This window comes from Salmo salar, chromosome 03, assembly GCF_965601325.2.
Source record: "Salmo salar chromosome 03, fSalSal1, whole genome shotgun sequence".
NCBI classification, from domain to species: domain Eukaryota; kingdom Metazoa; phylum Chordata; class Actinopteri; order Salmoniformes; family Salmonidae; genus Salmo; species Salmo salar.
In genome coordinates this window covers 91,554,466-91,626,554 of record NC_138293.1, presented here as the reverse complement: position 1 = coordinate 91,626,554, position 72,089 = coordinate 91,554,466, and the positions used below count along the sequence as shown (strand labels likewise).

Below are 72,089 nucleotides of genomic sequence, written 5' to 3'. Positions count from 1 at the left end.
GTTTCAGGTATGTAGAATACCTCTTTGAGGAGTGTATCAGTTCTGTAAAATGCCTCTTTGAGGAGTGTTTCAGGTCTACAGAATGCCCCTCTGAGGAGTGTTTCAGGTCTACAGAATTCCCCTCTGAGGAGTGTTTCAGGTCTACAGAATGCCTCTTTGAGGAGTGTTTCAGGTCTACAGAATCCCCCTCTGAGGAGTGTTTCAGGTCTGCATAATGCCCCTCTGAGGAGTGTTTCAGGTCTACAGTATGCCCCTCTGAGGAGTGTTTCAGGTCTACAGAATGCCTCTTTGAGGAGTGTTTCAGGTCTACAGAATGCCCCTTTGAGGAGTGTTTCAGGTCTGTAGAATGCCCCTTCGAGGATTGTTTCAGGTCTTTAGAATGCCCCTTTGAGGAGTGTTTTAGGTCTGTAGAAACCCCCTTCGAGGAGTGTTTCCGGTCTGTGGAATGCGTCTTTGAGGAATGTTTCAGGTCTCTTGAATGCCCCTCTGAGGAGTGTTTCAGGTCTGTAGAATGCCTCTTTGAGGAGTGTTTCAGGTCTGTAGAATGCCTCTTTGAGGAGTGTATCAGTGCTGTAGAATGCCTCTTTGAGGAGTGTTTCAGGTCTACAGAATGCCCCTCTGAGGAGTGTTTCAGGTCTACAGAATGCCTCTTTGAGGAGTGTTTCTGGTCTGCATAATGCCCATCTGAGGAGTGTTTCAGGTCTACAGAATGCCCCTCTGAGGAGTGTTTCAGGTCTACAGAATGCCCCTCTGAGGAGTGTTTCAGGTCTACAGAATTCCCCTCTGAGGAGTGTTTCAGGTCTACAGAATGCCTCTTTGAGGAGTGTTTCAGGTCTACAGAATCCCCCTCTGAGGAGTGTTTCAGGTCTGCATAATGCCCCTCTGAGGAGTGTTTCAGGTCTACAGTATGCCCCTCTGAGGAGTGTTTCAGGTCTACAGAATGCCTCTTTGAGGAGTGTTTCAGGTCTACAGAATGCCCCTTTGAGGAGTGTTTCAGGTCTGTAGAATGCCCCTTCGAGGATTGTTTCAGGTCTTTAGAATGCCCCTTTGAGGAGTGTTTTAGGTCTGTAGAAACCCCCTTCGAGGAGTGTTTCCGGTCTGTGGAATGCGTCTTTGAGGAATGTTTCAGGTCTCTTGAATGCCCCTCTGAGGAGTGTTTCAGGTCTGTAGAATGCCTCTTTGAGGAGTGTTTCAGGTCTGTAGAATGCCTCTTTGAGGAGTGTATCAGTGCTGTAGAATGCCTCTTTGAGGAGTGTTTCAGGTCTACAGAATGCCTCTTTGAGGAGTGTTTCTGGTCTGCATAATGCCCTTCTGAGGAGTGTTTCAGGTCTACAGAATGCCCCTCTGAGGAGTACTTCAGGTCTACAGAATGACCCTCTGAGGAGTCTTTCAGATCTACAGAATACCCCTCTGAGGAGTGTTTCAGGTCTGTAGAATGCCTCTTTGGGGAGTGTTTCAGGGCTACAGAGTGCCCCTTTGAGGAGTGTTTCAGGCCTGCATAATGCCCCTCTGAGGAGTGTTTCAGGTCTACAGAATGCCCCTCTGAGGAGTGTTTCAGGTCTACAGAATGTCCCTCAGGAGTGTTTCAGATCTACAGAATCCCCCTCTGAGGAGTGTTTCAGGTCTGCATAATGCCCCTCTGAGGAGTGTTTCAGGTCTACAGAATGCCTCTTTGAGGAGTGTTTCAGGTCTACAGAATGCCCCTCTGAGGGGTGTTTCAGGTCTACAGAATGCCCCTCTGAGGAGTGTTTCAGGTCTACAGAATGCCCCTCTGAGGAGTGTTTCAGGTCTACAGAATTCCCCTCTGAGGAGTGTTTCAGGTCTACAGAATGCCTCTTTGAGGAGTGTTTCAGGTCTACAGAATCCCCCTCTGAGGAGTGTTTCAGGTCTGCATAATGCCCCTCTGAGGAGTGTTTCAGGTCTACAGTATGCCCCTCTGAGGAGTGTTTCAGGTCTACAGAATGCCTCTTTGAGGAGTGTTTCAGGTCTACAGAATGCCCCTTTGAGGAGTGTTTCAGGTCTGTAGAATGCCCCTTCGAGGATTGTTTCAGGTCTTTAGAATGCCCCTTTGAGGAGTGTTTTAGGTCTGTAGAAACCCCCTTCGAGGAGTGTTTCCGGTCTGTGGAATGCGTCTTTGAGGAATGTTTCAGGTCTCTTGAATGCCCCTCTGAGGAGTGTTTCAGGTCTGTAGAATGCCTCTTTGAGGAGTGTTTCAGGTCTGTAGAATGCCTCTTTGAGGAGTGTATCAGTGCTGTAGAATGCCTCTTTGAGGAGTGTTTCAGGTCTACAGAATGCCCCTCTGAGGAGTGTTTCAGGTCTACAGAATGCCTCTTTGAGGAGTGTTTCTGGTCTGCATAATGCCCTTCTGAGGAGTGTTTCAGGTCTACAGAATGCCCCTCTGAGGAGTACTTCAGGTCTACAGAATGACCCTCTGAGGAGTCTTTCAGATCTACAGAATACCCCTCTGAGGAGTGTTTCAGGTCTGTAGAATGCCTCTTTGGGGAGTGTTTCAGGGCTACAGAGTGCCCCTTTGAGGAGTGTTTCAGGCCTGCATAATGCCCCTCTGAGGAGTGTTTCAGGTCTACAGAATGCCCCTCTGAGGAGTGTTTCAGGTCTACAGAATGTCCCTCAGGAGTGTTTCAGGTCTACAGTATGGCCCTCTGAGGAGTGTTTCAGGTCTACAGAATGCCTCTTTGAGGAGTGTTTCAGGTCTACAGAATGCCCCTTTGAGGAGTGTTTCAGGTCTGTAGAATGCCCCTTCGAGGAGTGTTTCAGGTCTGTAGAATGCCCCTTTGAGGAGTGTTTCAGGTCTGTAGAAACCCCCTTCGAGGAGTGTTTCCGGTCTGTGGAATGCGTCTTTGAGGAATGTTTCAGGTCTCTTGAATGCCCCTCTGAGGAGTGTTTCAGGTCTGTAGAATGCCTCTTTGAGGAGTGTTTCAGGTATGTAGAATACCTCTTTGAGGAGTGTATCAGTTCTGTAAAATGCCTCTTTGAGGAGTGTTTCAGGTCTACAGAATGCCCCTCTGAGGAGTGTTTCAGGTCTACAGAATTCCCCTCTGAGGAGTGTTTCAGGTCTACAGAATGCCTCTTTGAGGAGTGTTTCAGGTCTACAGAATCCCCCTCTGAGGAGTGTTTCAGGTCTGCATAATGCCCCTCTGAGGAGTGTTTCAGGTCTACAGTATGCCCCTCTGAGGAGTGTTTCAGGTCTACAGAATGCCTCTTTGAGGAGTGTTTCAGGTCTACAGAATGCCCCTTTGAGGAGTGTTTCAGGTCTGTAGAATGCCCCTTCGAGGATTGTTTCAGGTCTTTAGAATGCCCCTTTGAGGAGTGTTTTAGGTCTGTAGAAACCCCCTTCGAGGAGTGTTTCCGGTCTGTGGAATGCGTCTTTGAGGAATGTTTCAGGTCTCTTGAATGCCCCTCTGAGGAGTGTTTCAGGTCTGTAGAATGCCTCTTTGAGGAGTGTTTCAGGTCTGTAGAATGCCTCTTTGAGGAGTGTATCAGTGCTGTAGAATGCCTCTTTGAGGAGTGTTTCAGGTCTACAGAATGCCCCTCTGAGGAGTGTTTCAGGTCTACAGAATGCCTCTTTGAGGAGTGTTTCTGGTCTGCATAATGCCCATCTGAGGAGTGTTTCAGGTCTACAGAATGCCCCTCTGAGGAGTGTTTCAGGTCTACAGAATGCCCCTCTGAGGAGTGTTTCAGGTCTACAGAATTCCCCTCTGAGGAGTGTTTCAGGTCTACAGAATGCCTCTTTGAGGAGTGTTTCAGGTCTACAGAATCCCCCTCTGAGGAGTGTTTCAGGTCTGCATAATGCCCCTCTGAGGAGTGTTTCAGGTCTACAGTATGCCCCTCTGAGGAGTGTTTCAGGTCTACAGAATGCCTCTTTGAGGAGTGTTTCAGGTCTACAGAATGCCCCTTTGAGGAGTGTTTCAGGTCTGTAGAATGCCCCTTCGAGGATTGTTTCAGGTCTTTAGAATGCCCCTTTGAGGAGTGTTTTAGGTCTGTAGAAACCCCCTTCGAGGAGTGTTTCCGGTCTGTGGAATGCGTCTTTGAGGAATGTTTCAGGTCTCTTGAATGCCCCTCTGAGGAGTGTTTCAGGTCTGTAGAATGCCTCTTTGAGGAGTGTTTCAGGTCTGTAGAATGCCTCTTTGAGGAGTGTATCAGTGCTGTAGAATGCCTCTTTGAGGAGTGTTTCAGGTCTACAGAATGCCCCTCTGAGGAGTGTTTCAGGTCTACAGAATGCCTCTTTGAGGAGTGTTTCTGGTCTGCATAATGCCCTTCTGAGGAGTGTTTCAGGTCTACAGAATGCCCCTCTGAGGAGTACTTCAGGTCTACAGAATGACCCTCTGAGGAGTCTTTCAGATCTACAGAATACCCCTCTGAGGAGTGTTTCAGGTCTGTAGAATGCCTCTTTGGGGAGTGTTTCAGGGCTACAGAGTGCCCCTTTGAGGAGTGTTTCAGGCCTGCATAATGCCCCTCTGAGGAGTGTTTCAGGTCTACAGAATGCCCCTCTGAGGAGTGTTTCAGGTCTACAGAATGTCCCTCAGGAGTGTTTCAGGTCTACAGAATCCCCCTCTGAGGAGTGTTTCAGGTCTGCATAATGCCCCTCTGAGGAGTGTTTCAGGTCTACAGAATGCCTCTTTGAGGAGTGTTTCAGGTCTACAGAATGCCCCTCTGAGGGGTGTTTCAGGTCTACAGAATGCCTCTTTGAGGAGTGTTTCTGGTCTGCATAATGCCCCTCTGAGGAGTGTTTCAGGTCTACAGAATGCCCCTCTGAGGAGTATTTCAGGTCTACAGAATGCCTCTTTGAGGAGTGTTTCTGGTCTGCATAATGCCCATCTGAGGAGTGTTTCAGGTCTACAGAATGCCCCTCTGAGGAGTGCTTCAGGTCTACAGAATGCCCCTCTGATGAGTCTTTCAGATCTACAGAATACCCCTCTGAGGAGTGTTTCAGGTCTGTAGAATGCCTCTTTGAGGAGTGTTTCAGGTTTACAGAATGCCCCTCTGAGGAGTGTTTAAGGTCTACAGAATGCCCCTCTGAGGAGTGTTTCAGGTCTACAGAATGCCCTTCTGAGGAGTGTTTCAGGTCTGTAGAATGCCTCTTTGGGGAGTGTTTCAGGGCTACAGAGTGCCCCTTTGAGGAGTGTTTCAGGCCTGCATAATGCCCCTCTGAGGAGTGTTTCAGGTCTACAGAATGCCCCTCTGAGGAGTGTTTCAGGTCTACAGAATGTCCCTCAGGAGTGTTTCAGATCTACAGAATCCCCCTCTGAGGAGTGTTTCAGGTCTGCATAATGCCCCTCTGAGGAGTGTTTCAGGTCTACAGAATGCCTCTTTGAGGAGTGTTTCAGGTCTACAGAATGCCCCTCTGAGGGGTGTTTCAGGTCTACAGAATACCCCTCTGAGGAGTGTTTCAGGTCTGTAGAATGCCTCTTTGGGGAGTGTTTCAGGGCTACAGAGTGCCCCTTTGAGGAGTGTTTCAGGCCTGCATAATGCCCCTCTGAGGAGTGTTTCAGGTCTACAGAATGCCCCTCTGAGGAGTGTTTCAGGTCTACAGAATGTCCCTCAGGAGTGTTTCAGGTCTACAGTATGGCCCTCTGAGGAGTGTTTCAGGTCTACAGAATGCCTCTTTGAGGAGTGTTTCAGGTCTACAGAATGCCCCTTTGAGGAGTGTTTCAGGTCTGTAGAATGCCCCTTCGAGGAGTGTTTCAGGTCTGTAGAAACCCCCTTCGAGGAGTGTTTCCGGTCTGTGGAATGCGTCTTTGAGGAATGTTTCAGGTCTCTTGAATGCCCCTCTGAGGAGTGTTTCAGGTCTGTAGAATGCCTCTTTGAGGAGTGTTTCAGGTATGTAGAATGCCTCTTTGAGGAGTGTATCAGTTCTGTAGAATGCCTCTTTGAGGAGTGTTTCAGGTCTACAGAATGCCCCTCTGAGGAGTGTTTCAGGTCTACAGAATTCCCCTCTGAGGAGTGTTTCAGGTCTACAGAATGCCTCTTTGAGGAGTGTTTCAGGTCTACAGAATGCCTCTTTGAGGAGTGTTTCTGGTCTGCATAATGCCCATCTGAGGAGTGTTTCAGGTCTACAGAATGCCCCTCTGAGGAGTACTTCAGGTCTACAGAATGACCCTCTGAGGAGTCTTTCAGATCTACAGAATACCCCTCTGAGGAGTGTTTCAGGTCTGTAGAATGCCTCTTTGGGGAGTGTTTCAGGGCTACAGAGTGCCCCTTTGAGGAGTGTTTCAGGCCTGCATAATGCCCCTCTGAGGAGTGTTTCAGGTCTACAGAATGCCCCTCTGAGGAGTGTTTCAGGTCTACAGAATGTCCCTCAGGAGTGTTTCAGGTCTACAGTATGGCCCTCTGAGGAGTGTTTCAGGTCTACAGAATGCCTCTTTGAGGAGTGTTTCAGGTCTACAGAATGCCCCTTTGAGGAGTGTTTCAGGTCTGTAGAATGCCCCTTCGAGGAGTGTTTCAGGTCTGTAGAATGCCCCTTTGAGGAGTGTTTCAGGTCTGTAGAAACCCCCTTCGAGGAGTGTTTCCGGTCTGTGGAATGCGTCTTTGAGGAATGTTTCAGGTCTCTTGAATGCCCCTCTGAGGAGTGTTTCAGGTCTGTAGAATGCCTCTTTGAGGAGTGTTTCAGGTATGTAGAATACCTCTTTGAGGAGTGTATCAGTTCTGTAGAATGCCTCTTTGAGGAGTGTTTCAGGTCTACAGAATGCCCCTCTGAGGAGTGTTTCAGGTCTACAGAATTCCCCTCTGAGGAGTGTTTCAGGTCTACAGAATGCCTCTTTGAGGAGTGTTTCAGGTCTACAGAATCCCCCTCTGAGGAGTGTTTCAGGTCTGCATAATGCCCCTCTGAGGAGTGTTTCAGGTCTACAGTATGCCCCTCTGAGTGTTTCAGGTCTACAGAATGCCTCTTTGAGGAGTGTTTCAGGTCTACAGAATGCCCCTTTGAGGAGTGTTTCAGGTCTGTAGAATGCCCCTTCGAGGATTGTTTCAGGTCTTTAGAATGCCCCTTTGAGGAGTGTTTTAGGTCTGTAGAAACCCCCTTCGAGGAGTGTTTCCGGTCTGTGGAATGCGTCTTTGAGGAATGTTTCAGGTCTCTTGAATGCCCCTCTGAGGAGTGTTTCAGGTCTGTAGAATGCCTCTTTGAGGAGTGTTTCAGGTCTGTAGAATGCCTCTTTGAGGAGTGTATCAGTGCTGTAGAATGCCTCTTTGAGGAGTGTTTCAGGTCTACAGAATGCCCCTCTGAGGAGTGTTTCAGGTCTACAGAATGCCTCTTTGAGGAGTGTTTCTGGTCTGCATAATGCCCATCTGAGGAGTGTTTCAGGTCTACAGAATGCCCCTCTGAGGAGTGTTTCAGGTCTACAGAATGCCCCTCTGAGGAGTGTTTCAGGTCTACAGAATTCCCCTCTGAGGAGTGTTTCAGGTCTACAGAATGCCTCTTTGAGGAGTGTTTCAGGTCTACAGAATCCCCCTCTGAGGAGTGTTTCGGGTCTGCATAATGCCCCTCTGAGGAGTGTTTCAGGTCTACAGTATGCCCCTCTGAGGAGTGTTTCAGGTCTACAGAATGCCTCTTTGAGGAGTGTTTCAGGTCTACAGAATGCCCCTTTGAGGAGTGTTTCAGGTCTGTAGAATGCCCCTTCGAGGATTGTTTCAGGTCTTTAGAATGCCCCTTTGAGGAGTGTTTTAGGTCTGTAGAAACCCCCTTCGAGGAGTGTTTCCGGTCTGTGGAATGCGTCTTTGAGGAATGTTTCAGGTCTCTTGAATGCCCCTCTGAGGAGTGTTTCAGGTCTGTAGAATGCCTCTTTGAGGAGTGTTTCAGGTCTGTAGAATGCCTCTTTGAGGAGTGTATCAGTGCTGTAGAATGCCTCTTTGAGGAGTGTTTCAGGTCTACAGAATGCCCCTCTGAGGAGTGTTTCAGGTCTACAGAATGCCTCTTTGAGGAGTGTTTCTGGTCTGCATAATGCCCTTCTGAGGAGTGTTTCAGGTCTACAGAATGCCCCTCTGAGGAGTACTTCAGGTCTACAGAATGACCCTCTGAGGAGTCTTTCAGATCTACAGAATACCCCTCTGAGGAGTGTTTCAGGTCTGTAGAATGCCTCTTTGGGGAGTGTTTCAGGGCTACAGAGTGCCCCTTTGAGGAGTGTTTCAGGCCTGCATAATGCCCCTCTGAGGAGTGTTTCAGGTCTACAGAATGCCCCTCTGAGGAGTGTTTCAGGTCTACAGAATGTCCCTCAGGAGTGTTTCAGGTCTACAGAATCCCCCTCTGAGGAGTGTTTCAGGTCTGCATAATGCCCCTCTGAGGAGTGTTTCAGGTCTACAGAATGCCTCTTTGAGGAGTGTTTCAGGTCTACAGAATGCCCCTCTGAGGGGTGTTTCAGGTCTACAGAATGCCTCTTTGAGGAGTGTTTCTGGTCTGCATAATGCCCCTCTGAGGAGTGTTTAAGGTCTACAGAATGCCCCTCTGAGGAGTGTTTCAGGTCTACAGAATGCCCTTCTGAGGAGTGTTTCAGGTCTGTAGAATGCCTCTTTGGGGAGTGTTTCAGGGCTACAGAGTGCCCCTTTGAGGAGTGTTTCAGGCCTGCATAATGCCCCTCTGAGGAGTGTTTCAGGTCTACAGAATGTCCCTCAGGAGTGTTTCAGGTCTACAGTATGCCCCTCTGAGGAGTTTTTCTGGTCTGTAGAATGCCCCTCTGAGGAGTGTTTCAGGTCTACAGAATGCCCCTCTGAGGGGTGTTTCAGGTCTACAGAATGCCTCTTTGAGGAGTGTTTCTGGTCTGCATAATGCCCCTCTGAGGAGTGTTTCAGGTCTACAGAATGCCCCTCTGAGGAGTATTTCAGGTCTACAGAATGCCTTTTTGAGGAGTGTTTCTGGTCTGCATAATTCCCCTCTGAGGAGTGTTTCAGGTCTACAGAATGCCCCTCTGAGGAGTGTTTCAGGTCTACAGAATGTCCCTCAGGAGTGTTTCAGGTCTACAGTATGCCCCTCTGAGGAGTGTTTCTGGTCTGTAGAATGCCCCTCTGAGGAGTGTTTCAGGTCTACAGAATGCCCCTCTGAGGGGTGTTTCAGGTCTACAGAATGCCTCTTTGAGGAGTGTTTCTGGTCTGCATAATGCCCCTCTGAGGAGTGTTTCAGGTCTACAGAATGCCCCTCTGAGGAGTATTTCAGGTCTACAGAATGCCTCTTTGAGGAGTGTTTCTGGTCTGCATAATGCCCCTCTGAGGAGTGTTTCAGGTCTACAGAATGCCCCTCTGAGGAGTGCTTCAGGTCTACAGAATGCCCCTCTGAGGAGTCTTTCAGGTCTACAGAATGCCCCTCTGAGGAGTGTTTCGGGTCTGTAGAATGCCTCTTTGAGGAGTGTTTCAGGTTTACAGAATGCCCCTCTGAGGAGTGTTTCAGGTCTACAGAATGCCCCTCTGAGGAGTGTTTCAGGTCTACAGTATGCCCCTCTGAGGAGTGTTTCAGGTCTGTAGAATGCCTCTTTGGGGAGTGTTTCAGGTCTACAGAATGCCCCTTGAGGAGTGTTTCAGGCCTGCATAATTCCCCTCTGAGGAGTGTTTCAGGTCTACAGAATGCCCCTCTGAGGAGTGTTTCAGGTCTACAGAATGTCCCTCAGGAGTGTTTCAGGTCTACAGTATGCCCCTCTGAGGAGTGTTTCAGGTCTACAGAATGCCTCTTTGAGGAGTGTTTCAGGTCTACAGAATGCCCCTTTGAGGAGTGTTTCAGGTCTGTAGAATGCCCGTTTGAGGAGTGTTTCAGGTCTGTAGAATGCCCCTTTGAGGAGTGTTTCCGGTCTGTGGAATGCGTCTTTGAGGAATGTTTCAGGTCTCTTGAATGCCCCTCTGAGGAGTGTTTCAGGTCTGTAGAATGCCTCTTTGAGGAGTGTTTCAGGTCTGTAGAATGCCTCTTTGAGGAGTGTATCAGTTCTGTAGAATGCCTCTTTGAGGAGTGTTTCAGGTCTACAGAATGCCCCTCTGAGGGGTGTTTCAGGTCTACAGAATGCCCCTCTGAGGAGTGTTTCAGGTCTGTAGAATGCCTCTTTGAGGAGTTTTTCAGGTCTACAGAATGCCCCTCTGAGGAGTGTTTCAGGTCTACAGAATGCCCCTCTGAGGAGTGTTTCAGGTCTACAGAATGCCCCTCTGAGGAGTGTTTCAGGTCTACAGAATGCCCCTCTGAGGAGTGTTTCAGGTCTACAGAATGCCTCTTTGAGGAGTGTTTCAGGTCTACAGAATCCCCCTCTGAGGAGTGTTTCAGGTCTGCATAATGCCCCTCTGAGGAGTGTTTCAGGTCTACAGAATGCCTCTTTGAGGAGTGCTTCAGGTCTACAGAATGCCCCTCTGAGGAGTGTTTCAGGTCTACAGAATGCCCCTCTGAGGAGTGTTTCAGGTCTACAGAATGCCCCTCTGAGGAGTGTTTCAGGTCTACAGTATGCCCCTCTGAGTAGTGTTTCAGGTCTACAGTATGCCCCTCTGAGGAGTGTTTCAGGTCTGTAGAATGCCTCTTTGGGGAGTGTTTCAGGTCTACAGAGTGCCCCTTTGAGGAGTGTTTCAGGCCTGCATAATTCCCCTCTGAGGAGTGTTTCAGGTCTACAGAATGCCCCTCTGAGGAGTGTTTCAGGTCTACAGAATGTCCCTTAGGAGTGTTTCAGGTCTACAGTATGCCCCTCTGAGGAGTGTTTCAGGTCTACAGAATGCCTCTTTGAGGAGTGTTTCAGGTCTACAGAATGCCCCTTTGAGGAGTGTTTCAGGTCTGTAGAATGCCCCTTCGAGGAGTGTTTCAGGTCTGTAGAATGCCCGTTTGAGGAGTGTTTCAGGTCTGTAGAATGCCCCTTTGAGGAGTGTTTCCGGTCTGTGGAATGCGTCTTTGAGGAATGTTTCAGGTCTCTTGAATGCCCCTCTGAGGAGTGTTTCAGGTCTGTAGAATGCCTCTTTGAGGAGTGTTTCAGGTCTGTAGAATGCCTCTTTGAGGAGTGTATCAGTTCTGTAGAATGCCACTTTGAGGAGTGTTTCAGGTCTACAGAATGCCCCTCTGAGGGGTGTTTCAGGTCTACAGAATGCCCCTCTGAGGAGGTTTTCAGGTCTGTAGAATGCCTCTGAGGAGTGTTTCAGGTCTACAGAATGCCCCTCTGAGGAGTGTTTCAGGTCTACAGAATGCCCCTCTGAGGAGTGTTTCAGGTCTACAGAATGCCCCTCTGAGGAGTGTTTCAGGTCTACATAATGCCCCTCTGAGGAGTGTTTCAGGTCTACAGAATGCCTCTTTGAGGAGTGTTTCAGGTCTACAGAATCCCCCTCTGAGGAGTGTTTCAGGTCTGCATAATGCCCCTCTGAGGAGTGTTTCAGGTCTACAGAATGCCTCTTTGAGGAGTGTTTCAGGTCTACAGAATGCCCCTCTGAGGAGTGTTTCAGGTCTACAGAATGCCCCTCTGAGGAGTGTTTCAGGTCTGTAGAATGCCCCTCTGAGGAGTGTTTCAGGTCTACAGAATGCCCCTCTGAGGGGTGTTTCAGGTCTACAGAATGCCTCTTTGAGGAGTGTTTCTGGTCTGCATAATGCCCCTCTGAGGAGTGTTTCAGGTCTACAGAATGCCCCTCTGAGGAGTATTTCAGGTCTACAGAATGCCTCTTTGAGGAGTGTTTCTGGTCTGCACAATGCCCCTCTGAGGAGTGTTTCAGGTCTACAGAATGCCCCTCTGAGGAGTGCTTCAGGTCTACAGAATGCCCCTCTGAGTGTTTCAGGTCTGTAGAATGCCTCTTTGAGGAGTGTTTCAGGTTTACAGAATGCCCCTCTGAGGAGTGTTTCAGGTCTACAGAATGCCCCTCTGAGGAGTGTTTCAGGTCTACAGTATGCCCCTCTGAGGAGTGTTTCAGGTCTGTAGAATGCCTCTTTGGGGAGTGTTTCAGGTCTACAGAGTGCCCCTTTGAGGAGTGTTTCAGGCCTGCATAATGCCCCTCTGAGGAGTGTTTCAGGTCTACAGAATGCCCCTCTGAGGAGTGTTTCAGGTCTACAGAATGTCCCTCAGGAGTGTTTCAGGTCTACAGTATGCCCCTCTGAGGAGTGTTTCAGGTCTACAGAATGCCCCTCTGAGTGTTTCAGGTCTGTAGAATGCCTCTTTGAGGAGTGTTTCAGGTTTACAGAATGCCCCTCTGAGGAGTGTTTCAGGTCTACATAATGCCCCTCTGAGGAGTGTTTCAGGTCTACAGTATGCCCCTCTGAGGAGTGTTTCAGGTCTGTAGAATGCCTCTTTGGGGAGTGTTTCAGGTCTACAGAGTGCCCCTTTGAGGAGTGTTTCAGGCCTGCATAATGCCCCTCTGAGGAGTGTTTCAGGTCTACAGAATGCCCCTCTGAGGAGTGTTTCAGGTCTACAGAATGTCCCTCAGGAGTGTTTCAGGTCTACAGTATGCCCCTCTGAGGAGTGTTTCAGGTCTACAGAATGCCTCTTTGAGGAGTGTTTCAGGTCTACAGAATGCCCCTTTGAGGAGTGTTTCAGGTCTGTAGAATGCCCCTTCGAGGAGTGTTTCAGGTCTGTAGAATGCCCCTTTGAGGAGTGTTTCCGGTCTGTGGAATGCATCTTTGAGGAATGTTTCAGGTCTGTTGAATGCCCCTCTGAGGAGTGTTTCAGGTCTGTAGAATGCCTCTTTGAGGAGTGTATCAGTTCTGTAGAATGCCTCTTTGAGGAGTGTTTCAGGTCTGTAGAATGCCTCTTTGAGGAGTGTTTCAGGTCTGTAGAATGCCTCTTTGAGGAGTGTTTCAGGTCTGTAGAATGTCTCTTTGAGGAGTGTTTCAGGTGTGTAGAATGCCTCTTTGAGGATTGTTTCATGTTAAAACGACTACATGTCCTCACTACGGACTGAATGCTCTTTGCTGCTGGTGCTGCTGTAACCGGTATGTCAGCAGGCCCAGTGAATGGAAACAGCCTGATGTGTCCAACACACTGTAGCTGTCATTGGTTTCTCTTTTTACTCCCCAGAGTCATGATACCCTCAGCTGGCAAAGACTGGTGGGCCAATGTAAGTGTTGACAGACCTGCGTGTGTGTGTGTGTGTATGTGTGTGTGTGTGTGTGGGGGGGTTGTATTTCAGACTTGTCAGACCTCTTTCCTATATCCAATATCAAAATGTTCCAGTGTAAGTGAAAGCTTCTGTAAATAGCTTTATCTCCCCTTCTCTGTATCTCTGTCACAAACAAACAAACACACACACACACACACACACACACACACACACACACACACTCAGCTCCTATGCTGTGTGCTCCTATGCTCCTATGACGTAATTAGAACCAGATTCCAACCAGTTCTGGTTGGCAACTTGTTGTTATTGACTGGTTGTGTAATCTGATTATAATGAAGTCATCACAGCCAGCTCCGACCTCTGTGTTCTACTGTATAGCGACCAGAAAACAGTTGGTGAATCTGAGTTAGCTTGACTCTCTTTGCAACGCTACTTACTGCAGTGCGAATGCAACTCAAAGGTGAGCGGCAACTTGATCACACTCGAAGATGACAGCTGAGGACACCATCAGCACACGGCGACGTTGAGCGGTTCCTAATCAGTCAAAATGTCAGTCCACAAATCAGCAGCATGAAAGGCGCGCACACACACACACACACACACACACACACAAACACACACACACACACACACACACACACACACACACACACACACACACACACCACACACACACACACACTGGAGGTCACAATGAAGAAGACATATAGACATATAAGACATACTCTTCATATAATTAATTAAAATGCCTTAATTTGTATGACATGTTCAATGTTAACTATGTTTAAACACTCTGACGTGTTTCGGCAGCATGGCTTCGTCAGGGAGTACTCTTTAGAACAGCTTTTTCCAATCAACCCTGATTTGAAGAGGGAGTGGTTACAGAATGAATTGGAGAACACCTAGTAAGCTATACTATAGACATTAAAAAGTGAAATATTGTAGGTAAGTTATAAAAAATGCATATCAAGGCTAGAAACATCACAACCCCTAGAAAGGTAGTTCTAACCTTGAATAGGATTGGGCAAAGTGGTCAGAATAGGAAAGCTGTCTATTTTATAGTACACTAGAACATAGCAAACATGGACCACAACAGTCTAAACATAGCTGAGGGAAATAGAGCAATATGTCCATTACACAGTGTGTGTGTATGAGTTGTAACCTGGTCATTAGCTGGGCCATCAAGTGGCTCCCTTACAGAAGTGTTGTCTTTCATCTGTCGAGAGAGGAAATAGCTGCTGCCTGCAGGTCTGGTGATGCGGAGGTAGGTTGGCCTTCTGTAAAAATATATCTGTTGGGATCACCATTTGCTCATCATTCCAAGACTAAGATTCCCTGTATCATTCTGAAAGGTTGAAGGTTCAATTCCCACAAGGATCACATACAAAACATGAATGAACTCCCTGTACGGTGTGTCACGTCCGATAAGAGCGTCTGCTAAGTGGCATATATTCCATTCTGGGAATTTGCTGAGAAAGTACAGCGCCTTCAGGAAGTATTCATACCCTTGACTTATTCCAAAATGTTTTGTGTTACAGCCTGAATTCAAAATGGATTAAATGTATTTTTTTCTCTCACTTATCTACACACAATATCCCATAATGACAAAGTGAAAACATGTTCTTAGGAATTGTTGCTAATTTATTGAAAACATAAATATTTAATTTACAGAAGTATTCACACCCCTGAGTCAATACTTTGTAGAAGCACCTTTGGCAGCGATTACAGCTGTGAGTCTTTCTGGGTAAGTCTCTAAGAGATTTCCATACCTGGATTGTGCAACATTTGCCCATGATTCTTTTCAAAATTCTTCAAGCTCTGTCAACTTGGTTTTTGATCATTGCTAGACAACCATTTTCAGGTCTTATATTTTCAAGTACATTTAAGTCAAAACTGTAACTTGGCCACTCAGGAACATTCACTGTCTTCTTAGTAAGCAACTCTAGTGTAGATTTGGCCTTATTTTTAGGTTATTGTCCTGCTGAAAGGTGAATTCATCTACCAGTGTCTGGTGGAAAACAAACTGAACCAGGTTTTCCTCTAGGATTTTGCTTGTGCTTATCTCCATTCCATTTCTTTGTATCCTGAAAAACTCCACAGTCCTTAAAGTTTACAAGCATACCCATAACATGATGCAGCCACCACTATGCTTGAAAATATGGAGAGTGGTACTCAGTAATGTGCTGTATTGGATTTGCCCCAAATGTAACACTTTGTATTCAGGACAAAAAGTAAAAAAAAAAAGCTTTGCCGCAAGTGCCGTGATGCAAACAGATGCATGCAATATTTTTTATTCTGTACAGGCTTCCTTCTTTTCACTCTGTCAATTAGGTTAGTATTGCAAAGTAATTACAATGTTGTTGATCTATCCTCAGTCTTCTCCTATCACAGCCATGTAACTGTTTGGAAGTCAACATTGGCCATATTGTTGAAATCCCTGAGCGGTTTCCTTCCTTTCCAGCAACTGAGTTAGGAAGGTTGCCTGTATCTTTGTATTGACGGGGTGTATTGATACACCATCCAAAGTGTAATTAATAATTTCAACATGCTCAAAGGGATATTCAATGTCTGCTTTTTACATTTCTAAAAACATAATTCCACTTTGATATTATGGGGTATTGTATGTAGGCCAGAGACAAAAAAAAATGTACATTTAATCCATTTTAAATGTAGGCTGTAACACAACAAAATGTCAAAAAAGTCAAGGGGTGTGAATACTTTCTAAAGGCACTGTCAGTAAGTGAAATTTTAGCCCAGATGTCATATCTGTCACATGTTGTTATTTATATCCTCTGACCAAGTGTATTTGGTCTGATTTAAAATCTTAACTGGAACGCAAGATCAGACATTCTAATTTGGTTGTTGGGTGACATGGGTAAGATCTCTGAAGAGGGATCCTTATCACTGATGCTGTTGAATCACTTTCCTTTTGCATTTCTCCCTGATCAAATCAAATTAAATCAAAGTTCATTTGTCACGTGTGCCAAATACAACAGGAAGATACAGTAGACCTTATAGTGAAATGCTTACTTACAGTCTCTAACCAATAGTGCAAAAAAGGTGTTAGAAATGATGCCTCATCTGGGTCAGTATCAGTCAATATGAGAAGACAGGGCTTAAACAGAGTCAAGGTGCAGACAAAATACAACATTCACATGGGAGGGAAACAGGCACAGCTCTCCTTTATTTGGAGTAGCTAAAAATCATTGACATCTGTCGTCATTGTCTGTCTTCACAGAGATCAAAAGCTCTGCAGCTATCAGAATAGAAAAAGCTAAAGTGTGAAAGTTTAAGGGATGGATCCAATTCGGACCACGGAAGATCCACATTACAGCATGATTGAAGATTAAAGGCAATTTCTGATTGAGACGACATATGCAGTGTTACCATAAATGCAGTCTCTGCGAATGGGGGACATTGCCTTTAAATTTGAATCATGCTATAGCGCGGATCGTCGGCTGTCCGGATTGAATCTAGGCCTAAATCAACAGCAGCACGAGGCCACACATGAAGACAGAAACAACGTACAACAGCACTGTTGGATTGATTCCTGCTTTGACCAGTTCCGTGTCAGTCAGTTCCTTGGGCCATCTTCAATACACCTGCTGTAGAAAGGATGATCCGTCTGTAATCCATGGAGTGTTGCCCATGTGGCACAGCTTTACTCCGGCCCAGCAAATCTGAATCAGATAGCCCCAGAGGTCATGACACCAATAAGCCTTGTTCATAAGCAATGGTTTATATTATGTAAAAGCCGAATACTTCGCACTTTGCAGAGGGCAGAACTGAAAAACAGGTTGAAATGACCTCACAACCCAGCATCTGCCTGCTGGGTTAGTACTGAAGATGTTCAACCATCAACGTTTCATGTCCTTCAGTGTATCAGACACCTTTATTAGTGTTTGTATCAGAAGTATTAGTGTATCAGACACCTTTATTAGTATCTGTATCAGGAGTATTAGTGTATCAGACACCTGAATTAGTATCTGTATCAATATATTATATTGGGATATGTACAGTGCATTTGGAAAGTATACAGACCCCTTCCCTTTTTCCACATTTTGTTACATTACAGTCTTATTCTAACCTTGATGTAATCCTTTGGGTATGGTCCAATGCAGTCCTGTGCTCAGAAACTATGACACAAATAATTACTAGTACATTTCATGGAGCAAACTCTGTATGTTTTGAAAGGGGCAACCCGAGCTTGGCGACCCGATATCTTAACTCCACACTCATGATCACACATTGATTGATCTTACTTAGAGCTGGTGTCTGGTGAGCATGGTCTAGAACAGTGAATTCTCTGACCTTTAAATTCCTGGTTAAAAGTTCAGGATTCCCCCTTGAATGACACATTTAATTCAATCTAAATATGTCGAGACAAGAAATTGTCCAGATATCTATCTCTTCCTGCGTAATAAATGTGTCTGTGATTTCAACACTGTGTATAAATATGTCAAAACAAAATGAGCCAGATGTATTCACAACTTCTACATATAAGTAAAAGTGGAGCAGGAAAGAAACATGATTTACTGAGTTAGCTTCTATGGCATTTTGGGTCACAGCATTTTTTTTTCAAGACGACCCTGGCGGGCCCCATCATATTGGTTCCAGAGGGGCCAAATCTGGCCCATAGGCCGCCAGTTAAAGAACCTTGTTCTATGGCAAATCAGGTGTCGTCTTTTCCTGATTGAAATTGAGTTTGTCTTTATTCCATTTTAGCCTACAAATTGCAAGTCAGATCAATGTAGTTACATTTCACTTCACAAAGATCATGACGCAACTGATTGATCAAGACATGAAAGATGAACAGTGTCTATATAAACTCAGCAAAAAAAGAAACATCCCTTTTTCAGGACCCTGTCTTTCAAAGATAATTCGTGAAAATCCAAATAACTTCACAGATCTTCATTGTAAAGGGTTTAAACACTGTTTCCCATGCTTGTTCAATGAACCATGAACAATTAATGAACATGCACCTGTGGAACGGTCTTTACGACACTAACAGCTTACAGACGGTAGGCAATTAAGGTCACAGTTATGAAAACTTAGGACACTAAAGAGGCCTTTCTACTGACTCTGAAAAACACCAAAAGAAAGATGCCCAGGGTCCCTGCTCATCTGTGTGAACATGCCTTAGGCATGCTGCAAGGAGGCATGAGGACTGCAGATGTGCCCAAGGCAATAAATTGCACCTAAGACAGCGCTACAGGGAGACAGGACGGACAGCTGATCGTCCTCGCAGTGGCAGACCACGTCTGCACATTATCAGTACATCCGAACATCACACCTGCAGGACAGGCACAGGATGGCAACAACAACTGCCAGAGTTACAGCAGGAACGCACAATACCTCCATCAGTGCTCAGACTGTCCGCAATAGGCTGAGCGAGGCTGGACTGAGGGCTCGTAGGCCTTGTAAGGCAGGTCCTCACCAGACATCACCGGCAACAACGTCGCCTATGGGCACAAACCCACCATCGCTGAACCAGACAGAACTGGCAAAAAGTGCTCTTCACTGACGAGTCGCTGTTTTGTCTCACCAGGGGGTGATGGTCGGATTCGTGGTTATCGTTGAAGGAATGAGCGTTACACCGAGGCCTGTACTCTGGAGCGGGATCGATTTGGAGTGGGGGTCTGTCATGGTCTGGGGCGGTGTGTCACAGCATCATCGGACTGAGCTTGTTGTCATTTCAGGCAATCTCAACGCTGTGCGTTACAGGGAAGACATCCTCCTCCCTCATGTGGTACCCTTCCTGCAGGCTCATCCTGACATGACCCTCCAGCATGACAATGCCACCAGCCATACTGCTTGTTCTGTGCGTGATTCCTGCAAGACAGGAATGTCAGTGTTCTGCCATGACCAGCGAAGAGCCCGGATCTCAATCCCATTGAGCACTTCTGGGACCTGTTGGATCGGAGGGTGAGGGCTAGGGCCATTCCCCCCAGAAATGTCCGGGAACTTGCAGATGGCTTGGTGGAAGAGTGGGGTAACATTTCACAGCAAGAACTGGCAAATCTGGTGCAGTCCATGAGGAGGAGATGCACTGCAGTACTTAATGCAGCTGGTGGCCACACCAGATACTGACTGTTAGTTTTGATTTTGACCCCCCTTTGTTCAGGGACACATTATTCCATTTCTGTTAGTCACATGTCTGTGGAACTTGTTCAGTTTATGTCTCAGTTGTTGAATCTTGTTATGTTCATACAAATATTTACACATGTTAAGTTTGCTGGAAATAAACGCAGTTGACAGTGAGAGGACGTTCCTTTTTTTGATCAGTTTAAATACATACTCTGTAGTATGTGTCCCCGGAGGTTCGAATCTTAACCTTAGATTTTCACACATGTAAACTCAAGTTTTCTAGTGACATTGATGCATGAATTCGGTCAGGGTTTCTCTAACTCAGTCCTGGGGCCGCCCCCTGGGTGCACGTTTTTGTTTTTTGCAGTTTTGAATTAGGCGATGAGATCAGCAACTTAAATGTGTGCATGTCAAGTTGGGATTCTTACCGTTTTTCTGCCACATTTACTATGTGTATGATCTATGGGCAGGGATAATTAACATTTACTCTAGTGTCAAAATAGAGTACAAAGTGTAAATAGGATCATTTTGGTCATAAAGTCAGTATTGTCCAAAAATGGAGATTAGTGAGATGTAAGGAATCTAGAGTACGTAACTGTAGAGATGTAAGGAATCTAGAGTATGTAACAGTTGAGATGTAAGGAATCTAGAGAACGTAACAGTTGAGATGTAAGGAATCTAGAGAACGTAACAGTTGAGATGTAAGGAATCTAGAGTACGTAACAGTTGAGATGTAAGGAATCTAGAGTACGTAACAGTTAAGATGTAAGGAATCTAGAGAACGTAACAGTTGAGATGTAAGGAATCTAGAGAACGTAACAGTTGAGATGTAAGGAATCTAGAGTACGTAACAGTTGAGATGTAAGGAATCTAGAGTACGTAACAGCTGAGATGTAAGGAATCTAGAGAACGTAACAGTTGAGATGTAAGGAATCTAGAGAACGTAACAGTTGAGATGTAAGGAATCTAGAGAACGTAACAGTTGAGATGTAAGGAATCTAGAGTACGTAACAGTTGAGATGTAAGGAATCTAGAGAACGTAACAGTTGAGATGTAAGGAATCTAGAGAACATAACAGTTGAGATGTAAGGAATCTAGAGTACGTAACAGTTGAGATGTAAGGAATCTAGAGAACGTAACAGTTGAGATGTAAGGAATCTGGAGTACGTCACAGTTGTCCTTGAGTTGGGTTTATTTTCATTTCCATCATGCCCACAGCTGGCAGCACTGAAGTCATCATCAATTCAGACCGCAGCCCCACGTGACCCGATCATAATGTCTTTGGGTGCGGAACTCTTCCCACGTGTCGAACACACACACACAAGAGACCCCCACATCAAAGCATGCATGCAAGACCCAGATCTCGTTCTCAGGAACATTTCCTAATGTGGAGGTTTGAAACTGAGGCTAAATCAAGTCAGTTCAGCCTCTCTATAAAGTCTGTTGGCAATTGGCAGCCGTATTGATCCCACCCCCATCCTGCTGTGTTGAGAGGTGAAGAGGTTAGTCATTGACACAGGAAGTCTGCCAGTCACACACACACAGCACATACCCTCAAATAATTATGTCTGTCAATGATGGAAAGTAGTAAGCTAAACTTGGCAATGATGTTACAAATTAATTTACAACATGTTTGTGTGGCTAGAGGCAGGGTAGCTTACACTGCTAAATACAGTGATTTCTAGATCTAGAACCTATATTTACAGAACAGTTTCTTCTAATATATTTTCATGTTATAGTAATATTTTCTGCCACAGACAGGCCATCTTTCCTTTTCGGACCAGTGACCGGGCTGAAAAGGTCCTTAAACACTCCCTGTTCTGTAGGGATCAAGTCAGAGGGAGGTACAGTAGTGGTATGACCCAGGACACTCCCTGTTCTGTAGGGATCAAGTCAGATGGAGGTACACTAGTGGTTTGACCCAGGACACCACATGTTCTGTAGGGATCAAGTCAGAGGGAGGTACAGTAGTGGTTTGACCCAGGACACTCCATGTTCGGTAGGGATCAAGTCAGAGGGAGGTACAGTAGTGGTACGACCCAGGACACTCCATGTTCTGTAGGGATCAAGTCAGAGGGAGGTACAGTAGTGGTATGACCCAGGACACTCCATGTTCAGTAGGGATCAAGTCAGAGGGAGGTACAGCAGTGGTATGACCCAGGACCAGGGGCGGAAATCCCGGGGGGGACGGGGGGGGGCACGACCCCCCCATCCTGGGGAAAATATGATTTGTCCCCCCCAATATATCACTGAAACATAACTATGTAATTTAAATAATATTAATAATACGCAATGAAAGCAATTGTGCTGATTATAGACACTTAATAGCGCGTTTTTAAGTTTCAAAAGATTGCGACCCCCCCACCCTTTGCCTCACAATGGTTTGATCCACTGCCAGTTCCTTAGTTGGCAAGGTAACAGAGGGGTCGTATCTACTGTCTGAAAGGCACTCAATGAACGTAACTGACGTGAGGTTAATCCAGTCAATTGCGCACACACACTAGCTGAATATGCAGAGCTAGCGCGCAAATATTAACTATTAAGCTAGCTAGTACCTATTCCATTTATGTGGCCTCGTCAAAGATGGAATCTTTGCTATCGTCAATTTATTCCAAGATCAGCATGCAGATGATGTAAATTAGTGCTTCAAAGTTCCTGTGATAAGGTTAGCGATAAACTGAAGTCCAAACTGAACAGAACTACACTCTCTTTTACCATTGTCTTAAATATATTTAATGGTCTCGTTACAAAAGCTAAATTGTCGCAAGGGAACTTTTATTTATTTATTTTATTTCACCTTTATTTAACCCGGGTAGCAAAGATTATAGCAAACACCACTGAAACGGAATTGGTGCTCGCTAGCTTTGCAAATTCAGCTATTGTTGGAAGCCAGCCAATTTGAAACAAACTATTAAAATTACAAAAGGTTGCAGCATATGTTGTGTAAATGGTGAACTCATACAGCTGTCAACTCTTGTCATTTTAATCCGTTTCACATTTGCTAGCTACCTTTTAGATCGAAGCCCAAATAGAATGATAAAAGATAAGATGATAGAAGCCCATCTCCTACTGTAAATAACCTACACACTGTGTGTGTGTGTAGCCAGCCAGCCAGCCAGGTAGAAAAATGGCAGAAAAATAAAAGACGGACATCAGAGTATTTTTCAGTACACCAAAACGCAAAGTAAGAACCCTAGTAGCCTAATATCTCAAAGACTAGTTGATAAAATGTTCATAAGAAAGAAATGAAATTCTAATGGAAATGTTTCACAATGATGTCATTAGGCAGAGCAGGCAACAGATGGCACACAGACAGCAGAGTTGGGGACAGATATGCAGGGACAGACTGGCAGAGACAGGGAGTCTCGGGTAAGTTTGTTGAGTCTTTGGCAACATTATGAAAGGTTCTCAATTTTTTTGACTTGTAAAATAGGAACATAATTGGAAAATGCCATGGATACCCCCACTCTCAACTTAAACTCGTGACTGAACTAAGATTTGTTAAAGGCAATGGTATTGCTGTTGTGATTAGTTGTGTAGTTTTGGGTACCGGTAGTTAGGAGTACGGCAAACACCTTATTTCTTTGGTTCCTCAATATACATTTACCATATTACAATGTAGGCTATGTGTTACAGCACTACTTTTGGTGTCCCCCTCAGGAATAGCTCTTGAGAAAATTTCATGTAATTGTCCCCTCCAAAGTTGATATCAGATTTTCGCCCCTGCCCAGGACACTCCATGTTCAGTAGGGATCAAGTCAGAGGGAGGTACAGCATTGGTATGACCCAGGAGTAAGCAGCAAACTATTTCTTAGGAGAGTTCTCTACGTCAGCTTTGCTCTTTCACTGTGAAAGAGGAGCAGAGCAGAAGGCTGTGTGTCAGAGTTGTCCTTTTCAGTTTACTGAGAAGTAATTTTTTCAATCATTGAATTTTAATTTCAGTTTACTTCCTGAATTGCCTGCCTTCCATTCGAATTGACCCCAACCCTGCTGTGTGTGCAATCCAGCCTCATTCTCTTACTTGGACTTCCATCTGATTCATACGGAGGGCTACAGCCTCTGTCAGCATGCACAGCACAGAGCCAGGGGCCTTGTTCCAAACTATGCCTGAGGGACAAACTGAAATACCACATAGTCAATGTTTTATGGTGACATCAAAGGTCATGAAGAGGCTGTGGGTTGTTTGTCTTCTAGGCAAACAGAGTGTTAGTGTTCCTACTCCTGAACGCAGAGGGTGGAAACTGAATCCCTCTAACATGACGGTTAACACTCACAACTAACAAAGTGCTCAGAGAGATATAAGCACTGGAATTGACCCAGGGCCTTACACACACTGCTGTGGCACGATCACATGTAAATATCAATGAGTTGATGGGGTGACCCAGCAAACAGCATATGAGCTGTGTGTGTGTGCTGCTTGCTCAGTTTGGAATTCACTTCAGGCACTTTCTGGGGCAGAAGGGTGTTGACTAGGACCTGGGACCTCCCCTCATGGTTGTGACAATCCTGATGCTGGATACTTTACATGGCAGGAAGTCTAGCAATGTGAGGTTCTTGATCCATGTGAGGGTGGTCAAACGGAGGATTTTTCTTAGAGGATCTGTAAAAGTAAAAAAATAAAACAAAGGTAATGTAACACGATTACCCTCATCATTCAGAGCGTGATCTCTGGTGATGTTTTATTAGATAATGTGGAAAAAGCCCCAGGGCTGTACCAACTCCATAAGTAGAACCAAATCAAATGGACTCACTGCCTCCCTGGCTGTCTGATCGATCTTCTGACTTCCCCTCATGCTGTCAGACTCCTGCCCACAGTTGGAAAGTCATTTGAATTTTGTTGACTAAATGTGTTTCCGTGGAAGATAGGAACACTCTCATTTCTAGGTGTACTGATGATGAATTAATGTATTTGGAATGTCTTCCTGTGTCGATGTAGGGGTTGTCTCTTTCTACTGTAACTCTAACAACCACTCAATAGCCTTTCTATCCCCTCTGGAGTTGTGGACTATGGGGAGGTGGTTATGTAATATGTGCTTGCCTGTAGTGCAGAGGATAAAATGGCATCAGAGCACACAGCTGCTATTATCAACACAATCTATGAATTAAGCAAATGACCTGTGAATTTAATATGAACCTTGAATGAAAAGTCACCATAAAAAAGGTTTGGGACTGTTCTCTTTCGGAGTCTCTCTGTCCCCTTTCTCTTTTAGACGATGACTATATGTTAAGATTCACATCAACATGCTTGTGTACCAATCAATACAATTTACAAATGAGCACACTATAACTCTAAAGAAAGCTTTTAGTACAATGGAATTCATTGTAAAAGCATAACATTGTCCCCTGTCAGTAGTCTGCAGTTCAGGACCACATTATAACTGCCCTCTATTTCCATAGTTTACCAAAGTGAAGCGTTCCTTCCATGCCTGTCGTTAAAAATGACTTCCAACAGAGGAGGGGGATTAAAATAGCTTGGTGTCTCTGCGGGCTTCGCAAAACTTTTCAGTCAGTCAAGTTTGGTGAATAAATGGATGGTGTGAGCTCTGACAGCGAATGGCTTGGAATCTGGGCCATTGGTCTAAATTTGAGGGAGCCTCCTACACAACCAGCCCCTGTCCAGTTCATTCTATCAGGGCTCCTCTCTGTCTGTCTGTCTGTCTGTCTGTCTGTCTGTCTGTCTGTCTGTCTGTCTGTCTGTCTGTCTGTCTGTCTGTCTGTCTGTCTCTCTATCTCTCTCTCTGTCTCTCGCCCTCTCTCTCTGTCTCTCTCTCTCTGTCTCTCTCTCTCTGTCTCTCTCTCTCTCTCTCTGTCTCTCTCTCTCTCTGTCTCTCTCTCTCTCTCTCTGTCTCTCTCTCTCTCTGTCTCTCTCTCTCTCTCTCTCTCCGTCTCTCTCTCTCTCTCTCTCTCTCTCTTTGGAAAACTCAACCCCCTTAGAAAGTAGATATTTTCCACACCTTATGCAAACATAGATACCATAACAAACATAGATACCGTAACAAACATAGATACCCTAACAAACATAGATACCGTAACAAACATAGATACCGTAACAAACATAGATACCGTAACAAACATAGATACCGTAACAAACATAGATACCGTAACAAACATAGATACCATAACAAACATAGATACCATAACAAACATAGATACCATAACAAACATAGATACCGTAACAAACATAGATACCGTAACAAACATAGATACCATAACAAACATAGATACCATAACAAACATAGATACCGTAACAAACATAGATACCATAACAAACATAGATACCATAACAAACATAGATACCATAACAAATAACAAACATAGATACCATAACAAACATAGATACCATAACAAACATAGATACCGTAACAAACATAGATACCATAACAAACATAGATACCATAACAAACATAGATACCATAACAAACATAGATACCGTAACAAACATAGATACCGTAACAAACATAGATACCGTAACAAACATAGATACCGTAGCAAACATAGATACCGTAGCAAACATAGATACCGTAACAAACATAGATACCGTAACAAACATAGATACCGTAACAAACATAGATACCGTAACAAACATAGATACCGTAGCAAACATAGATACCGTAACAAACATAGATACCATAACAAACATAGATACCATAACAAACATAGATACCATAACAAACATAGATACCGTAACAAACATAGATACTGTAACAAACATAGATACCGTAACAAACATAGATACCATAACAAACATAGATACCATAACAAACATAGATACCATAACAAATAACAAACATAGATACCATAACAAACATAGATACCATAACAAACATAGATACCGTAACAAACATAGATACCATAACAAACATAGATACCATAACAAACATAGATACCATAACAAACATAGATACCATAACAAACATAGATACCGTAACAAACATAGATACCGTAACAAACATAGATACCGTAACAAACATAGATACCGTAACAAACATAGATACCGTAGCAAACATAGATACCGTAACAAACACAGCTACCGTAACAAACATAGATACCGTAGCAAACATAGATACCGTAACAAACATAGATACCGTAACAAACATAGATACCGTAACAAACATAGATACCGTAGCAAACATAGATACCGTAACAAACATAGATACCGTAACAAACATAGATACCCTAACAAACATAGATACCGTAACAAACATAGATACCGTAACAAACATAGATACCGTAACAAACATAGATACCGTAACAAACATAGATACCGTAACAAACATAGATACCGTAACAAACATAGATACCGTAACAAACATAGATACCGTAACAAACATAGATACCGTAACAAACATAGATACCGTAACAAACATAGATACCATAACAAACATAGATACCATAACAAACATAGATACCATAACAAACATAGATACCATAACAAACATAGATACCGTAACAAACATAGATACCGTAACAAACATAGCTAGATGCTTTGGCTTTCTAACTGGATTGCATAGGCCGGGGCCTGCTGTTGTGAGACAAAGGCTCAAATGTGTATATACCTGTACTGTAACTTAACCACTTGTAATTGATGTGGTAAGGGTTCACATTCAACAAACACCAATCATTCAGAACTGATGTTTTTGAGGATTTATGTTACTTTTTATTGAAAAAGACTAAACAAAATTGTCACAGACATAATAATAATATTATTATCAACAACTGCAATATTAATATGTATCTACAATATAATTCACAAAATAAAAAAAATCTGTACAACTTCTGGTTTGTGCAGGACATTATAGGAAGACTCTGATAGAAAAATAGACTCAAAAGAAGAAGATGAAAGGTACATAGAAGGGAAGAATGAAACGGGGCCGTACCAGTGGCTGACCTGGCATCACCGTATGACAACCCAATACACACAAACTCTGTCATGGGGATACAGTGTATCACACCTCCATGGACATTCTCTTATATATAATCTGATACACATTTTCTTATGAAGAATTTGCTAACAATAAAAAACTAAACATTTGTATTTGTCTATGTTAATGACATAGGCAATAGAAAGTGACACTTTAGAGCAAGTTGCAAACAATTTCAACACTAAATGTACATTCAGAATAGAATTTGTTGCTGTCTACGGTAACAAATTGTGAAGATTCGTTAGGCCTACTGTATATAGCCAGAATAAAAAGCTCCATATTTTTTACGACTATAACTCGTCTAGTGCGTGTGCATTAGTGTGTACGTGTGTGTGCCTGTATGTGTGCACACATTTCTGTCTGTCTGTTCAGCTTTTGTGTGCCGCACTGTCTGTGTCTGAAAGATAAGAGAACTTGTCCGCCTCATACTCTATGCACCATGCCTTAAAGCAATGTGACAACACAAAGTGCTGGTCCTTTCAGAAGTGACAAAACAACAGCTCTGCTCCCTCTTCACAAGCCCCAGCACACACTAGTCTTCCCAGACCCTTGGGCAACAGCACTGAACATTGTGGGAGGTAACCCGTCTTTCTAAGGAGACTAATCACACACAGCAAAGTAACAAGGTTTGTAATGTCCCCTGTCAGACAAGGCCAAAACACTGATCTAAATACACAGTAGTAGTCGACATTATATGATAACAGATGGTTTCAAATCAACAACAAAAAAAAGAACAGATGAAGGTTTTATGTGCATTTGGCTTTACGCAAAAACTGAATAAAATGAAAGGTTTCTACTGTCAGTGTCATGGAATTGGAGGAGGGGGGGTGTTCTCTTGAAGAGGAAAGTGCACTGTAGCTTTGTATAACTGTTAGCACTGATAGAATCAGGTCTTTCTACATGGTTTGGAATGAAATAAGTACCTCCACATTTTTACTGTTATTCAAAATGGATACTTTTAACAGACAAATAATACACTTTGACTCCTACGTTTCATTCTAACCATTCAATATGTAACTTAGCAGCACTTTATTACCTACATTCATCTGCCCACTCCCTTCCAGCTTTCTAGCTCAGGGTGTCTGGATCCTGAGCGGTCTGGCCGGACACACCAGCCCAGACTGACATACAGAAGGAGACAGAGATGATGTCATAAAAGATGGGAACCAAGTGTTCTAATCCAATTCATTCAGGTCCATAGATGCAGTAAAGGAGTCAATGGAACGCAAATGTGTTCGTGAGAGTCTCCCCTTTCCACAGTGGGGTCATATTAGTTTGTAGCCCAAACAGTTCAGAAACTACAGATAGAAGTTGGCACATCAGCATTACTGACTTCAGACAAGTCCCGTGGGGATTATGGGGGTCGTAGAGCAAAACGGAGATCAACATCGTGTTTCCATAGAATGGTCATATTAGTTTGTAGGCCAAACCATTCGGATGCTACAGCCGTTTTCGTGAAAAGACCGATTTTCGGTCTTACAAAAAATGTATCTCTTGTTTAAAGTGACAGATTTTGATGGGGATTTGTTATTATGTTACTTAGATTGACGCACAGGTGAATTACTTAGATTGACGCAAGGATTAAGTCCGATTTGGATATATTTGGCTGTTTTCGTAGAAGTCGTAGAAGTTTAGAAGAAGTGACTACTAAATGCTAACTCCCGTTCGTATAAGCTGATAAGCATAGCTTAGCATACAGAAATCTGTGGTGGTAGTCAAATTAGTTTTTTAACTGTAATGCAGTTGATTGGTGACGATGACGTCAACATGTGTTGAGGTTGACATCCATACAAACAATATACTCTGATTTTTACCTCAACATAGTGTGAAATACAGTGCCTTCAAAAAGTATTCACACTTTTTACACATTTTGCTGTGTTTAGCCTGAATTGTAAATTGATAAAATATTGATTTTTGTCTCTCTGATCTACATACAATACCCCATAATGTCAAAGTGGAATTTTCAACAAATTAATTCATTTGTAATCACTGCCAATGGTGATTCTGAAATGTATTGACTCAGGGGTGTGAATAGTTGTAAATTAGATATTTATTTATTTAATTTTGAATAAATTAGCAGACATTTCTAAAAACATGTTTCACTGTCATTTTGGGGTATGGTGTGTAAGGGAAAGGGAAAGCGGGATACCTAGTAGATGGGTGAGAAAAAAAACATATATTTAATCAATTTCGAATTCAGGCTGTAACACAACAAAATGTGGAATAGGTCAAGGGGTATGAATACTTTCTGAAGGCACTGTACACATAAAATATTGCCTTAATGTAGGCACATTTTGCTGGGGGGCAATGAGGAGACCTGGGAGCTTTCCCCACTGCTCTTTCCCCCATCCATTTACAATGGAAATTCCATTGTTTTGGTCCAGTTCAATTGACCTATTTAACACATCTATTCAGTGGGAGTTCCATTGAATGAAATCACTGTCTTATCCTTCTTCATCTCATCCTAGGTCAGCGTTTACCTAAGTAGGGATTGCTACCTCATGTGTGGTTGCCTGATTTTAAAATGGGGTCATGAGAGAAACTGAAATAAAATTAACTAAATCGCGCTTGGTTCATAGAACCGGGGTTACATCAGTAACCTCCGTTTGGCACTATATGCGGTTGTAATAAACAGAGCGGTTTGTGTTTTCTTCCTACAAATGAGGCTCTATCTTTTTAACCGTTTAAGCTGCACAATATTATGACCCCATCACTGAAAAATAACACACTCAGGAGCACATCCTGCATGTGTCTTATGTTTCCTTCTGACCAAAATCATTATGACAAGACCAGGCACTAAATCAGACTGGGTGAAAAGAACATTATCAATGAGGATGTTATTTTCTACACAGAAGATCATACACAATTATTGCCTGAGGATCTTCTGAACTTCCCAATACCTTTCTGATGCATTTCAGTCACTTCAAACTATACTTACTTCAAAAGTACTGTCAGACTGATTTGTAATAAACTGTCATAGCCCAAATTTAAAAAGTAAACATTGGCTGCTGATTACTTCACTTTTTTCACGATCGTAGGTCAAAATATCAAAATGGGGTCGCGGGCCAAAAAGGTTTGGGAACCCCTGTACTAGGTACCCCTGGACCGTTGAGATGTATCTTCATGCCAGTTTATATGACATCTCTTGCACTGTGAGCTATTTTAAAGCCAAATCTCAAGTGATGGCTCATGTTACTGAGACTTGCGTTAAGGCTCACGTTGCAAAAGATGCTATAAAGATGTAGGATCTTAATTTGACCACTCTGTTGCCGCTGAAAATGTTCCTGCGCTGGAGGAATGCAGATGAGCTTGGCGATTTACATACATTCACTGAAAACCCGCACTAACACACGGTTATATTATCATTATTGCACTTTTCATGTAGCCAAACTTTGGCCAGGTAATAGCCTAACCACTGATCAAGCAACATTACATTGGCGAAAAAGACTAAATACTCAAATCTGGTTGCTGCAGGATTATTTTGCTGTGACAATACCGGTCAAATTAAGATCCTACATCTGTACTAAGACAACAAGAAGATGGACTGAAGCATAATGTACAGTACCACACTAATATGAGCTATGCAGCGCTAGATACACACATGCACAGATGCACGCCACACACACACACACACACACACACACACACACACACACACACACACACACACACACACACACACACACACACACACACACACACACACACACACACACACACACACACACACACACACACACACACCATAGATGAGGTTGTTGGAAAACTGTGGCCAAATTAGTGGTATTACATGTAATCTTCAAAGATTCTTTTCAAAGGGTGAAAAATGAAATATACTTTTTGTACAGAGATTAAGCTGTCTATACTTTTAGATTGTCAAACTGTGCAACAGTAAAATGAAGAAAATAACTACATGCTGTAGCTACATCTCTTGGCATCTAACTGACACAATCTTTTACACAAAAAAATGATCTCTTCCCTTTGTTCTGGATAACATACATTTCCTATATTTCCACAGCTATTTGGAAAGTTGAGAACACAATAGGATAGGCTGGTTGATTGGGAATACAACACTCCTTCCCTGCTACGAACACTATCCCTCTCCAGCCACCCTTAATTAGTCCAAGTAAACAACACTAAGCTAATTCACTAAGCTAATTCAAAATATCGGGGCAGCTCATATTTACAAAATATGCAAATAGAAACATCTCTTTGGTTGTTGCGTTTACAGCGATTAAACTGTAGCAAACTGTAGTATACTGTAGAATACTATACTCCACACTGTAGTATCCCTTGATCGTATAGTGCTTACTACGGAATTTTGTAGTATACTGTAGAGTACTATACTATACACTGTAGTATCCCTCGATCATGTAGTGCAAAGATCATAAACTAGATTCAGCCACGGGCTGATGTTTTCTAGAGCAGGTGGTCGGGGAGCCGAAACATCATTTCAAATAATTTGCAGATTGGTCGCAAGAAGCCCAAAAATATATAATATTTGACTAAAACATAACAATTTCAAACTTTGCTTATATTTGTATATGATCACGTGTCTATTACGCGTGGGAATAGTTGGCAACAGATTTCCCAAATAAAAATAACTTGTAACTGATTTCCTGGTGTTTTTACAGTCTTTTATGTCCAACAATGAAAATGATAAATAATGAAAACTTGGAGGGCCAAATAGTCGGCCCGCGGGCCACTAGTTGGGGAACCCTGATGTAGTGCTTACTATATAATTTTTTGAATACTGTAGAATACTACAGTACACATTGTATTGGTATGCTAATATTGAATTTGCATATGTCCTTCCCCCACACCCCAATTTGTGCCACAGATAGATAACAAAAGAGAATAAAACAAAAATATTATAGTAAATACTACAGTATAGTACAGTAATGTCTGCAAAAACACTACAGTAAAAACTACAGTATACTACAGTAATGTCTGCAAAAACACTATAGTAAATACCACAGTATAATACAGTAATGTCTGCAAAAACACTACAGTAAATACTACAGTATACTAGAATAATGTCTGCAAAAACACTATAGTAAATACCACAGTATACTACAGACAGATCCGCAAGAACACTACAGTAAATACTATAGTATATAAATATAGTAATACTACGAAAGTAAAGGTATATATAATTTTTTCATGTGGAGTGTCTCAATGTGACAACTTTCTAATGTTCTCTTGCGACTTTCAAATGCTCACGCACACAAACACACACACACACACACACACACACACACACACACACACACACACACACCACACACACACACACACACACACACACACACACACACACACACAGTATAAAATGCTACCTAACCCGTCTCATTCCTATAGTGCCACGGGCCAGAAGAGCCATCAACTCCTCTCAGTCAATCTACCATCGCTTCCCACCAGATGAGGGACTTGTGTGAAGAGAATAAATAATATTGCATTATATTCTCTGGTCTGTTAATTCTGTATTCGCTTGTGCCTTAGTGTCTTCCTCAGAAAATGACACTCACCTCACAGTCAAACCATCTTGCAGTAGTACAGACAGCCGTTAGGAGCAAAGGTCAAACCTATCATAATAGTATTTAATGTAGTATTTCCCCCCTAACATCTCTGCAGTCATATTTCTGATTCTCGTCTTAGAGGCCTTGCTTCTGAAGGCATCGTCAGACTCCTGGTATCCTGATTGTGTTCAGAATGTACAGAGACTGTGTCTGTGTTTGTCTCCTCCAGTGTTGCGTTCTCAATGCCGTTCTCAATAGCACCCTGATCCTCCATTTTTACCTCCTCCTTCTCCTCCCCATCCTCCTCTTTCTCCTCGTCAAACGTCTCCTCCATCTCCACTTTTTCAAGGGCCACCTCGTTCTCGTAACAGAAGGAGTTGGAGCAAGAGACCAGAGACTTATTCTCGGCCAGCTCCCTGGCACTACACTGGGGCGTGCTGCTCACCTCGTAGGTTTTCTCGAAGCGTGAGTAGTCCACCTTGTAGTAGTTATTCTCCTCGAACAGGACTGGCTCGAAGCGGTGGCCCCAGAGAACCTCGCTGGCCACGTAGGAGCTGCGGCACTGGGTGGTCATGGCCGTGGCTTCCACCATACCTTCCAGGATCACCACCATCTCAAACTGGGACGTTTCCAGCTCCTGTTTGCTCATCTCGTACAAGGGGCTGTCCTCGTCGATCTCATGGACGATGGTGATCGGCGACACCAGGAAGACACGGTCGACGCCGCTGTCGAAGCCCACGTCGATGTCCATCTGGTCCAGGGGGATATACTCGCCTTCAGCCGTGGTTCGCGACCTGAGGAGGTGGGCGCGCACGTGGGCCTCCACCAGGTGGCTCTTGCGCAGGTTCCCCACGCGCCACATCAGGCACAGCTTGCTGTCCCGCATGGCCACCGTGGCGTAGTGGCTGAAGAGCAGCGTTTCGTTCCTCTTCTTGGGCTTGGCCATCTTAGCCATGACGGCGCCAATGATGAAGGCGTCGATGATGCAGCCGAAGATGCTCTGGAAGACCACCATGAAGACGGCCACGGGACACTCCTCGGTCACGTAGCGGTAGCCATAGCCAATGGTGGTCTGCGTCTCCACGGAGAAGAGGAAGGCGGCGGTGAAGCTGTTGACGTTGGACACGCACATCTGTGTCTCATTCTCCAGGTCACCGTAGGAGAGAGCTACCAGCCAGAAGACGAAGCCGAAGAAGAGCCAGGAGAGGAGAAAGGACAGGCAGAAGATGATCAACATCCAGCGCCAGCGGATGTCCACACAGGTGGTGAACAGGTCGGCAAGGTAACGCTGGCCCTTCTCGCTCATGTTGATGAACTGCACGTTGCAGTGGCCGTCCTTCTGGACGAAGCGGCTCACAGCCTGCTGCTGCGCCGCGTGAACCTTGGCCACCGTGCCGTTGGCGTAGCCATTGGGCACGGCGGCGATGGCGGCCAGCTTCATGCCGTCTTCCTCGGAGGAGACAATGCTGTAGCGATGGCTACGCACGCTCCCCATGGCTTCCCCCTGGGAGGAGGAGCAGCTGGGCCCAACCGCTGCTTCTGCTCTGGAAAACAGTCTGAGTTTTTGGTAGAAGCGTTGGAGAAACAGTTTTGAATGCTCGTGGGGACCCACTAAGACAGGAAATGTGGAGGGCAGGACTACAGGGTCCTAGGGAGTTGGATGGGGAAAAGCTGCTGTTGTACTGGGGCTTCTCCAGAGGAGAGCCGTGCTGGCGAGGGGCCTGCTCAGTCCTCCTCTCTTATGGGTGTCTTGGACCTCATCAGTGAAGTGGGCTGCGGAAAGGACAAGCAAAAAGAAAGGTCTGTGTTATTAAGACTAATTGGTGGAACCACGAGGAAAGATCAGCGGCGTTCAACCTAATGTCTAAATGATGCATTCAACACTCAAAGGTGCCAGCACCACAACTTGACAATTCACACGGAAGTAAATACATTCTACTGTACATTTTAGAATATTTAAGTAAACGTTTGGCTCAGGGATTGTAGACATCACAGACATTTTTTATTCCAGTTCTGTGGCAGCTGACAAGGTAACAGATCCTCTCTGCTCTGCTTAGTGCTGGTATTAATTAGGCTAGGTCAGCCAGTTGAAAGTCACATTACAGATCAGGTTCATGTTAATCAAACAAGTCATTGGAGCACAAAGGAACCTCTGTGTGTCCATCACAGGAGGTTGGTGGCACCTGAATTGGGGAGGACGGGCTCATGGTAATGACTGGAGTGGAATAGGTGGAATGGTATCAAATACATCAAACACATGGATTCCAGGTGTTTGATGCCATTCCATTTGCTCCGTTCCGGACATTATTATAAGCCGTTCTCCTGTGGTATCCATGTATGTGGGTTTCTGCAAAAAAGATCAGTGATCATACCTTTTCCCAATATCTTTTTACTTGATATTTCCCCCCCAATTGTTTATTTACATAGTGCTAATGTCCAGTGCTTGTCCCCCACTGTAAGAGTTAAATAGACATATTTTAGTCAATATTTTCTGTGGGATCTTTCAATGATCTACTAGGGAATAGAATAACACCTGTTCAGTTTCTTCTTCTACTCTTAACTCAACAACTTCTATAACGTAACCATGTAATCAGGTTTAAAGGGCCAGTCTGTAAACAAGCTCCATACAGGATGGTCTCTTTTAAAGCAACAATAACCTTGCAGTGCATGCAACAGAGCAACAAGGACAACTGAACTAGAAAACCAAGTAACTATCGACTGCATTTGTGTGGCCTGAGAGAGCCATTAGAACGCACCACAGGGTATGAATTATTATCTGCCGGCATACTTCCACCCTAATGCCAAAACAACTACCAGTGATTTGAACCACTGTCACAGAGAGAAGGTCAAGATGTCCCGTGTGAGAGGCAGTCGGTTGCACTCTGTGGTTATTTTGGTTGGCCCTTGCAGGTTGAAAAGACACATTTGTGTCTCGTTACGAGGTGTGATCTGTCTTGTCCATTGAAACATATTGGATAGTGAATACGTGTCCGCACTCTCAAATTCCCTTGGCATAAACGCTTGGTATTTAGAGTAGGCTATTACCAATTGATTTACACTAAGTAGGCCTTTGATTGTAAAAGATAAAAGCACTAAAGTAGAAGAAATCAGTGTGTATAATTTAACTCTTTTAATTATCCCTTGAAAATATTGCACTCTTTACTGAATGTGACTTTGAAAACGCACAGAGGTGCGTTCAAGACAACAGGGAACTCTGGGGGGAAAAAACAAGCGTCCAACTTGGAATTCCAAGTCGGGAAACTCAGGCATCTTTCCGACATGAAGATCACTGACATCATGATTTTTTTCCCAGAGTTCCCAGTTGTCTTGAAAGCTCCATCTCATCCAAGTCCCTCATCTCTGTTTTGCTCATCCAGTGATGTCACTGTCAGGTTGACTAGGAATAGAAACTAGTGTTGATCTGCATGATGTACTATTGGGAGTTTGGGGCTTCATTTGTTAGAACTCCTGGGGCACTATGCATATATACTGTTCCTGCCGGAGACTGGGGTTTAGTCCCCAACTCCACCTTCCAAACTATCCCTCCCACCTTTCTGCATCACCTTTTATTTTCATATACAATACTCTCCTTCAACAACAAAAAGTAATTAAACAAGAATTTAGTTTACATGGACGAAGTCCTACTTAAAATGTAATTTTTCATGATCAATCCATCATGTTTGTGTTGAACACATAAAACAGCTAAACTCTTGAGATACCACTAGATCAGTGAAACACCTGGAATAAAACAACAAAATAACTTGTATCTATTTTTTACATCTGCAGTTCATGAGGTTTTCGGTGAATATTTCATGTAGCGACCAATGACCCATAGGCCAGGCCTACTATCCTGAGAGAGATAGAGGCTGGTTCACTGTGAATGAGCTTCCTATGGGACGTCCTAATCTTCTCCAGCTAACTAACTACACCACCACACACCACACCCTATTACAATTAACAGGCCAAATCAGACCGCAACCACCCCATAATCACTATGCTTCCTTGCTATCTAACAAGTCATTTGGCCCCACTGACCATCTACCAATACCTGCGTTGTACCACAACCCCAACACCACTAAATGCATTGACTCAAGGCTAAAACAAACGTAATGATGAAAGGATAAACCAATGGAAAGATATCCTGTATACATACACACTGACATTATACGACAGACCAAGAACATGAACATCAGACACCGGCAAAGACGCTGGTTACAGTATCAAACTGATACTGCCTACTGAGTCCAAAAGGTCAGGGACAACAAATAAGACTGGGGTGGAAATCAACAAACAGCACGCCTCAGTTACACCCAATCACTTTCCTCAAATGAAATGTGTCATTGTGAAGTCCGTTCATTAGATTCCACATCAACCCTTATCTAACCAGGTCATCAGTGTGACTGTATGCACTGGGCTTAGCTGCACCACACAGACTGTCATTATGAAGTCCGTTCATTAGATTCCACATCAACCCTTATCTAACCAGGTCATCAGTGTGACTGTATGCACTGGGCTTAGCTGCACCACACAGACTGTCATTATGAAGTCCGTTCATTAGATTCCACATCAACCCTTATCTAACCAGGTCATCAGTGTGACTGTATGCACTGGGCTTAGCTGCACCACACAGACTGTCATTATGAAGTCTGTTCATTAGATTCCACATCAACCCTTATCTAACCAGGTCATCAGTGTGACTGTATGCACTGGGCTTAGCTGCACCACACAGACTGTCATTATGAAGTCCGTTCATTAGATTCCACATCAACCCTTATCTAACCAGGTCATCAGTGTGACTGTATGCACTGGGCTTAGCTGCACCACACAGACTGCAACTGTTTATTTAGCCTGTGTGCAATTAGGACAGCACCAGCTGAGACAGATGGAAACTGGTTACATAAACCTGCTCCTTTAAAAAATATATATTATTGCAAAGAATAGATCAATAATTTCTATCCAATATTCAGCAGCACTGCAGCACCATTCATTATGGAATGACCTGCTACTATGGGATGTCAGGGTTGACAGTTGGCTTTAATTTGTTGTTTTGAATCATGTTGTTCAGAATTAACAATATGATTGAGATAAATATGTTTCCTAGTCTAACTTTATATTCGGATCATAATCAAATAAGCATAGCCTAATATATTTAGGTAGGCTAGGCCGACTGTCATAATTTATGCATAGGTCTATAACGGCCAATGGAATAATCAAATACAGAAACAAGCTATAAGAAACAGCGATTAATAAACACTGATCAATTGATTATATATATATATATATATATATATATATATAATATTTATTTATTTTCTGAAGCAATGGGTGTAGGCTACTGGGCATAATTATATCAACCTGGGCTGGCCTACAGGCTGCTTGTTTTCTCTGCGTGACAGGTGCACTAAAGGGAGAAAGTAACGGTTTATGTTTCGTTGTCAAGTCAATACACTTTCCAATTGATAAGGGAGCACTACCTCGGGTATTCATTGGATATGAGTTGCGTAAATTAAACATACTTGAATCTCGCTGACGCATCGATACCCACACAATTAGTAGCCTATAACCCACAGAAGATTAAATTAACTCCCTAACTCTCTGAAGTATATCGAAAAAGTGCTTGTTGAACAGTACAAATATGAGACAGCCTCAAAGACAGTAAAACTGAAATAAATAACAATATTTTAGCATGAACACTGTCTGGGCCTCTGGTTATATTTTAGATGATCACTCTTTGTAGAAATAAAGTAAGCTATGTCCGGTTCAATTTGTAGGCTAACATTATACAGAAGACTCGTTATTCACGGTTGCACCGTTAGAACAAAGTAACGGGACATTGTTTACCTGTTGATCTTTCGAGAGTAAATCAGCGGTAATTTATTCTAATACATCCCATGCATCCAGGTAGGTTTTTGCGTTAATATCCATATTTGGGTTCCACCATTCATATTTGATATCCGGATAGACATCGTAATTACTGCCATCAACCTCTTCAGCAATCACTGAAGATACTTTGCTTTGCACGGGCGGACTTTGAAAACACATGTGCCTATCCCCCGCCCTGTCGTTGTAGTCGACCAATAGAAAGCTACAGCGCTTGTTTGGACTCCAGCATCAAATAGTTCATCATGTTCAAAGCCCACCAATTATAATAATAGACTGATAAAAGGGCAATAAAAAATAATACTACAATTTTGTTGTAATAATATACATTATTTAAAAAATATATGCTTTATTTTCATCAACCTTACACTAAGTAATAGTTTAAGTCATCTTATATACTTTTTTGGGTATACTAGTCTACAGTACAGTACAGTACAGCACGCACACACACACACACACACACACACACACACACACACACACACACACACACACACACACACACACACACACACACACACACACACACACACACACACACACAGACAGACAGACAGACAGAACACACGGTGGTGATATAGAGGTACTGGCGCAGTAGTCAGTGATAACCAACAGCTATGTGATTTAACCCCAGTGTAGAATGTGATGCAGGTTGAATTAAACACATGGTTTAGAATGGAACTGTAAATATATTGCATATGACTATTCACTACAATGCACAATAATCTTCATTTTTGACTTTCCACTAAAGAAACATGGAGGTATTTTTGTATTTGAATAAAACTTTACGACCATCACATCAGAAAAAAGTAGATTTATTTGAAATTTGGTGCAGTCTGTCCATCACAACAAAGACGTTCAAATGAGGCCAGACCTCGGACTTCAGATGTGACTTCAACAACATACGCTTTGTTTATTTAACTGATCGAAAATAACATTTACTTAAATTATTACATTCATAAAGGAAATTACAAAGGAGTATAAAATATGATATAAAATTGTTATTTACAATGAAACTACCCTATTACACTTACTCAAGTCCTTTACTGAAGTCCTGTGCGATAATGTACTACATAACGATAATGTAATAATACCATAATGTAGTTCTGTCTGCTGTTTTGGGATTATCACAGCGTCATCAGAGCCACGCCTCCTGAACCACCTCTTCACTGACATCAGCCAAGGACCTCCGGAATTTCCTGCTCGATCTTACAAACGGCTGCTGCGATTGGACGATAGACTCCGTGGTCGGCGGTCTCCCCCTGTTACCCTCCTGGGCGCTGACCACGGGTGTCTGCACACAGGTGGTCTGATGAAACAGGGCATAGTCTACCTTGTAATGCCTCCTCCCCACCTGCACCATGTCCTGGAAGCGCTGGCCCCAGCGGATGTCCGCCGGGGTGTAAGACGTGCGTGTCTGGTGCAGGATGCCTGTGGAGTCACCGGTGTAAGTGAAGGAGACTACCAGATCAAAGTCCTCCTCCGTCAGGCTGTCCGGTCCCAGGCTGTAGAGGGGGCTCCCAGGCTCCAGCTTGTGAACGATGCTGGCCGGGGTGGCCAGGATGAGGTGTCTACTCTGGATGTCTAGGTCCTGGTAAGTCACAGAGATCATCCCAGAGGGGTGCTTCATTGGGCGGACCAGCTGCGCCCGGGCGGTGCCTTCCAGGATGTGGTTCCTGCGGAAGTCGGCGATGCGCCACACAAGGCACAGGGCGCCGTCGCGCGCGTTGACCACGGCGCAGCTGCTGAAGCCCACTGTCTGCGCCCTCTTGCTCGCGCACGCCATTTTGGCCACGGTGATGCCGATGACGACTGTGTCGATGAAGCAACTCATCAGGGCCTGGATAGTCACCACCACGATGGCCACCATGCAGTTCTCCGTCATCACCCGGAAACCGTAGCCGATAGTCGCCTGGGTCGACATGGAGTACAGGAAGGCAGAGGTGAAACTGCGGACATTCGCCACACACGGAGCCGTGTCATGGTCCTCCAGGTCTTTGTGGACGTAGGCGATCAGGAAGTAGAGGAGGCTGAAGAAGAGCCAGGAGAGGATGTAGGAGAGGCAGAAGATGAGGAGCATGACCCTCCAGCGGAGCTCCACAAGCGTGGTGAAGATGTCGGCCAGGAAGAAGCTCCACTGGCCCGGGGACTGGTGGAACACCACGGGGCAGCTACCGTCCTTTAGCATGTAGCGGAGTCTCTTCTCCCCCTCCCCCCGGCCAAGATCTCCTCTGCCCATGGTGTGTGTCGTGATGTGGTGGGTATCGATGATACACTGCTGCTGGTCCATGCCTGGACTTATTTTGACAAGGGCTCTTGTGCCGTGCCTCCCCCTGCAAAATATATATATTTGTGAGGTTAGTGGGATTAGTAAAACAGAAAAATGATATATACTGTACACAGTCCTATAGGTAGAAGTACACATAAAGTAAACCGTTTTTATTAGGTCTAGTTTAGTCTCTTTTTACAAGGGTTTAGGTTAGGAAAGGATGTTATTGGTGAGAGACCATCTCTATTACAAGCCAGCTTAATGTCATCAGGTTCCTCTGTGTTTGTTGAAGAGAACCCTCCATGTTTGAGTAAACAGGCTAGGTCACACCTTGCCTGAGGCTATCAGCACCTGAATGACCGTGACAATGTCATGCCCATGCTGTGAAAACACATTATTATCTTGTTGGCTGATTATTTACGAGAACTGTGATTTGCTAGGGGGAACACAGTAAAATGCTGTGCGATTACATTCAATGATAGTCCAAATTATATCCACATTCATTCATTTAATTAAATATTTTCCATAATGTTACGGTAATGAAGACAGGATGAGTCAAAATGAAAGGCAAAATCAGATGTTAACAAATGAACATGCCTTTGTGAAACCTCATGTGCAATGTGATTACTGTAACCAAGACAGCCAAAAGGAGAGAAACTTCTGGGTTTTCCCTTCCTTTGTGTTTGCTTCACTAGTCATCCAGAAAGTTCGATTCATTTGTCCTAACATGCTATACAACCACAGCACATGCATTGCCTATTCCCATTGGCAACAAAAGTTTAACGTCATTTGAAAGGTTGTACTTTCCTTCATTGCAGGTTTTTCTAGACGGGATACTTTGAAAAACTGGAGCCTTCTTCATTGTGCCCTCAAACTTGATCTAGCGACTCTCAATGTAAACATTGAAGAGTTTTCTGGAAAAAAACAGCTTTTCCTGGTATAGTTTCACCATGCCATCTTACTGAGCTAGTACGGATTCTATTATACCTCACAGATCAACAGTAACCAAGGAAATAGACCTTAAATCCCTCACCTAGTCCAAGTATTGATCCTTTCACCCTTTGATCTGGGCATTATCAGAACACGTCTATAAAGATTCAACTAGGATTTAGGCTGGGGGGGGGGAAGAGATCATCATTGTTTCTTACCAGGAAAGGACCTCATTTTAATCAGACAGACTTGGCCTGTCTGATTAAAATGTTTTACCCTGCTCTGCCCCAGAACAACAGAAAACAGAGGACAATGTGCATATCTATTTAAAACACTGCTATTAAGATTACTTGAGGTGGATGACACACTGAACTGAGAAGTTCACTAAAACCTGTGTTTCTGTGTCAAGCATCATTATAATATTTACAATGTAGCTTTTTTTTGTTTTTACTTGCTACTTTTTTTTTTACTTACAAGCTACAACTTCAAAAAAGCTAACTATGCCTTTCGTTAAATACTCAGCACTTATTCCTTTCTTCACACCTACAGTGTGTTCATCATACTTTAAATGACTGAGCTAACCTGGTGACTATATTAATGATGAGTCAGCTAACAGGTGCCATTATATCGCAATAAAGGTGTCAATTCATAAGCAACTGAATTCTTAAACACTCAGTCTAGAGTGCATTCCAACTTCTCTTTCCCTGTATTGAGAATAATTGTATTGGGTCATTAACTATAACCCTGAGCTCTGTGTAGTTACTAAGCTCTTTTGACTTTGAGGTTAAATTATTATCCTGCATTTACCACGAATAGCGTTCTCCTCTAAATGTTTCCATAAAAGTCCATCTTTACAGGGATACAGCTAGATTCTGGCAAGTAGGTTGTTTTTTTTACATACCCAGGGTCAGATGAACTCGTGGATACCATATTAAAGTCTCTGCGTGCAGTATGATGTCTCTAGCGCTAGTGTAGGCTACCGTACCTGCAGACTTCTAGCCATTGCGCTAACGCTAGCTAGCATTGGCTCACAAAAATAGCTCTAACTTTCTTAATACTGCACGCAGAGACAGAAAAATGGTATCCACCAGTTCATCTGACACTGGCTACGTAGAAATATGGCTTACTTAACCCTTACGTTCTCCAATAACAGTATACCCGTTTATTGCAGCATTTTTGTTTTTCTTTACAGCACAAACAATCTCACCAAACAAACTCCCACGAATGCGTACAATGACATGATAAAAGGGATATTTACCCAAATTACAAAATTACATACTGGTTTCCTTACCCAGTAAAAAATGCTAATATCAAGACTATTGACTTGCATTGGATTTGTGCCACAAAAGCTAAGAAGTTAGCATTTGTAAATAGTGGCCAGGTAAACAAACCCAACGCATTGATTGCTGTCATACCTTGTCCATAGACTGCTTACAGCAAGTGAAAAGCTCAATCCACGATTGTCTGTGGGTTTTCCCTTGTACTTGATTGATGAAGTAAGGAACTCCCCTCACCTGGTTGTTTAGGTCTTAATTGAAAGAAAAAACAAAAAATAGCAGACACTAGGCCCTCCATGGACACCCCTGGTTTACAGGGTAAGGAAACCAATATGTAATTTGGTAATTTGGCTGAACTATATATTTTTAATTTGTTTTATTTATCCAGGTTGGCTAGTTGAGAACAGGTTCTCATTTACAACTGCAACCTGGCCAAGATAAAGCAAAGCAGTGCGACACAAACAACAACACAGAGTTACACATGGAATAAACAAACATACAGTCAATAACACAATAGACAAAAAAAGTCTATATACAGTGAGTGCAAATGAGGTAAGATAAGGGAGGTAAGACAATAAATAGGCCATAGTGGTGAAATAATTTCAATTTAGCAATTAAACACTGGAGTGATAGATGTGCAGAAGATGAATGAGCAAGTAGAGATACTGGGGTGCAAAGGAGCAAAACAATAAATAACAGTATGGGGATGAGGTAGTTGGATGGGCTATGTACAGGTGCAGTGATCTGTGAGCTGCTCTGACTGCTGGTGCTTAAAGTTAGTGAGGGAGGTATGGGTCTCCAGCTTCAGTGATTTTTGCAATTTATTCCAGTCATTGGCAGCAGAGAAACGGAAGTAAAGGCGGCCAAAGGAGGAATTGGCTTTGGGGATGACCAGTGAAATATACCTACTGGAGCACGTGCTACGGGTGGGTGCTGCTATGGTGACCAGTGAGCTGGGATAAGACATTTAGTTCTGATTATTGCATATGTACAGCACGAAAAAGTATGACTTCTAAATATTTCAGATAATTGTTGATAATCTAATTGTAGATGAATGACCATGCTTCCATGTCCTTTAATTGCATTATAGTTACAATGCTGTCCTTTATAGGTAGACTCATCGATTTGACGGAGATGCAGAAAGTAAACAGCTTATTGGGTACATTTCCACAACAACTAACAGGGTGACGCGTGAGGCTCAACTTCTCTGCTGTTTTGGTCCCGTGGCTACCACCCAGTGAACAGCATGAAGAAAAGCCCTGCGCATACTGCACATACTGATACTGTATTTGACTGTGTGAGAGCAAAGTCTACCTTTAAACATATGTAATAAAATATATTTTAAAAAGTGTTTCATCTAGTGGATTTATGACTTTATTGAGTCTGAACACTTATGCTTATCTCTGGTTTATAATCATTAATGGCAGTGATGTAAAATACTTACAGTTCCTTCGGAAATGATTCGGACCTCTTGTATTTTTCCACATTTTGTCACTTTACGTAAAATTGTTCCCCCCCCCCATCTACACACAATACCCCATAATGACAAAGCAAAAACAGTTTTTAGATTTTTTTTAGCACATTTTTTACAGATAAAAAATGAAATATCACATTTACATAAGTATTCAGACCCTTTACTCAGTACTTTCTGAAGCCCCTTTGGCAGAAAATACAGCCTTGAGTATTCTTGGTTATGACACTACAAGCTTGGCACACCTGTATTTGGGGAGTTTCTCTCATTCTTCTCTGCAGATTCTCTCAAGCTCTGTCAGGTTGGATGGGGAGCATCGCTGCACAGCTATTTTCAGGTCTCTACAGAGATGTTTGATCGGGTTCAAGTATGGGCTCTGGCTGGGCCACTCGAGGACATTCAGAGACTTGTCCTGAAGCCACTCCTGCGTTGTCTTGGCTGTGTGCTTAGGGTCGTTGTCCTGTTGGAAGGTGAACCTTCACCCCAGTCGGAGGTCCTGAGCGCTCTGGAGCAGGTTTTCATTAAGGATCTCTCCGTACTTTGCTCCATTCATCTTTCCGTCGATCCTGACTAGTCTCCCAGTCCCTGGTGCTGAAAAACATCCCCACAGCATGAAGCTGCCACCACCATGCCTCACTGTAGGGATGGTGCCAGGTTTCCTCCAGACGTGACGCTTGGCATTCAGGCCAAAGAGTTCAATCTTGGTTTCATCAGACCAGAGAATTTTGTTTCTCATGGTCTGAGAGTCCTTTAGGTGCCTTTTGGCACCTAAGTGGGCTATAATTTGCCTTTTACTGAGGAGTGGCTTCCGTCTGGCCACTACCATAAAAGCCTGATTGGTGGAGTGCTGCAGAGATGGTTGTCCTTCTGGAAGGTTGTCCCGTCTCCACAGAGGAACTCTGGAGCTCTGTCAGTGACTATCAGGATCTTGGTCACCTCCCCGACCAAGGCCCTTCTCCCCCGATTGCTCAGTTTGGCCAGGCGTCCAGCTCTTGGAAGAGTCTTGGTGGTTCCAAACTTCTTCCATTTAAGAATGATGGAGGCCACTGTTAAGTTCATGTTTTAAGTATCCCTATATTTCTGTTATTACGGGGCTATCAATCAGTCAAGAGTGCGCCTGCGCAGGAAATTAGTTCGTGGATGGACCTAGCCGTGAGTGTAATGGCTACCTTGTAGTGTGTTCATACAGTATAGTAAACTTTGTTAAACTGGAACCTTGTCGTTGTGTCATTTCGAGTTAACATTGGTAGCAGAGGATGGCTAATAACTACAATGTGCCACCTCGCTTCGACGAGAAGAGGTCGTACGAAAGTTGGAAAAATGAACTTGGAATCTGGACACGGGTTACTAATCTGGACGCGAAAAAGCAAGCACTTGCGGTGGTATTATCGCTCGAGGGAAGAGCGAGAGATACAGCACTGGAAATATCCGTTGAGGATTTGAACAATGATGATGGTATGGGAACTTTGATCAGAGCACTGGATTCTGTATTTCTTAAAGAAGAGAAAGACCGTGCCTACGAGGCATATTCAAACTTTGACAGTGTTTCGAGAGATATTTCGGTTGCAATGACGGACTACATCATTGATTTCGAACAAAGGTACAATAGGATGCGCAAGTACGACATGGTTCTCCCGGATGCAGTGTTAGCTTTCAAGTTGCTAGATACTGCCTGTCTAGATGGTAGGGAGAAACAGTTGGCTTTGACTGCTTGTACTGTACTGACTTTTGCATCAATGAAGTCGGCACAAAAAATAATTTTTGGTGAAAAGACGTCTGTCGCCCCGTTAACAGATGGAATGCAAGCGAGTGACGGAGCATATTACACTGAGCAGCAGAGAAAAGGCGCCAAAAAAGTCACGTTCTCAAGACAACCTGAAGAGGGCGCCATTTCCCGGAACAAATCCACTGGACAAATATGGAAGGAAATCAAAATGTGCTGTTTGTCAAAGCACTTACCGTTGGGTTAAAGACTGTCCTCATAAAAATGAACAAGTTAAACTAACAGAGGAAAATGTAAACACAGATATAGAGCAGTGTAACATTACACTGTTTTCAAATGAATCTGCTTCTGATACTGAGATTTTTATAGTTGAATCCTTAGGATCTGCTGTGATTGATACTGCATGTACACGGACAGTGTGTGGTGCAAAATGGCTTGATAGCTATGTTAGTGAACTAAATATGAAAGAAGTACAAAATATGATTGACACACCAAGCAACAGAGCTTTCAAATTTGGAGATGGGAGAATTGTCCATTCTACCAAGAGAGTTAAGATACCAGCAAAAATTGGTCAGACTAAGTGTCACATTGAAACAGAGGTGGTCCCTACAGATATCCCCTTACTATTAAGCAAAGCTTCCCTCAAGAAGGCAGGGGCTGTACTAGACATAAAAAATTACAAGGCAGTGATGTTTAAACAACCAGTGACTCTTGAACTTACTACCTCAGGCCACTATTGTGTAAACATTTTAGACAAAGACATCACACAGAGTCCATGCAAAAATGAGATTCTGATGGACACAGAGCACATGGAGATTCTGACAGTCACAGAGAACATGAACACAAAAGAAAAACACAAAGTATTGTTAAAGCTTCACAAACAGTTTGGACATGCTACAGTTGACAGACTTCAGAAGTTACTCAGCAGTTCAGGGAATAATGATGATGAGAGTATTTCCATTCTACAGCAAATAGTTAACAATTGTGAGACATGTCAAAAATACAGTAAACCTAAGCCCAAACCAGCTGTTGGTTTGCCACTAGCTTCCAAGTACAATGAAACAGTGGCTGTAGATCTACATGAGTTAGCACCAAGTGTGTGGTACCTTCACATAATCGACCACTTCACACGCTTCAGCGCTGGAAGCATTGTGAATACAAAGAAACCCAGTGACATCGTCAGGCACTTCATTCATTCCTGGGTAAGTGTGCATGGCCCTCCCCAGAAATTGTACAGTGACAATGGAGGAGAATTCAATAATAATGAAATAAGAGAAATGGCAGAGAAATTCAACATGGAAGTAAAGACAACTGCTGCATACAGTCCATGGAGCAATGGACTTCTGGAGAGACACAATCAAACACTCACAGAGATCATACTGAAAGTGAAGCAAGACAATGGATGTGACTGGAACACAGCCCTAGATTGGGCTTTGATGGCAAAAAACTCAATGCACAATGTTCATGGTTACAGCCCAAACCAACTAGTGTTCGGGCAGAACCCTAATCTTCCCTCTGTACTGGTTGACAAGCCACCAGCACTAGAAGGGGCCAGTGTGAGTGCATGGGTGGGACAGCACCTTTCAGCACTACATGCAGCGAGAAAAGCGTTCACTGAAGCAGAGTGCTCAGAAAGAATTTGCAGGGCTCTGCGTAAACGGCTACGACCCACCGATGAGAAGTACGAAACTGGAAACAAAGTGTACTACAAACGAGTTGACTGTCAAGAGTGGAAGGGACCGGGAGTAGTCATTGGCCAAGATGGTGTGGTGATATTTGTGAGGCACGGAGGCATCATTGTCAGGGTGCATCACTCAAGATTGCGGAAAGTAAAGGATCAACAAGATAGAGGGGCTGTTGCTGAGAATCATCCTAATGAAAAGGAGACAGTAACAGACACAAACCTACCAGATGTCACATCCAATGATATGGACACTGAAACTGACACCAGGAAATGGATCAGAGACCTTCAACCATGCCACAGATAATACTGTTGAGCGTTCAAATGAGGAAAACATTCAACAACAGCCACATGTGTTAAGAGAACATGGTTGTTCCAATCTGAAAACTGGACAAACTGTTAAATACATGGACAGAGAAAGTGGTATTCCACATACAGCAACCGTCATTGGACGAGCAGGAAAAGCCAAAGGAAAACACCAGAACTGGTACAACTTGCAGTACTCTGAACCAGTTACACTTTCTGGTACAACAGGGTCAGCTGACCTGTCACTTGTAGATAATCTCAGAATTGAACCAATGGAAAATCGAAAAAAACAGCATGACATTCAAAATGATGATGTACTTGAAACAAAGGACGTGTCATTTGACTCAGCTAAGTTAGATGAGCTCAGTAATTGGAGGAAAAATGGAGTGTTTGAGGAAGTTACAGACATTGGCCAAAAATGTGTCTCAACAAGGTGGGTGTGTACCCTTAAAGAGTCCTTAACTGGAATAGTGCCTAAAGCACGTCTAGTGGCTAGAGGTTTTGAGGAGCTGGCTGCTAAACAACTCCCAAAAGACTCACCGACATGCGCCTCAGATTGCTGATGTCAGTGATCTGCCAGAAACAATGGAAACTTAATTCCATAGACATCAAATCTGCATTTTTGCAGGGAACAGAGCTGTCAAGGGACATTCACATCCGACCTCCGCCTGAAGCTAAATGCGAAGGAACACTGTGGAAACTAAAGAAGTGTGTGTATGGACTGGCAGATGCATCACTCTACTGGTACAACAAAGTCAAGGCAACAATGCTGAGTACAGGTGGAAAACTGTCACAAGTGGATCCTGCAGTCTTCTATTGGCTTGATCAAGACTGCAGTGTGACTGGAGTACTTGCCTGTCATGTTGATGACTTTATCTGGGGTGGCTCACAGACCTTTGCTACAACTGTGATTCCACACCTCAAATCTGTTTTCCAGGTCGGCCATGAGGAGCATGATAATTTTTGTTATGTTGGCATAGAGTTCATTACAGTTGATGGGACAATACTGATGCAACAGGAGAGCTATATCAAGAATCTTCAACCCATTCACATGGATTCTTCAAGAGCCGTACAAAGGAATTCCCCTCTATGTGGAATTGAAGCTGATCAATTGAGGTCAAAGATAGGACAAATTTTATGGGTTGCTAGACAGAGTAGACCTGATGTAATGTTTGATGGTTGCAACTTGGCATCTAACACAAAACACGCCACTGTACAAACCATTCATGAGGCAAACAAAGTTGTTCGTAAACTGAAATCACAACAAGTGACTTTAAAGTTTCAGCATGTTGGAAAAGATGACTCTTTGAAATTAGTTGTCTTCAGTGATGCTTCGCTAGGGAACCTTACAGATGGAGGCACACAAGGTGGACATCTAATCGTGTTAATGGGTGAAGGAGGAAGATTCTCGCCTATCTGTTGGCAGTCAAAAAGGATCAGAAGGGTTGTCCGAAGCACACTTGCTGGAGAAACACTTGCTCTTGCGGATGGAATTGACAATGCGATCTTTCTTGCAACTCTGTTCTCAGAGCTTACCACTGGTGAGACAAAACGGCACATTCTACCTGTAGTTTGTGTCACTGACAACTACTCATTAGTTGATGCTTTGAAGTCAACCAAGTCTGTCACAGAGAAAAGACTTCGTCTTGAGATTAGCAGCATCAAGGAACTTATTCAAGCACAGAGAATCCAGTGGATTCTGTGGTCGACCACAAAGGAACAGCTTGCTGACTGTCTGACTGAAAAAGGAGCATCCGGTCTTGTGCTCCTACAGGCTCTCCTCCTACAGGCTCTCAGTAATGGAAAGTGGCAGCTTGAGTAATACAAATAAAAACTGTCACACAACCCATTTGTAATGGGGAACTTAAATAATACTTGGACATTTAATTATGTTGTTGATGTTTAATTTGTCTTTAGAGAAAAGGGGGAGATTGTTAACTTCATGTTTTAAGTATCCCTATATTTCTGTTATTACGGGGCTATCACTCAGTCAAGAGTGCGCCTGCGCAGGAAATTAGTTTGTGGATGGACCTAGCCGTGAGTGTAATGGCTACCTTGTAGTGTGTTCATACAGTATAGTAAACTTTGTTAAACTGGAACCTTGTCGTTGTGTCATTTCGAGTTAACAGCCACTGTGTTCTTGGGGACCTTCAATGCTGCAGACATTTTTTTGGTACACTTCCCCAGATCTGTGCCTCGACCCAATCCTGTCTCAGAGCTCTACGAACAATTCCTTCAACCTCATGTCTTGGTTTTTGCTATGACATGCACTGTCAACTGTGGGACTTTATATAGACAGGTGTGTGTCTTTCCAACTCATGTCCAATCAATTGAATTTACCACAGGTGGACTCCAATCAAGTTATAGAAACATCTCAAGGATGATCAATGGAAACAGGATGCACCTGAGCTCAATTTCAAGTCTCATAACAAAGGGTCTGAATACTTACTGTATGTAAATAAGGTATTTCTGTTTTTTATTTGTATTTCTAAAAACCTGTTTTTGCTTTGTTATTATGGGGTATTGTTTGTCGATTGATGAGAAAAAAAAAGATTTAATACATTTTAGAATAAGGCTGTAACGTAACAAAATGTGGAAAAGGTCAAGGGGTCTGAATACTTTCTGAATGCACTGTAAGTAAAAATAGTTTAAGGCACTACTCTGTACTTTACTATTTATATTTTTGACAACTTTTAATTTTACTTCATTACATTCCTAAATAAAATGTATGTATTTTCCCTGACACCCAAAAGTACTTGTTACATTTTAATGCTTAGCTGGTCATGAAAATGGTCCAATTCACGTACTTATCAAGAGAACATCCCTGGTCATCCCTACTGCCTCTGTTCTGGTGGACTCACTAAATACACATGCTTCGTTTGTAAATGATGTCTGAGTGTTGGAGTGTACCCCTGGCTCTCCATAAATACAAATAAATAAAAAACAGTGCCGTCTACGCAAGAACAAAACGCAGCTATTTGGATATAACTATGGATTATTTGGAACCAAAACAACATTCGCTGTTTAAGTAGAAGTCCTGGGAGTGCATTCTGATGAAGAACAGCAAAGGGAATCCAATTTTTCTTATCGTAAATCTGAGTTTGGTGAGTGCCAAACTTGGTGGGTGTCAAAATAGCTAGCCATGATGGCCAGGCTATCTACTCAGATTATTGCAAAATGTGCTTTCGCCGAAAAACTATTTTAAAATCGGACACCGCGATTGCATAAAGGAGTTCTGTATCTATAATTCTTAAAATAATTGTTATGTATTTTGTGAACGTTTATCGTGAGTAATTTAGTAAATTCACCGGAAGTTTTTGGTGGGTATGCTAGTTCTGAACGTCACATGCTAATGTAAAAAGCTGGTTTTTGATATAAATATGAACTTGATTGAACAAAACATGCATGTATTGTATAACATAATGTCCTAGGAGTGTCATCTGATGAAGATCATCAAAGGTTAGTGCTGCATTTAGATGTGGTTTTGGTTTTTGTGACATTATATGCTAGCTTGAAAAATGGGTGTGTGATTATTTCTGGCTGGGTACTCTCCTGACATAATCTAATGTTTTGCTTTCGTTGTAAAGCCTTTTTGAAATCGGACAATGTGGTTAGATAAAGGAGAGTCTTGTTTTTAAAATGGTGTAAAATAGTCATATGTTTGAAAAATTGAAGTTTGGGGATTTTTGAGGTGTTTGTAATTCGCGCCACGCTCTATCATTGGATATTGGTGAGGCGTTCCTTTTACTCAGGTATGTCAATGGGATACTTTTCCACCACTGGTTAATGACATCACAAAAAACTATTTTACACCTCCTGTTTTGCAACTGTGTATTAATTTACAAGAACTAACACATTTGGAAAGGTCTTCAGGTTCCAGTAGCCTATTTCAAAACAAAACTTACAGTCACACTATTTGGAATGTCTGGATTATCCATCTGTAGATGCTCGACAGATGGTCACACTATCAACAAACTCTGTTGTTTAGCAATTGCTTGCAAAGGTTACAGTTAGGGTTAGAATAAGGGTTAAGGTAAAGGTTAAGTTTAGGGTTAGAATAAGGGTTAAGGTAAAGGTTAAATTTAGGGTTAGAATAAGGGTTAAGGTAAAGGTTAAGTTTAGGGTTAGAATAAGGGTTAAGGTAAAGGTTAAGTTTAGGGTTAGAATAAGGGTTAAGGTTAGGGTTAGAATAAGGGTTAAGGTTAGGGTTAGAATAAGGGTTAGGGTAAAGGTTAAGTTTAGGGTTAGAATAAGGGTTAAGGTTAGGGTTAGAATAAGGGTTAAGGTTAGGGTTAGAATAAGGGTTAAGGTTAGGGTTAGAATAAGGGTTAGGGTAAAGGTTAAGTTTAGGGTTAGAATAAGGGTTAAGGTTAGGGTTAGAATAAGGGTTAAGGTTAGGGTTAGAGCTAGGGTTAGGGTAAAGGTTAAGTTTAGGGTTAGAATAAGGGTTAAGGTTAGGGTTAGAGCTAGGGTTATGGTTGTAGATAGTTAGTTGAAATATTACTGATAATCTACAGAGCATCTACAGATGGAGTATCCAAATAAAGTGTAACCACATTTATTTGCTCAGTTTGGGTCCCCCTATCAAAAGTACTGATTCAGAAATGTTAACTTAAATTGAAACATTAGACTTTTGTTGTATAATTAGCTGAGTATAAAGATGGTATGTTTAGATTAACCTGTAACAAACGCTCCACTGACACATTTTTACAGAAACTGGATGTGTGGGTGAAAGACAAGAAAATATCCTCTTTACACAAACACAACCGTGCCTGCCACACACACAGCATTCCAAAATGTTTCCACATAAAAACTCACTACAATAAGCCCAGAAAGAAGAAACCAAAAATCACTTGGATACAACACTGCCTATATAAAAAAGTCAAACCTTATCTAATTTCTGTTACTTAATGATAAGACACTTACTTCAGTCGTAGGTGTGTGTTTGAGACGTGAGGTTGTTTTCACTGAGACGCAACACAGACAAACAGGTAAATCCGGGCTGCTAAGAGTTGTTACGGTCAGTCTCTCATTTATAACCTATTTACAGGTGAGTGTGACCCTCTGAGGGCAGGACTGGCCCAGAGGCAAAGTCCTATGTCATTGAGTCTGATGATATGGGACCAATCACACCACCCCAAAGAAAAACGCTATTGTGTCGATCCATAAGATTTTATGACCGGTGTAATATATTTACAGACAAATTAAAGTTTCCTTGCTAGATGTCTATGCTATTTCGATTTTCAATATGGAAGAAGGCTTTGTTGAAACACGTTTTATTTCAGTTGGCATAGAGCCAGGAGGTTTTCCTCACCATGAGTGACCTGAGCAGGAAAAGGTCATTTGGTGAATGAAAACTCCTGCATGGGGACATCCCATGCTTCTGTTTTTACTTCTTGGGATGTTTTAGAGAATTTATCCTGTTATGATGTGGGGGTTAGTTTAGTGTTAGCACACCGTTAGGCAACACACTACCAGGATACACTTCCACACCCCATCCCCATGGCAGCACCAACCTGGTCAAAGGCTCTGCCAGGAAGCCTTGATAAGCACAACAGGTGGTAGCGATCAGGATTGATTGGCAATCTGTGACCAGCTGTCTCTCGGCCTGCCAGTATTTGGAGTTATTTTGTGTTAGTTAACCTCTTTAGTTCAGGCATGCCTCTGTATATTTTATTTTTGGGGCGGTACATATTTATTTTTGGGTTATCACTTTGAATGAATACTAATCTGCTTGGACGACCATGGGAGTCATGACTGAGCTGGGCCTGGACCTAAGGTAGTAAAGTGGATTCAACACACGGTCACATTATCAGGTTTCAGGTATGACTCAGATGCAGACAGTGTCAAAGAAACAAAAGTTGATTTCTCGTACAGGGTCAGGCAAACGACAGGTCAAGGGAGGCAGAGGTCAGTAATCCAGAGAGGGTGCAAAGGTCCAGAACGGCAGACAGTCTCAGGGTAGGGGCAGGCAGGGGTCAATAATCCACAGAGGTGGGGCAAGGTATAGAACGACAGGCAGGCTCAGGGTCAGGGCAGGCAGAACGGTCAAACCCGGGAAGGACTAGAATACAGGAGCAAGAACAGACAGAAGCAGGGGAATAAACGCTGGTAGGTTTCACGAAACAAAACAAACTGGCAACAAACAAACAGAGAACGCAGGTATAAATACACAGGGATAGGGGATAATGGGGAAGATGGGCGACACCTGGAGGGGGGTGGAGACAAGCACAGTAGGAGTAGTACACCAAGTCATCAAACCTTTAAAAATAATTTACTATGATTATTAATATTGCTCACGATGTTATTTCCCTTCATTTAAACGGACTAACATCATGTGAAACTTTGTGTTCAGACCCACCACATTTATGACCAACTAAAATGGTATGATTAACTAATAATGATATTTAATACAGACCCCTCCCCACTGGTGAGAATGATCAAGGTCCTTGTACACTGTATCTTTGTAATCAGTGATTTTCAAGGCAGTAGCACCAATGACATAAAACTGAGGGATACACATTATACTAGTAAAAATAATGTTTTTTAATAGCCTTCTTTGATTTTTATTGATCTATACAATATATTAAATACTTTAGTTCACTGTCTAGCATAAAAAAATAATAGATATCTCTAAATCCCCAGAACATCACTACAATCCACATCAATCCATTTACAATATTTGTTTATAAAATTGGTCAGAGAGGATATACCAAGTTAGTTGAGTTTATCTCTGCCCAAACCCTGACACATCTACTACTGTAAGTGTAAAAGTGGTATTTCAGAAGCAATAGCTTCAGAGGAACTGGGCTGGAGAGGGGATGGTTCAGGCCCAACCAATTTGTACAATATTTGGCAGTGTGCTGGACACCTCTGACTGATTCAGGTCAGGTCAGGGTTACGACTCATTTGTGGCACAAAAACGAGAAGCTAGTTTTGAAGTGGGACCTGTTTGTCGAGTTGAAGCGAGCATATTGGAGTAAGGGAACTGTGCTAACATCTACTGTATGCGTTGCTCATTTCACCCCGGAGGACTTCGATGGCTTAATATAACCAGTGGAAGGCAGCACACAGAATGATACTGTCACATCTGCTCCTGCTACACCCCCTAGTGGACATCCGGTGTCTCCTTGACCTGCAGCCATTCCCCCAGTTCTCTCCCTCTCCTTCTCTCCCTCTGTGTGTGATTGGAGACAGGTGTGCTGGAGTCAGAGCAGTTTCCCGCCAGCTGCAACCCGTTCCATAATCAAGACCTCTACAAATACTCAGTCCTGCCACTTCTACTCTGCCAGATCGTAGTCTCTGTTCAGTCAGTCATGCTTCTAGCTATTTGTTGTTATTTAAGATCCTGTATCCTGCTGTGCCTATTTCCTTGCCTGACACTGTTTCACCTCTCACTGTAGTTTTGCCGCTCTGACTCTGGTTCCTGTCACCTGTTCCACATCTCACTACCCTGTTATGGATTCAACTCATCACTTCCTTGAATTCCCCTCCAGACCTGTTTACCCTGTCCCAACCCAGCTCACTCCAACCTCAAGCCTCCACATCTGGTTTTCTACAACTCATCCAAGCTTCCCTGGATCTGCACTTCATCTCTCCCTGTGTTACAATAAATATCTTGGTTCATTCATCCCTGTTTCCTGCTCTGAGTCTGCTCTTGGGTTCCCCTGTGCTGCTCCGCTTAACAGATACTCTGACTGAAACCAGGTGCTGTGCATGAATGTGAAACCGGCAACCTCTATTTCATACCGACCTACCGGTACATCGCAAGTGATACACCTACTCATTCAAGGGTTTTTATTTTTACTATTTTCTACATTGTAGAAAAATGACATTAAAATTATGAAATAACACATGGAATCATGTAGTAACCAAAAAAGTGTTAAACAAATCAAAATATATTTTAGATTCTTATAAGAAGCCACCCTTTGCCTTGGCATTCTCTCAACCAGCTTAATGAGGAATGCTATTCCAACAGTCTTGAAGGAGTTTCCACATATGCTGAGCACTCTTTGGCTGCTTTTCCTTCCCTCTGCGGTCCAACTCATTACAAACTATTTTAATAGGGTTGAGGTCGGCTGATTGTGGATGCCAGGTCATCTGATGCAGCACTCCATCACTCTCCTTTGTCAAATAGCCCTTACACAGCCTGGAGGTGTGTTGGGTCATTGTCCTGTTGAAAAACAAATGATAGTCCCACTAAGAGCAAACCAGATGGGATGGTGTATCGCTGCAGAATGCTGTGGTAGCCATGCTGGTTAAGTGTGCCTTGAATTCTAAATAAATCAGTGTCACCAGCAAAGCACCCCACACCATCACACCTCCTCCATGCTTCATGGAGGGAACAACACATCATCTGTTCACCGACTCTGAGTCTCACAAAGACAAGGCGGTTGGAACTAAAAATCTCATTTGGACTTATCAGATAATAGGACAGATTTCCACCGGTCTAATGTCCATTGCTCATGTTTCTTGGCCCAAGCAAGTTTCTTCTTATTACTGGTGTCCTTTAGTAGTGGTTTATTTGCAGCAATTCGACCATGAATGACTGATTCACACAGTCTCTGAACAGTTGATGTTGAGATGTGTCTTTTACTTGAACTCTGTGAAGCATTTCATGTCTTCGGGGCAGCAGCGTAGCCTAGTGGTTAGAGTGTTTGACTAGTTACTGAAAAGTTGCAAGTTCAAATCCCTGAGCTGACAAGGTACAAATCTGTTGTTCTGCCACTGAACAAGGCAGCTAACCCACTGTTCCTAGGCTGTCATTGAAAATAAGAATTTGTTCTTAACTGACTTGATTAGTTAAAGAAAAAAAATATGTATTTTTATTTGGCCTACAATCTGAGGTCCAGTTAACTCTAATGAACTTATCCTCTGCAGCAGAGGTAACTCTGGGTCTTCCTTTCCTGTGGCGGTCCTCATGAGAGCCAGTTTCATCATTGCGCTTGATGGTTTTTGCGACTGCACTTGGAAGAAACTTTAGAAGTTCTTAATTTTCCGGATTGACTGACATTCATGTCTTAAAGTAATGATGAACTGTGGTTTCTCTTTGCTTATTTGAGCTGTTCTTGCCATAATATGGACTTGGTATTTTACCAAATAGGGCAATCTTCTGTATACCACCCCTACCTTGTCACAACACAACTGATTGGCTCAAACACATTAAGAAGGAAAGAAATTCCACAGATTAACTTTTAACAAGCACACCTGTTAATTGAAATTCCAGATGCTACCTCATGAAGCTGGTTGGGAGAATGCCAAGAGCGTGCAAAGCTGTCATCAAGGCAAAGGGTGGCTACTTTGAAGAATTGCAAATATAAAACATATTTTGATTTGTTTAAATAGTTTGTTTACTACATGATTCCATATGTTGTATTTCATAGGTTGATGTCTTCACTGTTATTCTACAAATCAAATCAAAGTTTATTTGTCACGTGCACCGAATACTTACAGTGAAATGTTTACTTACAGGCTCTAACCAATAGTGCGTAAAAAAGGTATGGGTGTATGTGTGTGTGTAGGTAAGTAAAGAAATAAAACAACAGTAAAAAGACATTTGAAAATAACAGTAGCAAGGCTATATACAGACACTGGTTAGTCGGGCTGATTGAGGTAGTATGTGCATGGTTAAAGTGACTATGCATATATGATGAACAGAGAGTAGCAGTAGCGTAAAAGAGGGGTTGGCGGGTGGTGGGACACACTGCAGATAGCCCGGTTAGTCAATGTGCGGGAGCACTGGTTGGTCGGGCCAATTGAGGTAGTATGTACATGAATGTATAGTTAAAGTAACTATGCATATATGATAAACAGAGAGTAGCAGCAGCGTAAAAGAGGGGTTGGGGGGGGCATACAATGCAAATAGCCCGGGTAGACATTTGATTACCTGTTCAGGAGTCTTATGGCTTGGGGGTAAAAACTGTTGAGAAGCCTTTTTGTCCTAGACTTGGCACTCCGGTACCACTTGCCATGTGGTAGTAGAGAGAACAGTCTATGACTGGGGTGGCTGGGGTCTTTGACAATTTTTAGGGCCTTCCTCTGACAATGTAGAAAATAGTCCAAATTAAGAAAAACCCTTGAATGAGTGTGCCCAAACTTTTAACTGGTACTGTATAGAGGTCGCCCGATTATGATTTTTCAACGCCGATACCGATTATTGGAGGACCAAAAAAAGCCGATACCGATTAATCGGCAATTTTTTTCATTTTTTTTAACATTTTTTGTAATAATGACAATTACAACAATACTGAATGAACACTTATTTTAACTTATTATAATACATCAATAAAATCAATTTAGCCTCAAATAAATAATGAAACACGTTTAATTTTGTTTAAATAATGCAAAAGCAAAGTGTTGGAGAAGAAAGTAAAAGTGCAATATGTGCCATGTAAGAAAGCTAATGTTTAAGTGCCTTGCTCAGAACATGAGAACATATGAAAGCTGGTGGTTCCTTTTAACTTGAGTTTTCAATATTCCCAGGTAAGAAGTTTTAGGTTGTAGTTATTATAGGAATTATAGGACTATTTCTCTCTATACGATTTGTATTTCATATACCTTTGACTATTGGATGTTCTTATAGGCACTTTAGTATTGCCAGTGTAACAGTATAGCTTCCGTCCCTCTCCTCGCTCCTACCTGGGCTCGAACCAGGAACACAATCGCCAACAGCCACCCTCGAAGCAGCGTTACCCATGCAGAGCAAGGGGAACAACTACTCCAAGTCTCAGAGCAAGTGACGTTTGAAACGCTATTAGCACGCACCCAATAACGAGCTAGCCATTTCACATCGGTTACACCAGCCTAATCTCGGGGCTTGAAGTTATAAACAGCGCAATGCTTGAAGAATTGCGAAGAGCTGCTGGCAAAACGCACGAAGGTGCTGTTTGAATGAATGCTTACGAGCCTGCTGCTGCCTACCATCGCTCAGTCAGACTGCTCTATCAAATATCAAATCATAGACTTAATTATAACATAATAACACACAGGAATACGAGCCTTTGGTCATTAATATGGTCGAATCCGGAAACTATCATTTCGAAAACAAAACGCTTATTATTTCAGTGAAATACGGAACCGTTACGTATTTTATCTAACAGGTGGCATCCCTAAGTCTAAATATTCCTGTTACATTGCACAACCTTCAATGTTATGTCATAATTATGTACAATTCTGGCAAATTAATTACGGCCTTTGTTAGGAATAAATGAACTTCACACAGTCCGCAATGAGCCAGGCGGCCCAAACTGCTGTATATACCCTGACTGCTTGCACGGAACGCTAGAGAAGTGACACAAATTCATGTTAGCGGGCAATATTAACTAAATTTGCAGGATTAAAAATATATACATGTGTATTGATTTTAAAGAAAGGCATTGATGTTTATGGTTAGGTACATTGGTGCAACAACAGTGCTTTTTTCGCAAATGCGCTTGTTAAATCATCACCCGTTTGTCGAAGTAGGCTGTGATTCGATGAGAAATTAACAGGCACCGCATCGATTATATGCAACGCAGGACACGTTAGATAAACTAGTAATATCATCAACCATGTGTAGTTAACTAGTGATTATGTTAAGATTGATCGTTTTTTATAAGATAAGTTTAATGCTAGCTAGCAACTTACCTTGGCTTCTTGCTGCCCTCGTGTAACAAGTAGTCAGCCTGCCATGCAGGCTCCTCATGGAGTGCAATGTAAGGCAGGTGGTTAGAGCGTTGGACTAGTAACCGGAAGGTTGCAAAAATGAATCCCCGAATCCCCCCTGAACAAGGCAGTTAACCCCCGTTCCTAGGCCGTCATTGAAAATAAGAATGTGTTCTTAATCTGACTTGCCTAGTTAAATAAAGGTGTAAAAAAAAATAACAAAAATAAATAAATAACAAAAAAATAAAAATCGGCGGCCAAAAATACCGATTACCGATTGTTATGAAAACTTGAAATCGGCCCTAATTAATCGGCCATTCCGATTAATCGGTCGAACTCTAGTACTGTACATACACATCCACAAGTGCTAATTGTCTCAGACTACGGTTTTGGTCAAAAAATATTTTGTGAAACACTCACCCTTAAATCATTTGCTGATTCTGAATGGATCCTGCAGTAAATGTTCACACTAAACGGTTAAACTACAGGTTACTGTTAGTCCACAACCAGCTGTCAAAACAAGTTGCTTTATGAACCACAAGTGAGGAGATAGCAACCTTTCTCCATTACCCAGAGAGAAAACAGCACCACTGAAACCTCAATGCTGCCTGGTGCCCATGCATGATGACATTTCAAATAAACCAACTCAATCCCTTTTGTATTATTGTCTGTATGAAGTCTGTATGCTCAACAATATGATAACAGCCTACGGTCCTATTGAGGTCCAGTGAAACATATAGCTAACTATAGGGTTTAGAGGCAGGTGGAGGTGCAGTATATCCGCTTCTGACCAGTCACAGTAATTAGTAATTACCAGTCTGTTATGGTTGTTGTTTATACAAGATGGTGAAATTAATCCTGGGATGTTCATTTAAAAACTCATTATTTTAGGATTATAGCCAAGCACATCCTGTACAATATCGAGGATCATATTCACATGTATGCAGTTTGTGGGGGTGTGTGTGTGTGGCTGTGGAAGACTGGGGCGGCCAAATGTTCCAGAGCAGCCTTTATAAGGGTCATCCCAGGTGCGGCACTGGCTAGAGAGGACAGGAGAAGGCAAGTGGTGATCACTAAGCAGCTAAAGGTAGGTTTTCAGTCCTTCTAACAGTTTCATTAGAGGAAACTCATCTTAATTTCTGCTAAGACTGTGTGTGCTGACTACAGTATGTGCTTTGTGACAGGGGGATGTGCAGGGATGAGACCCATGGACCACAGCGTGCTGAAATATTGTCTCTTCTCCCTATTCTTGCTAACAGGTAAAATATTGGGCTCCATTTTACTCTTCTTAAAACAGGCTTGAATTGCGCTAGAATAATGTAATCTTTGTTCCTATTAGCATATATGAAGTAAACCGTGTAAAACATTTTTATTATAGGCGATTGCAAATTGCAATATTCATTTTTATTTCTTGTCAAACAGATGATATTATTAAAGTCATGAAAAAAGAAATGTACAATGAAAAATAAAATAAATATAACCCAGCTAGCACATTTGGTTCCTTGGAAGTTGTGGGAATGTATGTTTTTGGTTTTACATTGTTTGTGGGAACGCAGCCATACGTTTCCTGACTGGTAAAACTGAACGTTTTTTAAACGTTCTGAGAGCAGAAGTGAAAATGTTGTCTGTTCTGAGAACATTTATTTTTAGGTTGCAGGAAGGTTCTGATAACGTTTTACTCTGGTTCCTTGAACGTTTTCCTGGGAGTTATTTTTTATTATAATATCGAATATATTTTATTAAATATGCAGACAGATAGATTAAAAGTAAGTTTACATTGTAATGCTTCTGACAGCCAACTTTCTAGCTCCTTCCATAACTTTTGGACTTTATAGCATTCCCAGAAAGCATGGATTATTGAGTCCTTGTTAGTTTTACCCTTAAGACATGACTGAATTTGTGAATTTTTTTTCTTGTATAATAAATTCTATACTTTAGTTTATACTGGATTAAGCATACATTTTCATTAACTGTAACTGTGTTAGTTATCCTCCAACATTCCCTCCATCTTGTGCCAACATCAGTTATTTTTAAGCCTTGGTTCCAATAATTTATATATATATTTTAAGAGATTGCCAGTTGGATATGCTCTCTCCAAGGTTTGTATATCTTATATCATATGAACATCATTTTCTGACTCATATAGATTCCCTCAGGGTTGCTCTGATGTCCAAAAGATTTCAAATCTAAATTTCGTGATATGTCAACTTTTAAGTTGCATGTATTTGAAAATATCTACATTGGTCAGTCCAAAACTGCGTTTCAATTCTGTCATGGAAATAAATATATTTCCTGTTACCAAGTAATTTTATCAAATAAAATCATTTTATGGTTTGCATTCCTATAGATTTCCATATGGACCAATTTATCGGTGAATTCTGAAAAGCTATCCAAGGATTGTTCCATAGGGTTGTATTTTTAGGGAGTAATATTGCTTCTTGTAAAATACGTTTAATTTTCTTCTATATTGTTATATTGTTCTGAACTATGAAGTTATTAATGTTCTTAGCTTTATCCTTTGAAAATAGATGAGGATGCACATTATTTTTAATCATTTAAGAGACCCCGTTTCAAAGGTAACAAGCACTCATTAAGATCAGGTGTGGCCAATTAGTGGGCGCGACCAACACACTTTACAAGTTAGAGAATCGTTTTGTTGATGCTGAGAACGAAATCGATATGTTTTTAGATAACAATCTTCAAACATTCTCTGAACGTTACAACAATTTTCTTGTGGTTTTTATAGGAAGTTTTCTTAACTTTCTGAGAATGGATTGTATTTTTTTTTATTTATTACTTTTTCAGAAAAGTTGTGGGAAGGTTGTATGCAAAATAACCATAGGACAATCACGCACTTACCAAGCTCTAAAAAACATTGTTCTCAGAACGTAACTGATAATGGACTAGTGATAAGAGTATCAGGTTTAGATACAGTGCAATATATAGAGAGCATGATCACTTTTCACAGTGAGTCCCTACTTTAAAGACATGCAACAACCTTATCCCATTTCATTTTGACTGTGTAAGTAATTTATTGTACTGTGTTGAACTATTGGAAAGCCTATTTGGTTCCTAGAAAAGCGCTATATAAATCCAATATTATATTCTGAAATTAAATACCCATCTCTGGTTCCACAGTATCTGCATCAGGCACTCTATCCAACGCAGCCATTACTACTATCCAAACACTATCTAATACAGCCAGTGCATCCCAACTATCCAACACAGCCACTTCATCCAGTGTAACCACACCATCCTGTACGACCCGTCGATGTCTGGCCAGCATGCTGATTGCGAAAGAAGCTCTGAGTCAGCCACAGTCTCCACGGTGCATCTCAATTATCCGTGTGCCGTTAATAGTGTATGAAACTCTGTCTGTCGTAAGTCACTTTTTGTTCCTTTTAATTGAGTTTTGTACAATGCGATGAGTTTCAGAGATAACATATTGACATTTCTATCATTATGTGATGAATTATTCTCTTCCTAATAGGACACAAAAAACCTCCGCTTCGAGAGTCGTCTGGAAGTCCCGCTGGTAAGTACACTTTTAGGAAAAAAAGAAAAAGGTGCTATAACCTAAAATGGTTCTCCGGCTGTCTTCATAGGAGAACCTTTTGAAGAACCCTATTTGATTCCAGGTAGAACCCTTTTGGGTTCAATGTAGAACCCTTTCCACAGAGGGTTTGACCTGGAACCAAAAAGTGTTTCCTATGGGGACAGCCGAAGAACCCTTTTGGAACCCCTTTTTCTAAGAGTGTATGCACAAAACATCCAGCGACACATTCAAGTAAATGTGACATTTTGTAATACTACTCAGTATGATTTTTCTAAACTACAGTCTTGGGAAGACCCTGACTTATCATGGGACACATCAGTCTATCATCATGATATGGTGGTCCTGCCTGTCAGCAAAATCTGGACTCCTGAACTCCATGTGACTAATGGGTGAGTCCACTTACAACAGAATACAATAACTTATGTTTTGTTTAATTATGTTTCATTTAGATTTTATAACATTATAGTCAATTTATGTGTAATCTTCTAAATAGCGAGTGAAACATCTACAGAAATGAATTAGAGATACAGTATTTATTTTGTGGCCAAATGTTTAGTTGTGACAGTTTTAGTAGATCAATCCTCAGTTGTCTGTCCTCTACCTCTCATGTCTAAAGAGTGAAAACAACGATGAAGCACAGCAACAAGGATTTGCTGGTGCACAGCAACGGGACTATAGAGCACATGGTCATCATGAACACTGTGGTGGGCTGTGAGGTCAATCTGTACAATTACCCCTTCGCTTCAGATTTCTGTGCCATCGCCCTTAATGTGTGGGCAATTAGTGGTAAGTACATCATTTCAAACCTCATTTTGTCTGCTAAATGGCTCTTGCACACAATTATTTACCAAAGCCCTTACTAACCAAAAACAACAAACCCCAAAAATGGTTTTGTCTGTATAGCCTAATGCAATTTAGTATATAATGCATTTCACTTCATTTGTCATCTTTGGAATTTTCTATGCATCCTGACTGTCTAGCATTTATTTTGGTGCTTGTTAGTGGGCTGGACACAGTGGGGCCATACTTAAGAACATTAGATTACATTTTTTTTTTTTTTTTTAAGTTTAAGCATCAGACGATTCAAATTGTTGATGTAGTTGCATGTGATCAAAGGCTGCATGTTAACTGTTCCCATTACATAACCTGGCATATTTAGCCATATGCTAACCTCATCAGATGGCCATGGTTATTTCCTGTAACAAATTCCGCATCCGCCTATCAAAGACCTTACACTTTTTTGTTGTCCCCTACTAAAGATTCCATCTTTAACTAAAGTTATCTCCCAAATTAAATAATGTTAATTCATAAGTTAAGAACAAATAAGAATTATATTAACAACATAACAAATGCAAGCTCTAATTCGTTGTATAGTCTAGTTCAAGGGGGTAGCGTGAAATAGACAAATGCATGGGTAAATGGTAAGCTTTCGCCTAGCCTCAAAGCGGAAGTTCAGGATTTTACAACTTGATGTTAGATGGTTCCTCACCCTAAAAGTAGTATGGGCAAGGAGAAACTGTAATCCATGGTTCGGTTTTCTCTGAACAGCCACTACAAACTTCAGCTAACTTTAGCCACCGCTAACAAAACATCTATGCGAGTGAAAGGGGAAATCATGCAATTGTCAAAATGTCAATTTTATAAAATATTTTTTTATTTGTGTGGTAGTTTTTCCATCCCTTCCTGAGAACCAAGCTAAAACCGAACAAAGAGCCTAAAATCAAGGAATGAACGAAAGCAAACATTTTGTGTATCGTTACACCCACAATGCCTATTGATAGAAACAAATATTTTTTTGTTATGATCTTTGAGTGAGTGAACTAGTATCAAATATCTGCTTTTCCAGGATGTGGCATGTTCCTGAACTTTGGGGCTGTGAGCACAACTAGTGCAAACCGTGGGGACTGGCTAACCGAGGCAGTGGAACTCAACACTAAAGGAGGCAGAGATGATCGCAACTATCTATGGGTTAGTGAGTGCTCCTGGTGATTTCAGCTGTTGTTTTTTTATGTGGGACATGCAAAGATACCTTATTCCTCCTATTTTTATGGGCAAAGCTTAAACATTTACACTCAAAGATGATACACTTACTCAAAAACAAATTATTTCTGCCTGGCTTTTTATTTTATTTTTATTTAACCTTTATTTAACTAGGCAAGTCAGTTTAGAACAAACTCTTATTTACAATGACGGCCTTCCAATAGGCAAAAGGCCTCCTGCGTGGACGGGGGCTGGGATAAAATAAATAAATGTTATATATATATATATATATATATATATATATATAAGGTCAAAAACACAACACTACATATAGAGAGACCTAAGACAAAAACATAGCAAGGCAGCAACACATGACAACACAGCATGGTAGCAACACAACATGACAACATGGTAGCAGCACAAAACATGGTACAAACATTATTGGGCACAGACAACAGCACAAAGGGCAAGAAGGTACAGACAACAATACATCACGCAAAGCAGCCACAACTGTCAGTGTCCGTGATTGAGTCTTTGAATGAAGAGATTGAGAACTGTCCAGTTTGAGTGATTGTTGCACCTCGTTCCAGTCACTAGCTGCAAGGAACTGAAAAGAGGAGCGACCCAGGGATGTGTGAGCTTTGGGGACCTTTAACAGAATGTGACTGGCAGAACGGGTGTTGTATGTGGAGGATGAGGGCTGCAGTAGATATCTCAGATAGGGGGTGTGAGGCCTAAGAGAGTTTTATAAATAAGCATCAACCAGTGGGTGACGGGTATACAGAGATGACCAGCTTACAGAGTAGTATAGAGTGCAGTGATGTGTCCTATAAGGAGCATTGATGGCAAATCTGATGGCCGAATGGTAAAGAACATCTAGCCACTCAAGAGCACCCTTACCTGCCGATCTATATCTCCGTAATCTAGCATGGGTAGAATGGTAATCTGGATCAGGGTTAGTTTGGCAGCTGGGGTGAAAGAGTGATTACGATAGAAGAGTCTAGATTTAACTTTAGCCTGCAGCTTTGATATGTGCTGAGAGAAGGACAGTGTACTGTCTAGCCATACTCCCAAGTGCTTGTATAAGGTGACTACCTCAAGCTCTAACCCCTCAGAGGTAGTAAACACACCTGTGGGGAGAGGGGCATTCTTCTTACCAAACCACATGACCTTTGTTTTGGAGGTGTTCAGAACAAGGTTAAGGGTAGAGAAAGCTTGCTGGACACTAAGAAAGCTTTGTTGTAGAGCATTTAACACAAACTCCGGGGAGTTGCCAGCTGAGTATAAGACCATCATCCGCATATAAATGGATGAGAGAGCTTCCTACTGCCTGAGCTATGTTGTTGATGTAAATTGAGAAGCGCGTGGGGCCTAGGATTGAGACATGGGGTACTCCCTTGGTGACAGGCAGTAGCTGAGACAGCAGATTTTCTGACTTTAAACACTGCACTCTGAGGTAGTTAGCAAACCAGGCCTAGACCCCCCCAGAGACACCAATACTCCTTAGCTGGCTTACCTGTCTGTCTTCACAGGTGTTGCTGAAAATGCGGTCCGAAAACCCGTTTCTGTCCCTGGTCCTGCCCAGTATACTAATCATCTTGGCTGATGTGGGCAGCTTCGCCCTGCCGCTGGGAGAGAGCAAGCGCATCCCCTTCAAGGTTAAACTGGTTCTCAGCTTCATCATGTTCCTCAACATCCTCAAGGACCTTCTGCCCGGAGGAGGCCAGTGCAGCCCCATCATCCGTGAGTGTCCTGTGTGTAATGCACCAGAATGAAACAGCATTTTGTTATAAACGGTGTGTATGTATCGGAGTTATAGAGCGACTGCGCCAAAAAACAATTCCTTTTGTAAACGGCCAGTCAGAAACATTTATTCTATTGAAAAAATGTACTACAAAGTGTAAAAAGGAAACATTTTGTCATAAAATCAGCCTCTTCCAAAACCGAGTTTGGTACCTAAGTGTGTCAGATTAAATTAAGGTTGGGTTTGGATTCCAATCATGTCATCAATTCATGCCCCCTTTTGCCCCGGTGGCACCATGTTGTTTCTGGAAGACTGGGCAAGTTTGTTTTGCATGGCCCGGTGCCCCTGGTGGGTGGAGATTTCTCCAATGTGGTCCTGTGTAGCTCAGTTGGTAGAGCATGGTGCTTGCAATGCCAGAGTTGTGGGTTCAATTCCCATGGGATGACCAATATGGAAGAAAAAAATCTGAATGTATGAACTCATAAGTCACTCTGGATAAGAGCATCTACTAAACATTTAAAATGCAATTGACTAGTAGGAAATGAACCAATGGAATGGTTGAAAATGAGCAAACCCCGGGGAACTAGGCCATGTCAAATTACTCATATTTCCTCATGCACTGAGAAACAGTCTTCTTCAGACAATACGGTGTAGATGGGAGGTCTGCCACATATTATGTTTAGCAGGAGCTTGATGTGCAATGCAAAATACTCTAGTGAAAATGGGCTTCCATAAAGTTGTTCAACAATCTTGGGCAGGATATGGATTAACTGTTACATCTCATGCTAACTACTACTTCTGTGGGCTGTCAACCCTCAAACCCGAGACAGCCTGGTGTTGGTGACTTGTGAGTTGGTTACACTAGCAAGCAAAGTTAGCTAGCTACATTATTTGATAATGCTAATGAGCCAGGCTAGCTATGACACTGATGTAACTAACAGTTAGCTAAATACAAAACTAACATTAGCAAGCTAGCTACCTTGCTATCATCTTTTTTAAATGCAAGATCAAGTGATCTTGATTGGCTATCAGGCCAGATCTTGCTAACTGTAGCCTATTCGTTACCATTTCAGGTTTGCCAGGATGTAGCCAGCTTGCTTTCGATAATCTTTCAATTCCAATTGGCAAGCCAAAAGATCCCTGCTAGTTAACATTAGTGAATGTTAGCTAGCTAACTAACTAACTATACCTAATTTCAAGTCAGATTTGCAAATTAAGCAGCTAGCAAGCTAGAAAAACAGGCAAAATTAATGAGATTTTACTGAGTTACAGTTTAAATAAGGGAATCAGTCAATTGAAACAAATTCATTAGGCCCTAATCCATGGATTTTACATGACTGGGAATACAGATATGCATCTGTTGGTCAGATACTTTATGTTTTTTTAAAGGTATGGGTGTGGATCAGAAAACCAGTCAGTATCTGGTGTGACCACTATTTGCCTCATGCAGTGCGACACTCCTTCACATAGAGTGGACCAGGCTGTTGTGGCCTGTGGAATGTTGTCCCACTCCTCTTCAATGGTTGTGCAAAGTTGCTGGATATTGTCAGGAACTGGAACATGCTGTTGGAACACACGTTGATCCAGAGCATCCCAAACATGCTCAATGGGTGACATGTCTGGTGAGTATGCAGGCCATGGAAGAACTGGGAAATGTTCAGCTTCAGGAATTGAGTACAGTACAGATTCTTGCGACATGGGGCAGTGCATTATCATTCTGAAACATGGTGATGGCGGCGGATGAATGGCACGACAATGGGCCTCAGCTTCTCGTGGCGGCAACGTAGCCTAGTGGTTAGAGCGTTGGACTAAACGCGGGGATCAAATCCCCGAGCTAACAAGGTACAAATCTGTCATTCTTCCCCTGAACAAGGCAGTTAACCCACTGTTCCTAGGCTGTCATCGAAAATAAGAATGTGTTCTTAAGTGACTTGCCTAGTTAAATAAAGGTAAAATAAAACGGTAACTCTGATTTCAAATTACCATCGATAAAATGCAATTGTGTTTGTTGTCCGTAGCCCATACCCATACCATAACCCCACCTCCACCATGGGGCACTCTGTTCACAATGTTGCAAACCACTCACCCACACAACGCCAAATACGCTGTCTGCCATCTGCCCGGTAGAGCTGAAACCAGGATTAATCCATGAAGAGCACACTTCTCCAGCGTGCCAGTGGCCATCGAAGGTATAGGATTTGCCCTATGAAGTCGGTTACGACGCCAGTCAGGTTAAGACCCTGGTAAAGACAACGAGCATGCAGATGCGGTTCCCTGAGACGGTTTCTGACAGCTTGTGCAGAAATTCTTCGGTTGTGCAAACCCAGTTTCATCAGCTGTCCGGGTGGCTCGTCTCAGACATTATGGGATCAGCCATCTTGCTTCAGGGGGAGATGTGGCAATATGCTGATATCTAATGACGTTATGTCAAGTTCATAAACGCACTGCCAGACATGCACAGTACAACCTGTGATGTTCTATACTGAACAAAAATATAAAAACGCAACATGTAAAGTGTTGGTCCCATGTTTCATGAGCTGAAGTAAAAGATCCCAGAAATGTTCCATACGCACAAAAAGTTTATTTCCCTCAAATTTTATGCACACATTTGTTTACATCCCTGTTAGTGAGCATTTCTCCTTTGCCATGATAATCCATCCACCTGACAGGTATGGCATATAAAGAAGCTGATTAAACATCAATTCCACAGATGCACCTTGTGCTGGGGACAGTAAAAGTCCACTCTAAAATGTGCAGTTTTGTCACAAAACACAATGTGTTGTAGGACCGCTGAGCTGACTGAAGACCACGGGCATTCAACTCGCAGTAGTTGATATCGTTTCCATGGTAACATGTATTTACATCACGGGAAGAAACTTTAAAACTAAGTTCCAAGGTACTTTCGCAGCAAGGTTTTGTAGAACGAGTATCACATGAAGCATTCCAGACACTGGTTCTTGCCATCTTGGCATACTTTTGATTTGACAGAGAAATATATGCTAGCCTAAGGTTAGATATGCTAGCCAGCTCCCCCCAGTTTGGCTAAACATATGGTCAATAAGAGTTTCTATTCACCTCTTCTTTTCTACTTTAGCCTACACACAGAACTGAATTAGATGACCATCTTGAGATGGCGAGTCACTCAGGTGGGGTGAAGTCCTCAACTTAAAAACTTCTCTCCATAGCAAAGCTAGCTTGCTGTCACTACACTAACGTTACTTCCCTGTTTTATTATTGAATGGCAAAGACACACCCAAGAAACACCCACATCAAACCACAACCCAAAGACAACTTTTGTTTGGCTTCAGTCATGATCGCTAGCAAGTTCAGCCGCCCTTTAAGAATGTGCAGAAAGCTCACTCCACAGCTAGCTTGAAATGTTGCCAAGGGAGCTATCAAATTGGATATTTTTCTATAGCTCAATTGTTTGGTACGTTGTCAAGGAAGACGTCTGATGTGTGTTTGCGAGCAGACTTTCACTATTTCCAGCCCAGTATGTTACAGGACAGTAAAGGAAGCTATACTGTTAGCAGCACACTGATGTCGGTTTCGTGTACGCAGTACCTCTCTGCCACCATATAACACTCACACATCTCTCTCTCTCGTTGTTCTCCATAGGGAAGCACTTCTGTTTCTGTTTGGTCATCCTGGTGTTGAGCACGTTGCAGTCTATGGTGCTCACACGTCTGGCTAAGTGTGGTACTCTCCGGCCCTGCAGCCTCTCCAAGTCCAAAGACTTGCTGCTTAAAGACACAGACAATGAAGAGGGTAAACTTTTTCATTCTTCTGTCATCTCAGTTACCCACAGAGCAAAATATATTTTTATGGTTGCCAAAGAAGACGTTAACAAACCTCCTTATTAGGGCTGTCAGAGTTAATCAGTTAACTCAAGTTAACGTTTTTATCATTTTAGTGCACAATATTTTATTTATTTACTATTAATCGCATTGTCTGAGTGTTGAATACACTGAAAACATCCCGAATACAATATCTATACCGCAAAAATCTACAATACCATGTAAAAACAAGTTGACATTGAGATTAATTAAAATGTGCTTTCTCAATTGACCAAATTTTTACTAACTGTTACATTAGACAGAATCAAGACGTCAATATTCTTGAAATGTTTCTTTGTATGAAAAATCATAAAATTACAGCTCACTTTGGAATGTATTTCCCCCCCCAAGTTAATTGTTTGACAGCCCTAGTCTTTATGCAACCATTTCTAACCTGACCATGATGTCATAATGACTTTATTGCAATATATGCTTATATTGGGAAAGTTAAACCATTTACTTAAACCATTTACTGACAGTGTTACTGTTTGATTTTTTTTTTTTTGCCATTTCCAATTTGTGGTCAAATGACACCTGTTGGCACTTTTAGGGGGCGAAATAAATTGGCACTTTTATGGTTAAAAAAATGTAATCACCATAAACAAGTCTAGGTATTTTGTTAATGCACAACCATTCTTACTCTCTAGCTGCAGTTAAAGCATGCAGTTGACATCTTTCCCAGCATATTTCTCACATGTCTGCAAAAATAATGTTATGTTAATCATGTTATCCCTTTTTTCTCTCATTTACTGTTGTCTAGAATCCAAGTCTGATATTAAAGCCTCTGAGGAAGAGAATACAGCCCTCCAGAAGGTGGTGAAGTTTCTCAACAAAATGGCTGCACAAGACCAGAAAAAAGTGAGACGCCATCGCTTTGCCAACAAAGTGGACTTGATCTGTTTCTGTATCTATCTCACCGTCCTCATTATTTACTCATTCATCATTTTATGTTTCTCCTTTGGTTCTCGATGTGAGATCGACCATTTAGAATTCTGGCATTAAAATCTTTATTTGCTTTTAACAATATTTAAATGAATATAAAGTGTGTATTCTTCAGTAGAGATTTAACTATATTTATTTCAATATGTTTGAAACTAGCCAGTCATATGTGGAATAATACATTTAGCAAATAGGACTCTAAATATACCTGCAAGCCGCAATGAACAGGTTTCAAAGGGTGACACAGGAGGTACAGTGCGGCCATAATGAATACAGCAACAATTATTTTTCTCAAACATTCAAAACTGATGTAATGAGCCTAAGTGG

At 42.5% G+C, this 72,089-nt stretch overlaps 2 protein-coding genes and 2 long non-coding RNA genes across 5 annotated transcripts; 2 read left to right on the top strand and 2 right to left on the bottom strand.

Moving 5' to 3' along the window:
- Positions 1-26,718: 26,718 nt before the first annotated feature.
- LOC106602059 (inward rectifier potassium channel 2) lies at positions 26,719-38,540 on the bottom strand. Its single transcript, XM_045715708.2, has 2 exons — positions 38,369-38,540; positions 26,719-34,300 (listed from the first exon to the last, which is right to left on the bottom strand). The coding sequence occupies exon 2, from the start codon at positions 34,020-34,022 to the stop codon at positions 32,643-32,645; it is 1,380 nt and encodes a 459-aa protein (XP_045571664.1). The 5' UTR covers positions 34,023-34,300; positions 38,369-38,540; the 3' UTR covers positions 26,719-32,642.
- Positions 38,541-39,206: 666 nt separating this feature from the next.
- Positions 39,207-66,848, bottom strand: LOC106602061 (inward rectifier potassium channel 16). Of its 2 annotated transcripts, none has more exons than XM_082972873.1 (2): positions 66,760-66,848; positions 39,207-40,740 (listed from the first exon to the last, which is right to left on the bottom strand). In XM_082972873.1, exon 2 carries the CDS (start codon positions 40,695-40,697, stop codon positions 39,546-39,548), a length of 1,152 nt encoding a protein of 383 aa, XP_082828999.1. In that variant the 5' UTR covers positions 40,698-40,740; positions 66,760-66,848; the 3' UTR covers positions 39,207-39,545. The 2 variants fall into 2 exon arrangements, with proteins under 2 accessions (XP_082828999.1, XP_045571662.1); XM_045715706.2 differs by lacking the exon at positions 66,760-66,848 and adding an exon at positions 52,991-53,115.
- On the top strand, positions 60,758-63,242 carry LOC145877420 (uncharacterized). Its single transcript, XR_014391715.1, has 4 exons — positions 60,758-60,794; positions 60,892-60,966; positions 62,846-63,087; positions 63,198-63,242. It is a non-coding gene; the product is annotated as an uncharacterized LOC145877420 (long non-coding RNA).
- Positions 63,555-65,421, top strand: LOC123723909 (uncharacterized). The gene is made up of 3 exons (XR_014391716.1): positions 63,555-63,652; positions 63,880-64,049; positions 65,110-65,421. It is a non-coding gene; the product is annotated as an uncharacterized LOC123723909 (long non-coding RNA).
- Positions 66,849-72,089: the final 5,241 nt, after the last annotated feature.

Coding starts and splice junctions, on each gene's coding strand:
- LOC106602059 (XM_045715708.2), bottom strand. CDS start 34,022: ATGGGGAGCGTGCGTAGCCATCGCTACAGCATTGTCTCCTCCGAGGAA.
- LOC106602061 (XM_082972873.1), bottom strand. CDS start 40,697: ATGGACCAGCAGCAGTGTATCATCGATACCCACCACATCACGACACAC.